This window comes from Pyrus communis, chromosome 6, assembly GCF_041283825.1.
Source record: "Pyrus communis isolate YQ-2024b chromosome 6, ASM4128382v1, whole genome shotgun sequence".
Lineage (NCBI taxonomy): Eukaryota > Viridiplantae > Streptophyta > Magnoliopsida > Rosales > Rosaceae > Pyrus > Pyrus communis.
Genome location: NC_142570.1, coordinates 11,969,145 through 12,041,233, shown reverse-complemented (window position 1 = coordinate 12,041,233; position 72,089 = coordinate 11,969,145). Strand labels below are relative to the sequence as shown.

The 72,089-nt window shown below is 37.0% G+C and overlaps 3 protein-coding genes, 1 long non-coding RNA gene and 1 pseudogene across 4 annotated transcripts; 2 read left to right on the top strand and 3 right to left on the bottom strand.

Moving 5' to 3' along the window:
- Window positions 1-19,822: 19,822 nt before the first annotated feature.
- On the bottom strand, window positions 19,823-21,472 carry LOC148696301 (uncharacterized). The gene is made up of 3 exons (XR_015963266.1): window positions 21,327-21,472; window positions 21,032-21,111; window positions 19,823-20,177 (listed from the first exon to the last, which is right to left on the bottom strand). It is a non-coding gene; the product is annotated as an uncharacterized LOC148696301 (long non-coding RNA).
- A 9,040-nt stretch (window positions 21,473-30,512) lies between these two features.
- On the top strand, window positions 30,513-35,544 carry LOC137710968 (protein IQ-DOMAIN 22). Its single transcript, XM_068450144.2, has 4 exons — window positions 30,513-31,103; window positions 33,503-33,703; window positions 34,499-34,576; window positions 34,657-35,544. The coding sequence occupies exons 1-4, from the start codon at window positions 30,681-30,683 to the stop codon at window positions 35,287-35,289; spliced, it is 1,335 nt and encodes a 444-aa protein (XP_068306245.2). The 5' UTR covers window positions 30,513-30,680; the 3' UTR covers window positions 35,290-35,544.
- Window positions 35,545-57,059: 21,515 nt separating this feature from the next.
- Window positions 57,060-58,612, bottom strand: LOC148696300 (uncharacterized). Its single transcript, XM_088695183.1, has one exon. The coding sequence runs from the start codon at window positions 58,404-58,406 to the stop codon at window positions 57,060-57,062; it is 1,347 nt and encodes a 448-aa protein (XP_088551309.1). The 5' UTR covers window positions 58,407-58,612.
- An 8,329-nt stretch (window positions 58,613-66,941) lies between these two features.
- LOC148696299 (uncharacterized) lies at window positions 66,942-68,759 on the top strand. Its single transcript, XM_088696209.1, has one exon. The coding sequence runs from the start codon at window positions 67,148-67,150 to the stop codon at window positions 68,492-68,494; it is 1,347 nt and encodes a 448-aa protein (XP_088552335.1). The 5' UTR covers window positions 66,942-67,147; the 3' UTR covers window positions 68,495-68,759.
- Window positions 68,760-71,490: 2,731 nt separating this feature from the next.
- LOC137709720 (major strawberry allergen Fra a 1.05-like) overlaps window positions 71,491-72,089 on the bottom strand; it is a 603-nt pseudogene continuing 4 nt past the window's right edge.

Here is a 72,089-nt window from a genome sequence, read left to right as displayed (position 1 = left end):
GGATTCGGAACATCGAAATTAGCCTAGGAAAGATTTTGGGTTTTGGGTCCTAAGGTTTTTGGTTAAAGAGGGTTAGGGTGAAAAGGGGTGGTTTGGGCTTAAACCCAAACCCACACAAACATACACACACACACACACACATGGCACAACACACACACACACACATACACACACACACACACACACACACACACACACACGTGCACCATACACACTCACACATGTTTACACACACGCACGTACACACACTCACACGGACACATACACGTACACACTTCACAAACACACACGCACATGGACAACATGCATATGCATGCACGGCATGCACGCACACACACAGACACTCGGCTCGCAGGCCTAACTAAAAATAAAAGGGATCGGGCCCAAGTTTAATAGGACCCAAAGTATGGGTTAGGTCTCCAAAAGGTTATTGGGCTTAACTTAAATAAATAGGTTATAAAAATTTGAATAGGGTTATGGGACTTGGACTAGAAAGGCCCAAAGGCCTTGGGTTTTGTGGGTCGCTGGATTCCAAGGAAGGAGAAGGACGAATTTCGGCTGGAGAATTCCCAAGCTTCGATGGAGCTCAAAACTCAACCAAAACATGTCATTCAATATACCAAATTGAAGCCCGGAAGGTAAGGAATCGAAATATACCCTTAGTTCCCGTCATCGTGGCCGGAGTTGGCCAGAAAATGGCCTGGAAGCCACGGGTACCCGCCGGAATCTTGGTTTAACACACTCGAACTGATTTCAAGATCAACCTTCACCAAAACAGTTATACATACTCAGAAATTCGTACCAACATCCAAAGTAAGATAAGGTAAAACGATTCTGAGCCTCACCTACTCGCAAATGGTGGAGTTTGACAAAGTTCGCCATTGCACCGTCTTGGTGCTTGCCGTAGGGGAAGGAAGAGAGAAAAAGATATAGAGTGAGGGAGGGGAGATCCTCGTGGGTCATGGTGGTGCAGCGTCAACAGCAGGGTGGTTTGGGTGTGCGTGGGTCAACGGGAAGATGAGAGTCCGAGGGAGAGAGTTAAGGGAGGGTGAGACAGAGAGTGATATAGAGACGACGAGAGTGAGAGACATGGAGATCGGGAAAAGAGAAAGAGAATGGGAGTTTGGTGTTTGCCACGTGGCAGCGTGGGGGAGAAGAGAAATCGAGATAAAGGGTCCGGATTAGATTAGGATAAGGGACCAAGAAGTAACTTCCAAAAACCTTTTGGGTAAAATATGAAATTTGCAAAATAATTGGGGGTGGGGTGTAACAATCTACCCCCCTTATAAAAATTTTGTCCCCAAAATTTAAAATCACTTCTTAAACTGAAATACTCTAAAATAGGAAGAAGAATATATGTATAAAGAGAAAACAAGTCAGAGTGGGTGCATCAAAGAGAATACGCCACACCGTCGCGAACGATTTGCCAAATCCTCTATCATGTTAAGGACCACTCCGTAAAATTCTTTCATATACAAACTTTAGTTCCCAACGTCATTGAAAGGGTGATTGATTTGGAAAGCGATTATAATTATATCAACTCAATCAAGTCATCCTGAAACTGAGGAATGATTATCCCAGAAATTGGGGCAAAATCTTCTCATAGTAATTCAAATAATAGCTGAAGCGGCAAGATTTCGATATGGGGAGCAAAAAATTTGGCAGTACGTGTATATCATCGATCAATTGTTTATTAGTTTGCAAAAGAATTGGGGTAAACTGTCCACCCAAATGCAAGGCGTTGTTGATCAAATATTCAGAAACCCGGTATACTCATTGCAAAAGAATTGGGTGAATAGAACCCCAATCTTTTTGCAAACTAATTAACAATGGATCGATGGTGTACTCATTGTAATCCATAGATTGCCAAATTTTTTGCTCCCCCAGATGGAAATCTTGCCGCTTCAGCTATAATTTGAGTTACTATGAGAACATTCTGCCTAAACTACTAGAATAATCATTGCTCAGTTCCTGGATTGATTGGTTGAGTTTAAACATTCCCAAACCAGTATCAAAATGGTCTGGAAGGTTATTATAATTGTTTTCCGGAGTGATGTTCTGATATTGTAGACTAGATAACTTTACTACAATATATGGTTCTAGTGTCTAACCTTCTTCATAAAGGACAAGTATTTTTTTCTATTAGGCGGGATGTGCGGGAAGCAATTCACCGCGTAAAGAAACCGAAAAATCAACATATGGCTTATGACAATTATATTGCAATTGGAATTCTATTTCTGAATTAATTTGAACATAAATTAGACACAAAAATATAAAGCAGAATATATATTTCATGTTTGGGAGTGAGAGAGTTGGAAAATATGATGAAATTGTGTTTAGATGCAGTTAATAAAGAATATTGTCTTTGATGACTTATATTTTGCTTACCAATGCTGCAATGGCAGCATGGTTTATATACAGTTTGTATATACACGCATGCAATAAACAACAATAAAGGTGGCAGAAACTAAACAACAATAAAGGCGTCAGAAGCCATGTGATTGTCTGGCTGGGAGTATTCCTTCTGTTGTCCAGGTTGTACAGCAGCTAGTGGGATTATTAGTGGACAGCATGGGATTATTAGTGGACAGCATTAGCTTCATCATCCCCCCGCAAGCTCATGAGCGGACGACGAACGAGCTTGGACTTTAAGAAATGAAAACGATCAGCAGATAAGCCCTTGGTGAATATGTCTGCAATCTGAAAAGTAGTAGACACATGATAGACATTTAATGACTTTGCCACTACAAGCTCACGCACAAAATGATAATCCACAACAACATGTTTTGTTCGAGCATGGAACACGGGATTAGATGCCAATGCAATGGAGCTTGTGTTATCACACCAAATTAAAGGAGTCGAAATACGGATGCAAAGCTCCTGCAGCAGTTGTTGGATCCAAACAAGTTCAGTTGCCGTGATGGCCAACTGCCGATATTCAGATTCGGTACTTGAACGAGCAACTGTGCGTTGCTTTTTGGAGCTCCAAGATATTAAATTTGGACCAAAATATATGCAAAAACCACCAGTGGAGCGTCTAGTGTCTGGATCCCCGGCATAGTCCGAGTCTGAAAATCCGACCAAATCAGTACCACCGCGACTAAACTGAAGCCCGTCCTCAGGTGTGCCTTTTAAGTAACGAAGGATGCGTTTTACTGCAATCCAATGAACTGAGGTGGGCTGGTGCATATGCTGACATACCTGATTTACTGCATACGTGATGTCAGGTCTGGTGATGGTTAAGTATTGCAGAGCGCCGACCACACTGCGGTAGCTGGTAGGATTAGGCAAGGGAACACCATCAAGAGAATGAAGTGGGGAGCTAGATTGAGCTGGAGTAGCACAAGGCTTGGCGTCCAACATATCTACACGCTGCAACAAATCGAGAACATATTTTGTCTGCTTTAGATGTAACCCATCAGCTCCACGAGTTGCTTCAAGACCCAAGAAAAAATGGAGGGGTCCCAAATCTTTCATAGAAAAACTCTGACCAAGTGCATGGATAAGGGAGTCAACATGAGAGCATTGATTGCCTGTGTTAAGGATGTCGTCAACATAGATTAGAAGAATCAAATATACTCCATGATTATTAAAAATGAAGAGAGAATGATCTGCTTGTGATGCCACAAAACCCAAATCAAGAAGATATTCAGAAAAGCGATGAAACCATGCCCTTGGGGCTTGTTTCAAGCCATATAAGGACTTGCGTAAACGACAAACATGATGAGGATACTCGGGGTCTTCAAAACCACGTGGTTGTTTCATGAAAACTTCTTCAGAGAGATTCCCGTGCAAAAACGCATTTTGGACATCAAGTTGGCGTATAGGCCAATTATAAGAAACTGCAAGGGCAAGAACCAGACGAATGGTGACATGCTTAACCACCGGACTAAACGTCTCCGTGTAATCAACACCCATCGTTTGATGAAATCCATTGGCAACAAGACGAGCTTTATATCGCTCCACTGTACCGTCAGATTTCCGCTTTGTGCGATAGACCCACTTGCAAGGAAGAACATGAGTAGCAGTTGAAGAAGGTACCAACTCCCATGTACCAGCAGCTTTCAAGGCCTTAAACTCCAATGTCATTGCATCACGCCAATGAGATAATTGATTTGCCTCGCGAAACGAGGTTGGTTCAGAATCAGGAGCTTGTAATGATGTCAATAAAGCATATTTGGGGTTTGGTTTTCGAATGCCAGATTTAGACCGAGTGAGCATGGGATGGGGAGCAGAAGCGGAGGAAGGTGGAGGAGCCTCATTAATGGAAATCAAACTGTCAGAGCTATCAGGAGCAGGTTGAGAATGAGGTGGCGAGGAAAGTGAAGGTGTAGACAATGGTGAACTTGAGGAAGGTTGCAAGGGGAAGAGAGGTGCTGCACTAGAAGAGGATGTTAGAGTATGAGGAATAGAAATATGAGATGATGAAGGTACCTGAGGGAGAGGTGGTAAGGGAGAAGGAGTGATAACCACGGGAGAGTAAGCTTCTGACGGCAAGACTGAGGAGAATTGTGTAGGGTTGTCGAATGGAAAAGTTTCCTCATCAAAAACCACATGACGTGACAAATAAACTCGTCCATTTGACATATCATAACAGCGATAGCCCTGATGATGAAGTGAGTAACCAATGAAAACACATTTTTTTGAACGAAATTCCAATTTATTTTTATTATAAGGGCGTAAATAGGGAAAGCAAGCACAACCGAAAACACGAAGACATAAATAAGAGGGCTTGCGACTATACAATTTTTCATAAGGCGAAATATAATTCAATTGGCGTGCTGGAAGACGGTTAATTAAATAAACTGAGGTGTTGAAAGCATCCACCCAAAAAAAGAAGGCATTTTAGCAGTGGCAAGTAAAGTAAGACCCATGTCAACAATATGGCGTTGTTTCTGTTCATCAGCACCATTTTGTTCAGGAGTATGAGGGCATGTTAACCGATGCTCAATACCATTATTAATTAAAAATTGTTGAAATTCCTTACTCATAAATTCACCCCCGCCATCAGTTTGGAAAGATTTTATCTTATAAACAGTATGGATAGATAGAAGATTTTCAACAAGCAATTTAAATTTTTGAAAATAAGAAAAAGCTTCATGTTTAAATCTCATAGGAAATATCCAAGTATAACGAGAGTAATCATCAAGAAATATTATAAAATACTTGGAACCCTTAACAAAGACAATTGGTGAAGTCCAAACATCACAATGAATCAATTGAAGAGGACAAACTGAAACTGATGGAGACAAAGAAAATGGTAATTTAGTGCTTTTGCCCAATGGGCAAGTAGGGCAAAAACTAGGGAATTTAGAATCCTTAATAGGAATAGAGGACATAATGTTTTTTAAAATTGCAGGAGATGGATGACTGAAACGCTGATGCCACATAAATGAAGAGGTTCGTTGTCCAAATAATGCCACGTTCTTGAAAGGAAACTTCGACAAACCCACACGAAACGGATACAATCCATTCTCACTCTTACCGTGGAAAAGCGTCTTCCCCATGGATAGATCCTGCACAAAGAAATCAGTAGGAGTGAAAATGAAGTAGCAATGATTATCACAACAAAAGCGATGAACGCTCAGTAGATTAGCAGAAGCAGAAGGACAATGCAACACAGCATTTAAAGGAAATTGAGACACGAAACCGGAACCAATATGCTTTATAGACAAACCTGCACCATTACCAACCGCGACTTGGTCTTGGCCAATATATTCTGTGGAGAGGCTCAAATTAGCTAAATCATTGGTGATGTGTGACGATGCGCCACTGTCGGTATACCATGTAGGGGACCGTGCATTAACCACAGGAGATGCAGCCATCATAGCATGAGATTGTGGATAGCGGCCTTCGGAAAAAGGAGACTTGAAACAATTTGCGGTAGAATGACGATGATCACCACAATAGTTACAAATATTAGAGGAAGAGGGAGCATCCGCAACATGGTTGGGAAAATAGGAAGAGCGACGAAGACCAGCATTTGGTGTAGGAAGAAGTCCTCGATTCTGAAACGAGCCACGACCGGATCCACCATGAAACAAACCACTGTTTGAACCATCACGACGGCCAACAAAAGGATTACCAGCACCGCGACCTTGAAAAAAGCCACGACCTTGAAAACCACCACGACAGAATGAGGATGTACGACCATTTCCTCGGTGAAGTGTGGTTCCACGACCAGGATTGGGAGTGGAGCCAGAAGGGGCAAAGAGAGCTGTAGTGGTGTGATCAGGACTGAAAGTAGGGCTATAGTCGTCCATACGGCTTTCAACGCTCAAGAGCAAAGTAACCATATCGTCAAGACTCATAGGATTTTCTCTTGCTTGAACCGAAGTAACTATACTTTCGAAAGCAGGACCAACACCATTCAAAATCAGCTCCATAAGATCATCGTCATCAACAGGTTTTCCCGCAAGAGCCAATTGATCAGCAAGGTTAGTTAATTTATCAACATAGTCTGTGATGGACATGTTACCTCTTTTAGTGGACTGCATCTGGTGCTTAAGTTGAAGAACACGGGTGCGAGATTGAGAAGCAAAACGTGTTTTCAGAGTATCCCAAGCAGCTCGGGATGTGTCACAGGTTGCGACGATGGAAAGCACATTGGGTGTCAAAGTTGAGTTAATCCAACTCAACAATTGTTGGTCCTGTCGCTGCCAAGTTACGTACTCGGAATTGAGAGTAGTAGTATTCTCAAGAAACTTGGTTGGACATGTTTTTGTACCATCAACATAGGCAACAAGATCATTACTTTTAAGTAAGGGATTAAACTGGGCAAGCCACAACATGTAATTGGTTCGATCAAGTTTGATGGAAACCAGATAGGAAATATTAGGAAGGGAGCTGGTAAGAAGAGAAGAAGAAGCAGCCATGGAAGCGGAAGAAAATTTGAGAAGAAGAGAAGGCAGAAAAAAAAAAGAAAAAAGAAAAAAAATACAGTCGCAAGCTTGCTGGGTTAGAGGAAGGAGGAAACAGATGCATGAGGTTTTGTCGTTAGACAAATGGCTCTGGATACCATAAAGAATATTGTCTTTGATGACTTATATTTTGCTTACCAATGCTGCAATGGCAACATGGTTTATATACAGTTTGCATATACACGCATGCAATAAACAACAATAAAGGTGGCAGAAACTAAACAACAATAAAGGCGTCAGAAGCCATGTGATTGTCTGGCTGGGAATATTCCTTCTGTTGTCCAGGTTGTACAGCAGCTAGTGGAATTATTAGTGGACAGCATGGGATTATTAGTGGACAGCATTAGCTTCATCAGTTAAGATGTCACGAGTACCAAAAAAAAAAAATCTAAATACAAAATAGACTTTGAGATAGAGAAGCTTTAAGTTAAGCAGATAATGCCTAATAAAAACTCATGAAAATCAAGTAAGGTATCAAACTCGCTTGAGGTTTCTGTGTGGTTTTTCTCTGGAATGTTCCCTTGAAAGTTTTAAGTGTGGGATCTTTGTAAGGAGTCAAAACAAGTAATAGAAGAGATAATGGGAGACAGGAGAACTCAAACAATTAACAAAACAAGTTTAGTGTGGGATCTTTGGAGTCAACTAAGTAAACAGAAGGGAAGATGGGATATGGGAGAACTCAAATACGTAATAGAAGGGCGAAATTGAATATAAGGAGTTTGTTTACTCATAGTGCAGGATGTTTGAAGATAATTGGCATACTGGTGTTCAACGACACTATTTCTACTTAGTTAGGAACTTGGAAGATAGAGTTTAATGATTCAAACTAATTGATGCGTTGGTATCTACTTAGGAGGCTGAAATATAAAGTTTAATGTTGTAAGCTAATTGGTGTGCCGGTGTTCAACGGTACTGTACCTACTTGTTCAACACACAATCGCCCCTATAGATTTTTGTTCACATCCCAAGTTCAAATAAAAGGAAATAGAACACTTCTAAGTAAATAGAACACATCTAAGGAAATAGAATATATTCGTTCTAGATCTGTGGTCCTCAAGACTTTTGGTTAATCATTTTTCTCAATCTCAGAGTCCTATTTTCAGTCTAGTTCCAAAATTATAGCTGCTTCTCTTGAATGACCGGTTCTGCCGGGGGCAGAAAAAAGACTTGCCACGAGTGTTCTTCTTATAGGAGCTTCCACCAGCCTCTTCAACTGTGTCGCACAGGCCATTCTCAGATTCCTTGACCCTAAGCAAAGTCTCATAGAACTCCTGGTAAGTAGCTAGTGCAGTGAGTGGTGATGTCAGGGATCGGTGCTGCTTGCATGTCACCTTCTTGAACTGCAGTAGCTGTTGTGCTAGGATAGCACCAAACCACGCGGAACCAAATCAAGCTAACCCACAGAAATTTATCAAATGAAATGCAAGAACAAAATATAAAAGACACAGAGATTTTAACGAGGTTCCTTCACAGTCAGTGTAACTGGAGTACGTCCTCGGAGCAGTAGGAGCTCACCCAAAAATCCACTATCAACCAAATGGGAGTTTACAAAGTGTTGGCAATCTCACAACCCAAAAGCCCAATACACCCAATAGCTCTCACACATACGAAGAACAAATGGAGAAGAAGAAACACATATCAAAATCCTTCTCTCCCAAGAGCTACACAACGTAGCACCAACATCTTTGATTGACTAATTACTAAAAAAGGAGGGGAAGAGCTTCAAAATGGGAGAACCGAATGCTCTCCCCTTGGATGCTTCTTTATGCTTTCTGCCCACTGCTCTCTTACTCTCTGCCAAAGTACATGGAGTGCCAAGTTTCAAAGAGAAGCCGAAAGCACCACCTATAGCCAAACAAAGGAACAAACATTCAACAAACAACATGATGATTCCTCATCATGATGTTCCTTTATCATTTTCTTATTTCTTGCTTTCGGCTGCTTTAACAAAAGCAGCAGTTGCTGCCAATTAAAACAATAGGAAAACCATCCCGTGGCTTTCACATGGACCAAATAAACAAAACAACTTAACTAGCAATTGGGTCAATAAGTGGACCACCACAATTTGGCCACCAATCCAACAATCTCCACCTTGGCCAAATTCCGAAAGCGTCATGATGGGCCAAACCACAAAATCCAACAATCTCCACTTTGGCCAAGTTCCGAAAGACGCCATGATAAGCAAAACTGCTTCAAAACTCCTACTGCTCAATGCATTCTTTATATAGGCAAAATGTGAGCCAAGTTCAAGCAATGAATAAACTTGGCTACACCAACAACCTTAGTCAACATATCAGCGGGGTTGTCTTTAGTTGGAATCTTTTGGAGAATGATCTCCCCTTCACCAACTACTTCACGAACAAAGTGATAACGCACATCTATGTGCTTGGTCCTTGCATGATGAACCTGATACTTAGCCAAATAAATGGCACTCTGACTATCACAATGCACCTCCACCTGCTTCTGATCAACCCCCAAATCTCTAATCAGTCCATGTATCCAAATGGCCTCCTTTATAGCTTCAGCAACTGCCATATATTCAGCCTCTGTAGTAGACAAGGCAACAGACGACTGCAAAATGGACCTCCAACAAACTGGCCCTTTAGCCATAGTAAACACATAGCCTGTAGTAGACTTCCTTCCATCCAGATCACCTGCATAATCTGAATCAACATAACCAACAGCAAAATGACTAATACCAGAGTCATCCCTCTCAAAGCATAAACCAACATCTTGAGTACCATGGAGATACCTCAATATCCACTTAGCTGCTTGCCAGTGCTCTTTACCAGGATTATGCATATATCGACTCACCATGCCAACTGCATGAGCAATATCTGGTCTAGAGCATACCATTGCATACATCAAACTACCAACCAAATTTGCATATGGTATATTTTTCATTTGCAGCTTCTCCTTATCAGCTTTAGGACATTGTAGAGAACTCAATTTAAAATGAGGAGCCAAAGGGGTACTAACCGGTTTAGTTGAATCATGAACTCCAAACTTCCGAATCAACTTCTCAAGGTATTGTCTTTGATTCAAACAAACCAGACCCTTCTCTCTGTCTCTAGTGATCTCCATGCCAAGGATCTTCTTTGCTTCACCAAGATCCTTCATCTCGAACTCATTCTTCATTTGATTCTTCAATTTATCAATCTCTTCGACATTATTTGAGGCAATCAACATATCATCAACATATATCAACAAATAAATGAAAGACCCATCTTGCAACTTCTTGAAGTACACACAATGATCATATTGACTTCTAGAATAATTTTGGCCTCTCATAAATTTATCAAACCTCAAATACCATTGTCTTGGAGATTGCTTCAAGCCATAAAGTGATTTCTTCAACTTGCAAAACAAATTCTCTTTCCCTTTCACTTTATACCCATCCAGTTGACAAATATAGATCTCTTCATTCAAATCACCATGTAGGAAAGCCGTCTTCACATCGAGTTGCACAAGCTCAAAATCATATTGTGCAACAAGAGCTAACATAATGCGAATTGAGGAGTGCTTCACAACTGGAGAAAAAATTTCATTGTAGTCAATGCCTTCCTTTTGTGCATACCCTTTAGCAACTAATCTTGCTTTGAATCTTACATTGCTTTTCTCATCAGCATTTTCTTTCTTGGCATACACCCATTTACAACCAATAGCTTTCTTACCCTTAGGCAATTTAGCTAACTCCCAAGTCTTGTTTTTCAAGAGAGAATTCATCTCATCACCCATGGCATTGCACCACTTCTCCTTTTCCTCACTCTCAATGGCTTCCTCAAAATTGGATGGAATCTCATTAGTGATAATAGGAAGAGCAAAAGCAACATAGTCACTATACCGAGCTGGCTTGGTAATTTGTCTTTTTCCTCTGTTCTTGGCAATAGACTCTTGAGGTGAAACTTGCTCTTCAACTTGAATAGAATCTTCAAGTTCAACTTCTTCAACATCCTCATGGTCTCCCACTTCTTCACTTGTAGTGGTTTCGACATCAGCGGAAATAGGATTTGAAGTACTAGAGGCAACTTTCTCAAGCTCTACCTGTTGGACATCTTTCACATTCTTTTCAGAGTCTCTGAACATATTTTCTTCATCAAATGTCACATCTCTGCTGATTACAAGTTTCTTCATCTCCGGGCACCATAACTTGTAACCTTTGACACCATTACTAAAACCAAGAAAGATAGCCATTTTGGCTCTAGGATCAATTTTATTTTCAGTTACATGAAAATAAGCAGGTGAACCAAAAATACGAATATAATCATAATCATTAGAAGGTTTTCCAGTCCATACCTCCATTGGCGTCTTACCCTGAACAGCAGCTGAGGGTAATCGGTTGATGATGTGACATGCATAAGTAACTGCCTCTGCCCAAAACGACTTGCTCAAACCCGACTGAGACAACATGCATCTAACCTTCTCAAGCAAGGTTCGATTCAATCTTTCTGCAACTCCATTTTGTTGTGGAGTTCCCCGGACACTAAAATGTCTCACAATCCCTTCCTCTTTGCAAACTTTAAAGAAAGGGTCGGATGTGTATTCACCACCATTATCCGATCTCAAAATCTTAATCTTTCTCCCAGTCTGGTTCTCAACCATTTTCTTCCAACCCAAGAAAATGCTCAACACCTCACTCTTGTGCTTCATAGTGTAGACCCAAGACCTTCTTGAATAATCATCAACAAAGGTCACGAACCAATGTCTACCACTCAAAGAGGGAGTCTTTGTAGGACCCCAAACATCTGAATTCACATAATCAAGAATGCCCTTCGTTTGATGTACAACAGTACCAAACTTCACTCTAGTTTGCTTCCCCAAGACACAATGCTCACAGAAATCAAGCTTACAAGTCGTGGCACCTTTTAGAAGACCTTGTTTCACAAGCCCTTGTAGAGCTTTCTCACCGGCATGGCCTAATCTCATATGCCACAATCTAGTAGTATCAGAATCAGATGTGCCCATATTTTTTGAGACTACAGATGCTTCACCTGTCACAGTGCTTCCTTGCAATAAATACAAATGGCCACATCGAGGAGCTTTCATCACAACAAGTGCACCATAAGTCACCTTCAATGTCTACCCATCTGAATGAAACCTGAAGCCATTGGCTTCCAAAGTTCCCAAAGAAATAAGATTTTTCTTCAAATTCGGTACATACCGAACACCTGTTAACTCTTTAACCATGCCATCATGCAACTTCAAACAAACTGTACCAATCCCTTTTGTTGTGCAAGGATTGTCATCTCCCATGAACACAACACCGCCATCAAACTCTTTCAAGCTTGAAAACCAATCCTTGTGAGGAGTCATATGATGAGTACAACCCGTATCCAACACCCACTTAGTAGCACAATCAAATGATGAGGAAGTGGTTAAAGAAAAATCAGGAAAATCTGTTTCAACTTCAGCAACATTAGCTTCAGAACTTTCTTTACCTTTGGTCTTCAATTTAGGACAATCTTTCTTCCAATGGCCCTTATTACGACAAAAAGCACATTCATCCCTTTCCAAAGGTTTTGTACCTTTAGAGTTTCCTCTAGGTCGAGACTGTGATTTTTTCCTACTAGAAGATGATCTTCTCTCCGATGATCTACCTCTAACAAATAAAGCTTCCGAGGTACTATCATGATTTTTATCTCTATGCCTCATTTCATAATTCATCAAGGCATTTGACACATCTTCAAATTTCACAGTTTCTTTACCATGCATAATAGTGGTAACAAAATGCTCATAAGAGTCCGGCAAGGAATTCAACAATATTAAGGCCTTATCTTCATCCTTAATATCCTCATCTAAATTTAACAAGTCGGCAATCAACTTATTAAAAGCATCAAGGTGTCTAATCATTTTTGTACCTTCTTTGTATTGGAAGCGGTAGAGCTTTTTCTTCAAGTGTAGCCGGTTCTCTGCACTCTTCGTCATATACTTGTCTTCCAATTTCTGCCACAACACACTTGCCAATGTCTCCCGCATCACAAAATACTTCTGAGTTTTTGCAAGGCACAACCGAATTGAAGAGCAAGCCCACAAATTTAATTTCTCCCATTCCGGCTTCGACATAGCTTCCGGCTTCTCTCCCAAAGCAGCAAGTAGATCTTGTTGAGCCAACACATCTTTGACCTCACATTGCCACATCCCAAAGTTGTTTGTGCCATCAAACTTTTCAACTTCGAACTTTGCATTTTGCACCGTAGTTCTTGCAAATCCGGAGCTGCTTCCAAAAGGATTCTCATATTGCCCGTCTGACATTTTTGGCAATTAGACAGTACCCAAGAGCAACCAGTGCTCTGATACCAATTGTTGTGCTAGGATAGCACCAAACCACGCGGAACCAAATCAAGCTAACCCACAGAAATTTATCAAATGAAATGCAAGAACAAAATATAAAAGACACAAAGATTTTAACGAGGTTCCTCCACAGTCAGTGTAACTGGAGTACGTCCTCGGAGCAGTAGGAGCTCACCCAAAAATCCACTATCAACCAAATGGGAGTTTACAAAGTGTTGGCAATCTCACAACCCAAAAGCCCAATACACCCAATAGCTCTCACACATACGAAGAACAAATGGAGAAGAAGAAACACATATCAAAATCCTTCTCTCCCAAGAGCTACACAACGTAGCACCAACATCTTTGATTGACTAATTACTAACAAAGGAGGGGAAGAGCTTCAAAATGGGAGAACCGAATGCTCTCCCCTTGGATGCTTCTTTATGCTTTCTGCCCACTGCTCTCTTGTTCTCTGCCAAAGTACATGGAGTGCCAAGTTTCAAAGAGAAGCCGAAAGCACCACCTATAGCCAAACAAAGGAACAAACATTCAACAAACAACATGATGCTTCCTCATCATGATGTTCCTTTATCATTTTCTTATTTCTTGCTTTCGGCTGCTTTAACAAAAGCAGCAGTTGCTGCCAATTAAAACAATAGGAAAACCACCCCGTGGCTTTCACATGGACCAAATAAACAAAACAACTTAACTGGCAATTGGGTCAATAAGTGGACCACCACAATTTGGCCACCAATCCAACAGTAGCGTCTCAAGAAGGGTTGCTGGCGATGGCGGGGCAGTAACGAGAAATGTCATTAAATATCCTGTGGTACTCTATCACCGTCATGTTGCCTTGCCTCAAATCCATGAATTTGCTTCTCTTTTGGGCTCGATACTACGACGGTAAATACTTGATCTCGAAGCAAGTCTTAAAGACATTCCAACTCTCCTTGTCAGCATTTGGCAATAGATCCCTTTCATGGTTCCACCAAGACTATGCTTCCTCATGCAGGAACCATGTAGCTGTATGCGCCCACTGTTCCTTCGGAAAATTACCTTGGCGCTGCATGGCTAAAAAAGTCTTCTCTACATGCTTGATTCATGCTTTTGCCTTCTTAAGTGTCTTGGAGCCAAAGAATTCTTTCACCTTGAGCCATCCGCGATCTCAATAGACTCTTGTTTGAGGGACATAGAACAATCTGCAAGGCACCGACGATGGCCGCTCCAATCTCCGCGAAGTCTCGAAAAGCTGTACCCATACAAGCCTGAAGATGAGGCATGGTTCTGGCATCGGAGATTTCAAGAAAGATTAGTGCTCAACATCACATGTGTGCTGAGAGTAGGACCGAGTACAATTATGCTCTGATACCAAAATGACACATCCCAACTCAAAATGTCCATATGTCCAAGTCGTGATGTGCTATCCGACACCGGGACGGTGACGAACCCATAAAGTGGGTTTGATGTGTAAAAGTGTGAATAAATTAAATGTTAAATAAATAAACCAGAGTGCACAACGTGATTTGGTGATAAAACCTTATTACAAAACATGAAATTCAGAGCATAGTGCAGAAAAACAAAAGAAGTCTCATCCATAAGGATGATTATTTAATACATATGTAACCTACTTTGACCGAAGTACAGTCACCTACTTCCACTGAATTCTTGTACTCCCACAAACTCAATCTATTATGTCCTGAGGGGCGAAAAAAGGTGAGTGGCCTAAAAAATATAGTTTTCTGAAACCTTTTTGAAAACTTGTAACCCCTCGCTGTAAAACAAGTATATAAGTTCCCAAAGTAATAATATAATAAAAGGTAGTAGGGAACCTTGCAGTACAAATGAGTTGAAGGATATAGGGTGCTACTACAAAATATCACATCATGAGAACTCAAATCACTGTCATGAAGACCCTTACTATGAAAATCATTGTTGGTTATCTATGTAGGCACACAAGTCATACAGAAAGTAGCTACATGAACAAATTGATGTAGGTTTTACGTTCTAGCACTACATCACGTGAAGCTGGTGCTAAGTGCATCACTTATGAATCCAAACAACAAACCTAGGGACAGATGGCACCTAACTCTATATCCAAAGCGAATGTAAACAGTGCATGTGAACATACATATGAAGTTGGTCCTTGGCCTAGGACAATACAACTAATTAAACACCGTGCAAACATGTAACAGTGAGCATCCGATTAGGTATTTGCGACAGAACATGCTTCGGGAGTGCAATTCGTTCAATAAATTCCTACCTCTCTATCTCTGAGATGTTTGGATTTTTCAAAACTCCATGGACATGCAGAATAGAAAGATCCGGGACGAGGTAGGGTTAGGGTTTTGGGGGAATTGGGGGGGTTTTTTGTTTGAAATTGGTCTGGAGAGGGGGGATTGTCGGAGTGTTTGGTTACATATTTAAATTTGGCGAGGATGATGAATTTGTAGGGGCTGGGTCCCACTTATTTTATAAAAATATTATTTAATTATTTAATTATTTATGAATATTTTAATCCAGTTGGACTAAGGATTGGAGTCCATTTTAAGCCACGTCAGCATTTAACAGAAAAATTAACAGAAAAACTGACAGAGGTTTGACATTGACACGAATTTGTAAGATGAGGTATGACATTGTCATTTTTCAAACATGAGGTATGAGATTGTTGTTGGACCTATAGTTGAGGTAGTTTTTTGTAATTTATCCAATAAGATTATACCTATTTCAAGACCCAAAGCTGGCCGGATGTGCTCAGAAAATGGCCTAAGGCTCACGGCCACCCTTGTGTTTCACTCGAACTTGGCAGATTCGAGCATGCAATATGCTCGAACCTACAATTAGGTATAGTACTGTTGACCGCAAGTGAAATTTTTCTTTCACTTTTCCACTCTTATTTTATTATTCGAGCATGCAATATGCTCTAAAGAAAAATTAGGGTCCACGTGGAAGGCTCACACGACATCTCAGGAATACTTTAGGAATTTCATTGTTACCAGGAATAAAATACGTTAAATTTTGGGTCGGGATGTCACAATGTGTGATTTAAGTTTGGGGGTGGGAAATAAGAATTTTAGATTTTTAATTTTGAGTGTTAAAAATTTTTTGCTTTGTTATGTTGATATTCATAGATGATTTTAAACGTTAGAATAAATGAATTTATTTTTTCTTAGACACTAATTCATGAGTTATACTTTGAAAATTTACGCATCCACACCAACATGGTTTGTGAGGAGTGAGATTGGAAGACCTACATTTGGTCTAAGGTTTTTTTTTTTTTTTTTTTTCCTCTTATAAATAATGTAAAGTTTTAGTTTGTGTTATAAATAAAGTAATAAATGTTCCACCTGAGACTTTGGTTAGTAATCAGGTTAATCATGCCTAATCAGCAGTGATTCTCATGTCAAATGGTAGAGTATTGGCATGGGGCAGTGACACACTCCGACCCGGAATGTCCACCTAGACTTCGAATTGAGCTATGCTGGCTAACACTAAGAAGGTGACGAAGTCATAAAGTGTAGTGATGTGGAAAAATGTGAATAAATTTAAACCTAAAAGTGCATGGATATAAGAATGTGCTAGTGAGCGAGAATGAACCCATTTCACACAGAGCATAAGTAAAGTACAGTAAAAGTAAAAGAGGAATCATATCATCCGGAGTATTCCTATAACAACGTTTTTCCAGAAATCCTCGTCGACACGAAAGCTCTGCTACTAAAACATGGAGGGGCGAAAAACAAAGGTGAGTGGGCCTAAAAATAAAGCTTTGTAAAACCTCTTTTCAAAACGTAATAACCCTTCGCCGTAAAACAAGTATAGTTTCCAAAATATACATACTATGTAGTATAAAAATACTTACAGTAGCCTACAATATCTCAAGAATTCAAACATATCACATAATCTCGTATAAACAAACATATCATATCGAGTGCTCATCGACATAGCTGACACACGAGTTCATGCAGAGATATTCTGACATGAACATGATTGGGTGTAATAATGATATATGCTTTAGTACACAATCACGTGAAGATTGGCGCTATGCGCATCACATACGAGTCATAATTGCCTATAGCAATCCAGGACAGAACTGTCACCTACAATAGATCCACTGGCACATACAATAGATCCACTGGCACCTACGATAGATCCAAAGTGAGCGTACGGTGCGGTGTGAACATACACGTGAAAGATTGGCCCTGGTCCGGGTGAGTACTAACACTAATGCAGCACACGATAAGCAGATAACGTAAATATGATCATGCAACGGTAAATCGAGAATTCTAGTCAACATAATACTATTCAATAAAATCCCATAATAGTTCGCCTACATGTGCATCCCGTAGGATTTAGCATAATTTTGTAAATTGTGTCAATACGCTAATTTCTAAAAGCGTTAGTCTAATCTAAGCATAATGTAGAAAATTCTTTATTATATATATATATATATATATATATGGAAACTAAATAAATATATAATATTTAAAAGCAAAGATCCACTCATAGTTACTTGCGATGTCATGTTCGTTCGAGTTAGGAAAGCTGGAGTCTCCGATAATAATCGCACCTAAGTATAATATTGGGACCCATTAGTAAAACTCCACTAAAACGATTAAATTTGGAAAAACGAAGTGTGGATTTGGAATTAAGGGGTCTTCCAGCCATTTTCTGGCCACTGTGGAGAACCAAAATGGTATAATTCGAATCCCTCTCCTAGCTTCATGTTTGGCAATTAAATGGTGAGTTATGGTTGAGATTTGAGCTCGATTAGAGCTCAGGAAGCTATATTGCCCAAACCCGGATCCAAACCCATGACTTGTTGAACCGGATCCGACCCAGTCCATTCCAAAATTTGGAGGGAATATTCCATTAACTTTAACAGAATATTCCGTTAAAGTTAAATGTTGACCGTTAGTTGACTTTTGTTGACTTTTTTGAAATTTTGTCAGAAACCCTCCTAGGCTAATTTCAACACCCTGAGTCCCTTTTTTACATCCATTTAATGAAATTTCAAAGCTTTAATGTAGTTGGCCATCGGGGCAGTTCGGTTGACTTTTTATGGTTGACTGTTGACTTTTTTTACAAAAATTGCCCGAGACCCTTCTTAGCATATTTCGACATTTAAGCACTTTTAGGTTTAAATTTACTCACATTTTCACATCACTACACTTTATGGCTACACCACTCTCCTAGTGTTGACCAGCATAGCTCAATTCGAAGTTCGGGTGGACATTTCGGGTCGAGGTGTGTCAGGCAGGGTAGATAGTTGATTCTGTAGTCTTTTCAGCCCGAGTTAGTAAGTCCTTAGGGATGTTTATTTAATGCCCTAAACCCTTATGGTTTGGGAGTCATTAACGTAGAGCTCATTACATGGATTGGATAGAAAGCTTAATGGAACTGGCATTGCACGACCACTATTATTATTGAAAAGAATGGAAGAAAAAAAGTGAAAAAGAAAAATCAAGAAAATACAATATGTAACAAGTTAGTATGTGTTATGAATTGAATAAAGAAGGCGAGAGGTGGAGATTTTAGTCGAGTCTCCTTAACTTTGTTGGTTAACTTTACACCAAAGGAAGTTCATGAATTCTTTTCTAAATGGTTGTAAATGACTTGAACTCTGTGGTGGGATTAGCAGGAACAATTGAAAAGATGTTCTAATTTTTAAGGTTTTCTATGGTTTGCAACTTGAAGGTGAAAATTTGTTTGAGTTGAGTTTAGTCAATTTTAAGTTACGTCATAGTTTGTTAGTTTTTGTTTTTATCCTTAAGTTTGGTTTTGCTTAGAACAAGGAAAAAGTGAAGTTTGGGAGTATTTGATAAGTCGATTTATACTATATATTTTCCCTTATTCTTGGTATATTTTGGTGAGATTTTGATGTTTTGTTATGCATTTTCAATGTAAGACATGTGAATCCATTATGAGCACAATGTGATTAAATAGTGGAATTTTTTAGTGATTCCAATGGCAGTGAGTTCGTGAGTCTGTCAAGAAAATTGTGTCAAAATTTCAAAATTTCATCCTGAGGCACGTGATCGTGGTGAATTCATTTATGTCCAGCGCACGGTGCCACACCCCAAAACTCAAGGTGTGAGATTAAGAGAAATAAACAGAACCAAGTGGTTGTGTAAGAGTAAAAAAAATATTAGCTAAGGAGTAAGTCAGTAAAATTTAAGTCAACAAATATATTAAACCAAACTACACATGTAACTTTAAGAAATAGAGTTAAAAGGACTTCTTGCTGTAATACAAACTCCAGTAACGATCTGCACTGGAAAATTCACCAAAAATAGGTCGTCTAACCAAAAAGTATGAAAATTTCCAGATCCAAAATAGACATATAAAACAAACTTGTGTGAAAATTTCTTGGGTTTTTGAGTTCGCGAAGTACAGTAAAATTTATATCCAAGACAGGTACGCTGCTGTCTGTTTTTCTAGACCAAAAAAAAAAAAAAAAAAAAAAAAAAAAAAAAAAAAAAAAAAAAAAAAAAAAAAAACGAAACAGTAGCCTCAGTCACTTTAAAAGTTTTTGGAAATGAAATCGATTCCATTCGAAGAAAAATGAAAACTAAATAGTAGATAATCAACCACAAGTTCCAATATAACCAAATTTCATAATGGTTCTCAAAATGTAACTCATCAAGCCTCACAGATTATAATGAGTTCACAAAAGAAACTTCACGATTTCTTACAAGAAAAACATGTTCAGGTCATTTGATGAAAAATACATATGAGCAGAATTTATACAAGCTGAAAGACAAGTGTTCAAATGTTACATGGTTCTCATTGCCCAAGTAGAGACGCTAACCCATTGGGGCCTACATCTTCTTAATTTACAATGCAACAAAAGGATCATTTAGACTAAGACTAACTACACAAAATACTTTGGCAGCTCACCCAAAAGATATGTACGTCTGGACTCCTTTCTACTAGTCCACAAAAGAGCTGCAACTCAAAACTTAGCTAGTCAACCTTACACCACACCACCTGAAAATACATTTTTAGAAAAACGGGTGAGCATAAAATGGCCAATAGGAATTTTTTTCGGTAAGTCCCTAGTTATTTAAATTCTTGGTGCATGCCCAAAAATGACAATAGTAATTCAGAATCAATCACATCCACTACCATGTAATCCAACAACGAAAATATGCTTTAAAAATGCTTGGAAATAAACATATTGTACGAAAACCAAAGTTTCATAGCATTAGTAGATTTGATAACAATACGGTACACAAGATACATTTCAAAAGCGTTTCTTTTGTTCTAAGAACAGCGAGGCCATTATCATTTAAAGAAAAATAGCACAACTAATCACAAACATTTTCTTTTATCCCAAACAAAGTGACCATCAGATTGGAAAGAATCATAGTATACCTGGCCAATATACATATCACACATATATTTATAAGATTGATAACTCATTCTCGCTGCCTACACATGGAGCTTTCCCCGGGGAACATTGGGTCATTATCCACATAATCTAAAATTTCATGGGTCATTGTGCCCATTCATACATTTCCCAATATTCTTTCCATCTACTTCCACAATTAAACATTCATCTCAACACGCTTCAAAATCTCATAATGAGTAGAATAAAAGGCATGCACGTCAAAAACAAAATCTTGAATAACCTTTGCAACTACTTTGAACACTCCAAAGTTGTAGAATGAAAATTAAATCATTCGAATCAAACCATAGAGAAACATTTGCTTCACTTCTTTCACATAGTCGAAAACGGAAAAACATTTGAAGTAAGCTTGAAGTAGAGCTAAAATGCCAACAATCCTGTATTAGGCAAAAATGAAAAAATCCAAATATTTTTATGGTTAAAACTCCCCTACCTCAACACAATATGTTGGTGTTCAACTCCCACTGTGTTCATCAACTTGCTCCGCAGCCACCTTGTCCTTCTCTTGCTTATCTATAGGTAATAAAAATCATCACTTTCTGCTTGCACATACCAGACAAACAGAAGCTAATTCAAAGTTAATTGGGGACTTTAATCAAGCAATTGGTGCTCAACTTTAAAACTATAAAATGAAATATGATACCTTCATTTTTCCTACTCCCACCCAATCTAATTCATGGGTTATTAAACCAAATAACAATCAGATTGCAAATGTAAAAAATAGATACCTCTACTGGAGACGAATGATGGAGTTTGACTTGTTCTAATCGTTTCAAGTAAAACAACCTGATATTGAATTCTTCTTCCTTGAGATTTGGCAGCCAAAAGAACTAAAAAGTTGAAGTTACGCTCTCACCTCGGCTGGAGAAGAGAGCAGCACAAATGGGGTTTTCTAGGGAAAATTTTTAGGTGTTCCGGGTACACCAAAAAATTTTGGTGTACCCACACTCATTAAAATTTGATTTTATTATTTTATTGAAAAAAAAGTGAGGGTAGGGTCCACCATTATGAGTGAGGGTACACCAAAATTTTTTGGTGTACCCGGAACATCCAAAAATTTCTCGTTTTCTAGAGTATTACCCCTTCCCTTTTCTCTTTACTTAATAACGTAAGCACTTCAATTTTTTTTTTATTGGTTTTATTATTTGTTCTTTTCTTTTCTGTCCAAAAGGTTTGGTCTCAATAGTAAAGAATCTTTTAATGCGCCAAATACCAATTGATCCGAACCTCAAATAAAGCAAATTAATTTTGTTAACAACTGTGACAGTCCGTTCCGGAATTTTCAAACCGTAAGTGTGAAATGACGATTTTGCCCCTAGTGTGAATTTTTGTTGTGCGGTTGTTTTTGAGCTTGGTTTGCCTGGTTGTGGACCACACACATTTCCCCACACACCCCCTCACCCTTTCCCTGCCCTGCACCCCTGTCCCGAGCCCTCTCTCTCCCATTTTCACCTCCATTTGTACGGACATACCTAGAAACCCTCTAAATCTTCACAGATCGAGGAAACAAAGTACATATTCTTGCTCGTGAGGTTCGTAGAAGTTCAACCATACCCATTTCAGGTAAGGATACTTTCGTTTTCACGTCGAACTCGGGATACCCCGATTTTGTCACTGTTCATGCACACGTTAATTCTTGTGTTTTTGGGAATTTCAAGCTTGTAGGAAGCTTGGTGAGGTCCTTAGGAGGCTCGGGATGGTTTGTTTGAAGGTTTTGGACGTCGGGATCGTGAGTTACAAGGTTGGCCGGAGTTGGTGGTGTTTTCCCGGCGAGATTCCGTGTGTTTTAGCACTTGAAAGTGATATGGATTTGTTCCTCTCGTTGTAAGCTTCATTTTGGTACTAATTTTGTGAAATTTGGTTGAAAAACGAAGAAGATATGAAGGTTTGAAATTTTTACGATTTTCCGGCGCCGGCGACGACGCCGGAGCTTCGTCTGAGAAGACGATGGAATATTCCGTCAGTTTGGACGGAATATTCCTAACGGCATCAACGTAATCCGTTAAAGTTAACGGAATATTCCTGACGGCGTTAACTGACGCCGTCAGTGTGCCAGGCACGTGCTTGCGCGTGGCCGGCGCGTGGGGGCGCGTGCAACGGTGGAAAATTTTTCTAAAAATATGGGGATGTTCCTGAGGTTGAGTAGATCATGTTGGTGTATTCATACACCCCATTTGAGCATTGTATGAGAAGTTATTTCATAAGGTTGGTTATGTGTTTTAAAATTAACGTTTTTATAGTTGTTTCGCATATAGGTGAGACCTATCCCGAGGACGAGCGCAGTCACTCGAGGCAACGGGGTTACGAGCCTTCTACATACCAGTGAGTGGGCTTTTGGTTTTCCGTATATACCTATATACTTATATTTTTCCCAAAAATTGATTTGAAACATTATACGTTTATATGCCATGATTATAGTTGTCATTTATTTACGCATTATGAGTCGCATATGTTTATATATGTTTGGTGCTGCGGACGCACAAGTAAGTGTCAGGTGAGTTATGATTTATGTTTACGTTCAGTAGTGATTTGAGATGCTTAGAGAGCTCATAACCTGCACCCCCGGTGTTAGTGCTCCCACCCAGAGTTGGGCATAGTCCTTCACGTGATATTCACCTCCCGAACCACACGCTCATCTTGGATCCAAGTTAGGTGCACAGTCCTGTCGTACAGACCACTTTAGGTGGTTCCGACTCGTAGGTGACCCGCGATTATTCGCCCAGTCTTCACGTGATCGTAGCACTTGAGCGTACTTATATTACACCTAGTTCTGTCGTACAGACCACTTTAGGTGGTTCCGACTCGTGTGCAGGTATAGTTAGTGAGATGGAGATTTGAGCTCTAGATTCAGTCGTACAGGTCACGTTAGGTGACTCCGGCTGACAGCTTATATGGCATTTACTTGATATTCCTGAGCACTTGCATTCTATTTAGAGACATTTGACATGACATATTTCGGAGCATGATTTATATATATATATATATATATATATATATATATGTATGTATGTATATTCTATTTTTCTGGGAAGTATACAGGTTTTACGGCGAGGGGTTAGAATCTTGTTTATGAAATGGTTTTTGAAAAGCTTTATTTTTGCACACTCACACTTTTTGTTTTGCACCCCTCCAGGTTCTAGTTGGCTAGCACTCTTGGTGGCTTCCCGGAGGATTTCCCCGGCATATCGGACATATTATTACCAGTGTAGGACCACCTTCGGGTGTGCTTTTGTTGTGTCGTTTTCTCCCGGACTGCATTAGGTCTTTGTGTTCTGAACTTTGTGTTCACACTTACGTTTGCACATGTATGTTATTACCTTGTGTAGAGCTGGATTTTATTTATTGGTACTATTTTTATTATTATTCTATTAGCTTCTGCACTGCGCACATGGTTACGTCACTTCCACGTGACGGCCAGCATGCCCTGATCTCGATCGGGGTGTGTCAACAACGGCCACAACAAATCTACTCTTAATCCATCACTTTAAATTTCAGGATATTACACGCGGTGTTGGTAGATTGAGCTGCAGAGCTTATTTGAGAGATTTGGGCTGAAAGATGATGATTTTTGGACTTGAGCTCTTTTGGGAACTTGAAGTAATGGTCCTTAATTTTAATTCAAGTCGTTTTGGGCCTGTTTTAGGCCCTGAAGGTCCAAAAACATGTGGATTTCTCTGCTGGGAAGGTTTCATACTTAGTTTTGGATTGTGATTTTAAGTTATCCTTCTTGTGTTTTGTTTCCTAGTTTTTAGAAGTCATTTTCTAGGAATGATTTTATTTTGTAGTAGCATAAAAAAAGGCTAGTGAGCCATTAGGGTTGTCAATGCGACATTGAGAGAACTTGGCAAAGCTTTGGCAAATTTCAGACATTTTACCTACTAGGTGTTTTCAATCTTTTTTCTACTTAATGATATTTTCTTCGGTTCTTAGATGAGTATACGTACCAAATTCCTTTTGCTAGGGCAAGACCACGAGTCTTAGTATGAATATGTAATTTTATTAATTTGCTTACGAATGGATGCATGCTTGCTTCGATTATTAATCACCGAGTTACTATATAATTGCCTTAGTGATTGGCCACTTTTAGGGTAATTAGACAAGTAATTTGATGTAATTTATGTTGGAACATCACCTTAAAATTGAGAAGGGCTTCTTGTGATTGATAACTATAAGTTCACTTAATACGAACATCATGCTCTTAAAGGGTTGTATGGTTATTCAAAAGGTTTTCACATAGCTGAATGAGTCTTGCATGTTTATATTTGATTTGAACATCACATATGGGTTGCATGTTAGATCTATATTTTCACGTGAACATCACGAGTTAGTTGTACATCACAGACGGCTAAACAACATGGAAATTGGGAAAGCTAATGTAACAACCCGTCCCGGAATTTACAGAACAGAAGGGCAATTTTATAATTTCACTATGGTTGGGTTAGATATTTTGAAATGTTTTTTTTTTGGGTCTTAATTAGTGTGCCTCGTGGGGCCCACTCCTTTTGATTTTGTCCCCTCGGCCAAACCCTTCTTCGCTTATTTTCCTTTTCCTTCTCGTGTACTCTCTCTATCTTCCCTCACCTTCCTCTCCCATTTCTCTTAGCCTCCCGAGTCCTCTCTCTTCTGTAACTCCTCCTCTTCCTCCCCGACCTCAACAACAACAACCACATACCTTCAAACTGGACGTGGAGACCTCGAGAACCCCAGACCACACGCAGTGGAACTCCACAGTGACGGTGTAGTTTGTGGATTTTCTTACATTGGTAAGTTCCTAGAAACTCTTGGGATATGTTTTAAGGTTAGATCAAAACTTGTTTTAAGTTGTTTAAGCTCGTTGGACGTTGAAATAACTCGAAATAAGCTTTTCCCAGATTCCGGCAAGAACACGTGCATTCTAGTCAATTTTCCGGCCAAACCACGGCGAGTTAGTAGTCGAGAAAGGTACCATGCTCTTCGTCACATCGAGAAGTATGATTTTTGTTTTTGAATCACTCGATTTCGTTGAGTATTGAAGAAGTTATGAATGTTTAAAGTTTACCCAATTTCAGGCGAGTTCCCCAATTTTCTCGCAGATGAGTCACGTTTCAGGCCATTTTCTGGCCATCTTAGGCAATCATTGGGCTTCCAAATAGGTATAATCTTGTTCTACACTTTAGTAGCTTCGTTTTGATATATTATAGGTCGAATTTGGTGAAGAAACGAGTGAGTAACGAAGCTTTGAAAATTGCCCAAATTTCTTGCCAAAAACCCAGTTTCCGATGGGTTTTCCAATGACCGAGTCCACCTGACCCACAAACCCAGCTATCTGGCCCAATTATGCTCCCTAGCCTAACAACCAGAAGCCCAACCTACTAAACTAAACCTAACCAAAGTTAGGCCCAACCCAATAACCCAATCTAACCCAGAAACCTAAAGCTTAGACCCGGATCTAACTTGTTGACCAATGACCCACCCGTTGTCTGTTGACTTTTTCGGATTTCGCCCTGGACCCCTCCTAAACTAATTTCGATGTCCTAATTCCAAATCCGCGCTCCGTTGTTCCCAAATTCAATCATTATAGTATAGTTTTATTAACTAGTCCCTTTATGTGCTTAGGTGCGTTTGTTAGTGTCGTTTCCGTCCTCTCTTGTTTGCACGGCTCTTCATCAACAAACTAAGGTGAGTGGACCCTTTTCAAAATGCATGATTTTACTATTAGAAATGCATACACGAAAAGCATGATTTTATGGATACGTTTTATGAAACGTTTATGAGAAAATTGGATTCATGCTTTATGAAATATCATGCTTTATCAGGTTTACATTCTTTGAAGGATTTATGATCTTATATTATGAACATGTTTTATGATATGATGTTTGGGCTACTAAGCTCCGATGAGATATATTTTGGAAAGTTTAGGTTTATATTTTTATGTGCTTACTTAGTGGTTATTCATACAATCTGCCTACGGGCGAATGATATCATTATATAGCTTTAGTCAGGTGATGTAGGGCCTATGGGCAAATGATACTGCCTTCGAGCGAATGAAGATTTATTTCTATCTACGAGCGAATGATATCATTATATGACTTCAGTCAGGTGATGTAGGGCTTACTGGTGAATGATACATTCGGACGAACGAAGAATTATATATCCCTACAGGCGGGTGATGAAGTGCCTTTGGGTGAATGAAGATTATATGTGCCTTTATGATGCTACTAAGCACACTATATATGATATTTGTTTTATGAAGTCTTGTGGCATACTAGGGGTTTTGGAAAAACCTATTACTACTTATGCTATATGAGTTTTCTAAATTGGGGGTTAGTACGTTGAAGAATAACTGTTTTAGTACCACTTATATATATAAACTTGGTCTACTCATGTTTTGTTTTAAGCCCCTCAAGACTTAGAATCGAGGCGTACAACCCCGGCATCAAGGCACTCTCGCAACATATCTTCTAGTCCTCTTGATGTAAGACCCATTTCTTTGTTCGTACATTTTTATAATATTCCTTCTTCAATGTTCTGGTTTAGTTGTATGCTCTAAGCACGTTCCACAAATTGCATATTCATCATAATTAAATTTAAGAGTTTTATTTATGTTCGTTCTTTATTCATAGTTCTCATGCATGTAAGTATGGCTTCGTTACCCTTCGGGTGTTGGCCAACACATGCCTACCCTGGTGTTTGGAGGTTATTAGGGTCAGGCGTGTCAACAAACCTCGTATTTGCTATGATAACACTTTTCTCTAAGGTCATCCACATTCATAATCCCTCTGAAATTGGCAGGAGCGATAGCCAAACAAATCAGAGCCTGAGCATATCTTGTGTCACAAAGACCACTTGCATCTAAAGGAGCAGTTCTGACCTAACGGCGGGCCTAATCTCCAAGCTGGGTACCTCGACAAATACTCATTTACTAATACATAGAATAATGGATGACCCATCAGTCACCTGGTTACTCAAATCCTCAGCCAGAATTTGACTATTAGAAATGGCAGTCGTAAAACCAGAAGTCGGAGGTACAGATGGTTGCGGTTGTTTCCTCAAAATCCCTTGCTACAATGCAGACGCCTCCACAAGGATAAACTTGCCTCTTCCTCCACTAAAGCATGCTGGGGCTTGCTACAAATTCTCTTATGATGAAGATGCAAGGTCAACAATCTTGTACCCCCCGGACCTGGGGTCGAAAGAAAAATAAACCTGCGCCCATGCTAGTAAAAGTAAAAATAAAAGAAAAACCAAACTTCTCTTATAAAAAATAACTCTAAAATCCTTACAGGTGTAAAAAAATAAATAAAAAATCTTAAGCCTCTCATCTTACACAATCTTAGCTTGTCTACCTTTCTTTACACTTGTAGGAACCTACAAGGTCTAAAATGTGTAGGGTGAGCGAAACCACAACTCGATAGGGACATAAATCTTATCAAGGAGAATTGTCATGGCTAAACCAAGTGTCATGCTCACATAAATAAATTATAACATGTTATCAAACATAAATTATTTATCATGAATGCATCTTAACTTCAATTACCTAACCCGTTAATCTATATAATAAAACACACAGACTTGCATGTCCCATACCATGCATTTTACCACTGCACTGGTGGTTCGAATGCTCTATTATATAAACTAACCCCCGTAACTCAATCAATGCAAATTTCCCATTTTGTTGGTCATCTTGTTCTTCTTTTGGTTGCCAGAGTCCTCACTACTTCATAACATTCCTATAATTTCACTTGGCCACCCTTGCCGGTACCTACGAGAGTCGAACTCAAACAGACAAAATAATATTTTCTATTCTATATCCGAATCTCAAATTTTCCAATAAAATCCACCCACTCTAGTATGTAATGATGTACGCATATTAATCAACATTACCACAATATCCACATTCTCAACATTAACAGTAATATAAATCATAATCCAATATACATAAATATCAATTTTAGAGATATATCAAGTAGAACACATATTTCACAAAGCTTAAACAAAACAAAATCCCAATAGTGATAAGTTCCCAAGAAACCCCTACCTCAAGTCCAAAGCTAAAACGAAGATTCACGTCACTAGCTAAACTCCACGCACTTGATCTAACGTCTTGATCACTCCTAAACCAATGTATTTCTTCCACCCTTATCTTTTCTAATCTCTCTCTCTCACTATATGTATATACACACACGTACATACATATATATTATATACCACCTCTACGTAAACTAAAGCACGCAAATTGTAGTTGGAAAACAAATGGAGCAGAGCTCCTATTTATAGGGATATAAGGCGGCTACCAAAGGCTCTAATTGGTTGGCTTTGGCGGCTGGGAAATGGTGGCATGCTAGGTGCAAAGGTTGGGAGGACAAAAGATAAGAATGTCGTAGAAATATGACAGCTTATATAGGTGATGATGCTCATAGTTGTTGTTACAATGGCAGGTGTCATTAAAATGGCAAGCCTAATCACTAGTCCTTACTCTTTGCATGCAGGAAGTGAAAGCATGCATGGCTTAACCAAAAGGTGTACATAGACAGTGTCACAAATAATTAGGTAAGTAACTAATACAACAATGAAATGGCTAAAAAGGTTCTAGGTCAAAACAGACTGCTAAGAATAACATTAATACAAAGTCTAAAGATACATGATCCCACAAATCTCAGGCGCTTTATCTAAACCGACTTCGGGACCACTTGCCAACCTGGTCTTCTTCTTAGATGTTTTAGCCAGAATCGCTCTCAGAGCTGCTTCCGATCAGTTTCTCTCTTCCTCTTCTTCTTGTCCGCCCTAGGGGCATCTTTAGAACGTTTTGGAGGTTTCAATGCATCTTGGGTCGGAACCCACACATGGTTAGGGATAGGATGGTTAGAGCAGAGGTTGATGATGCCGTCTCTCCCGTGCACTCTCTCTCTGGCACACTAAGCCACTCCCAACTCTGGTGCAAAGTAAGAATGGTTTTGAAGGCACTATCAATAAATTCAGGACGACACCGGCCAAGATTCTGATCATCCATTTTGCATAGAATGTCACTTCCGAGCTTACAAGGGACTCTCGGCTCAGATATATCGCCCTCCTAGTCCCTTTTACCAAAAGAATATCTCTGTACCAATCCTTGTCATGACCCGAAAGCTCAGTGATGTAAGCAGGCCAACGAAGCGTAGATCGAGATTGAAAAAAGTAGCAAGTGCCGGTGCTCTTCCGAAGCTGATAGAGAACACGATATTCAGACAAACCTAGTTCGACATGATACCACTCATTCAGGCGATCGAAGCAGGAGATAATGCGAACAGAGGTCGAAGTAAGGTTACAAAGACCGATGTGGAAGTGCGTGAGGATCTCCTTCCATAGCTGTGACAAAGGAAATCTCAACCTCGAATCAAGGTAACAGAGGTGAATTTTAGTACAAGGACAGAGAGGATCGGAAGGCGTGGGGAGTTCAAAGGTCACATCATCAATATCTTCCCACCAGCCTTGACATCCATTAAGGAGATAGACTACGACCCATAAGGAAGGCTTGTTCTTCACCCTTATTATTTAATACAAAATTAATAAAAAAAATTGTTATTGTTACTCTAAAATTTTTAAAACCAATTGAATGTATCAAATTTCTACGCTTTTATTTTGTGTAATTTTTATGTCATCATCTTTTCTATCTTGTTGTGTTAAATAAAAACTAGAAAACAATACGTTATATCCTAAATTATTGGCACTCTTTTGTTCTTACTCCAACTTTTTGATCGGCCAAGAATTTAGGGAAAAAAAAACCAAAAATAAATAAAAAATTTTAAAAAAAGAGAAGAAAGGAGCAATGGGGTGAAGCATACGCGCCATGTAGAGGGAGAGAGCATAGAATTTCACCTCCCAAGAACACGTGTTTAAATCAACGGCCCCTCCCTCCTTTGACAAAATCTTAACCGTATAAATTCCCTCCCCTTCATGCCCTTGTACTCCGCAGTTCCCAAGTCTAACCATCAGCACGTTCCTAACTCCCTCTTCCCACTCCTCTCTCTCTCCTGCAACTGCAAATGCAAGTCCATAACCACCACCACTTTCTCAGTCCACTCCCATCCCATCGCCCTTAGCCTTCGCACTCCCCACCCCCAACAATGGGCAAAGCCTCCAAATGGTTCTGGAGCATCCTGGGCCTCAAAAAGCTCAACCCCGCCCACCAACCCCCGTCCTCCTCCTCCTCCTCCTCCCCCAAACCACCCACCAAAGACAAACACCGCTGGAGCTTCGTCAAGTCCTACAGAGAAAAGCGCCACCAAAACGACCCCGTACGGCAACACCAACGCACTGACTCCTCCAACGACGCTGTCGACCCCAACAAACACGCAATCGCCGTGGCAGCGGCGACCGCCGCTGTGGCTGAGGCCGCAGTCGCCGCCGCCCAAGCGGCCGCCGCGGTGGTACGGCTGACCAGCAGCGGGCGGTTCGTCAGAAGCTCCGCGGTGCACGGTAGCCGCATCGGAATTCGCGAAGAAGAATGGGCCGCTGTGAAAATTCAAGCTGCTTTCCGAGGCTGTTTGGTTCGTATCCCCGTATTAATTCCTTTAATTTTTTAGTCTACCGTTAATCTCTGATTAAGTTACTGGGATCAGCATTGTACCTGGAAGCTGACACGTGTCCCTTCTTCCACACTTTCTGGTTGGTGCTTACACAAACAGTACCACTTCTTCTTCTATCCAGTTCCACTACTGCACTGTTGCACCTTCTGTAACCGAAGGCCGGATGCGACGTCGTTTCGGTCTTGGTAAAATTATTCTAATGCCCAGTCGGGCTGCATCTAGCTGTACATTCCGTGTCGTTTCTCCGAAAACGGCAACGCGTGCAGCTTCTTTCACTGCCATTTCTAGGTACCCCTATACATTTTTCAATGTTGGAAAGCCCACTATAATGCGCCGAGGGCTGCGTACTGCGCTACTATCCAAGGGAGAGCGTGTGGACCACTGGATCTCCCAAAGGGTTCGGTACACCCACACCTGGCCCTTCAATTTAGAGGCCTTCCATTTTCGTTGTGTTGGTGTTTTCAGAGAGAGAGTGAGAGAGAGAGAGAGAGAATGGATGATTAAGTCTTGGTTGTTGGTGATTGGAAGTTTGCATAAAATCTGGTTTCTAATTTTGTTTTGTGTGAATTGTTTTTTGTTCCGTGCATTTTGTAGATGGTTTTTGGAAAAAAGTATGTGGATGAGTTGGTGTTGCCGTGGTGACAAATTTGTCAAAATGTCAATGTCATGGATTTACTGTGGCTTTTGGGTTCTTTGATTCCCTTCCACTTGCAACTTAGTATTATAGTCCGGTGATATTCGTATTATCCATAATAAATTTATAATAATATGGTTCAAATTCGTTTTTGACAAGAATCGAACTTAAGGTTGTTCGCGTGAAGAGAAATACGAGTAGTACTAAGTGGCTGTACAATTGGGTTTTCAGTTTAAAAGTTTTGGCTTTTTTTGTTTTTACTGCACTTTGTCGTTTGGGTTTATAGTGATTTCTTAAAGCTTTTGGATTTTCCGCTTTTACTGCACTTTCGGGTTTTTCTTAGTAACTACAGTGTTAATTTCAATTGAGTTTTCAATGATTTCTTAACGCTTTTGGCTTTTCTCTTACATTCGGGTTTTATAATTGCAACACTATTTTTATTGGGTTTTTTTTAGTGATTTTTTGAAGCTTTTGGCTTTTCTGTTTTTACTGCCCATTTGGGGTTTTAAAGTCTTAAAGCTTTTGGCTTTTTCAAGTGCTCTCTCAGTTGGCCACAACAAGTGATTCAGTGGAATTGTGGAAGACTTTCAAGTCAGGTTCGCTCTCTGATCTTTGGTACGAGGCACGAAATTGGCAAAACGCGGATGATTTTCTAGTTGAAAGTTTTGAGACGACCTGAGCGATTTGACTGTGGTCAAGGATGGACTGAAATGTCTTTAGTCTTTCTAGGCCCCACTAGGGATTAGTCTTACCCTTCAGGCAGGATACCTTAGGCTTGGGCAAAAAAAGTGCTTTCTCAGTGTTCGATCTTTCCTCATAGTAGCATAGTAGAAACCAAAAGCTAAAGTGTTAAGATTAGCTAATTTAATACAAGCGACGAGTCATGTGGGGTGGGGGAGTTAGTAGGATGGGACTTGCCAAATCTAATCAAGTTAGTTTAACAGTCACTTTTTTGTTATATGCATTTTAGTGGAGTGGAGTGGGTGGATGACTAAGGGTTAAACTCCATGCCTGTTGACGTTTTTGCCTGTTTGGTCCTGCCCACTTAAAGTCTGGTCGGTTCCTAAAAAGAATTTGCCTAATTGACTTTGTAGGAGGGGGGGAGGAGAGACCCCAGGGATGCTACGGTCATGTCCCAGATCAATCATACAATGTTATGTGCTTTAACTTCCCACACGTCACTGTATGATTGTCCGGGACGCCACAGTGGATCCCGGGGATGTAGGTAACTGGAAGTCCTTACTGGGTGTAATGTAGGTTGGGTTCTTCAATTTTAAATTAATATGCAGACAGAGATGAGTCAAACAGTGGATAAAAACTTCTTACCATTTTGCAAGGGCTGGCAGTGAAACGTCCTTGTTTGCTTATTGTCATGTCAGAGTCATAGATTTGTTTGGTACCACTGGCCTAAAATTGTTTTCATTTAGGCGCCTGTTTCATTCGAATTCTACGTTGGTCTCCTTGGCGCCATGTTTTGAAACGTCATTGAAGTTTAGGCTCTTCAATGAATCAGATTATGATTCTGTTTACGTACTGATGCTCCGACGAAGAGAAACCATGTCTCTTGGTTTTGTTGTCAATACGTTATGGCCTGATTATAATCGAAAATGTTGGTTTGTGAAACGTTTTTCATTATTACTTTGGTTGTTGGTGATCAGTATCATCTCCGCTGTGTTTTATTAGGTTTTCATAAGCTAATGTACTTTATTGAATGGACATTTTGAAGGCAAGGAGAGCATTGCGAGCATTGAAGGGATTGGTGAGACTTCAGGCGTTGGTAAGAGGTCATATTGTGAGGAAGTTTTATGCTGACCGGTTACAGCGACTGCAAACCATATTGCGAACGCAGGCAAGAGCTCGAGTAGGGATGGCCCAGATTTCTGAGCTCTCGCAGTCAAGGACCAAATCTTTTCAGTTTCACCAATCTGTAAGGAAAAATTACAATGCCCTCCAATTTGAGTGCTTTTAAGTAGATTTAAACAATTGAAATCGTGGACTTTTGATTTAAAAAAAAAAAAAAAAGAGGGGGCGCGTGGGGGGGGGGGGGGGGGGGGGGGGGGTGGTGAACCATTTGTTTTTAAACTGCAGAAGCCTTTTGAATTCATGCATGTACTTTTCAGTCTTTTCAGTACAAACATATAATGTCGTGATGAAGATTTGTTTGGTGGAAATTATAAAAGTTCCATGTCGCATTCATGTGTAAGTTATATGCTGATCACAGCTTTCGCAGTCGAATAAATGAGAATGGCAGGTTGACAAGTAGCATGATACGTATAACAGTTAATGTACATTATCAAACTTGGAGGCGTATAACATGTTCGAGGGAACGTATTGATGGTTTCCAAGCTACTACTATATAGATTTACCTTGTCCCACTGATCATTAACCTCCACTTTAACCGTGTACTAGCACTGCTTATACAGTTTTCTCTCAGTGAAACACTAAGACTAGTTATTGAAATGAATCGAGTTAACTACTTGCTACTTAGTGTTTAATTTTTTCATTACCTGCAAACCACTGCGTTTTGTAATCTGCAGTATCTAGATTATTTCTCAATCTCTCTGATTGGTGGTTGAGGACAAGATATGGGATATACTCTTTAAATTGAAAGTGTATTCGCATTTGATTTGTGTATTTTACGAGTTATCCTGACCAAATCATCATCTGTGTTTTCCAAACGTTTGTTTATTCGTTAAAAAGGAAAATTCTCGTCTACATGCAGGGTCCAGCAACCCCTGAAAAATTTGAACATCCTATCCGACTGAGGAGTACAAAGCATGAGCAGTTGGCAATACTTCGGGTATGCTCAAATCCTTTCCTTCAACTGCATTTTCATGGTTGCTACTTATATAAGATTCTCATGCCTATTACATCCTGCAGCAAAATAGCTCCAGGTCAAATGGAACTACTGATGATGAAAAGAATGACAGGGTCCTCGAAATTGATACTGGGAAACCATACATTGTACCTAAACGAATAAATCTTATTCACTCTACTCACCTCGCTCTGGCCTCAGACCAATACAGCCATAGCTTTACCACTTCAAAAGCCTCCACAAACCATCAAACACTTCCAAGTCCATCGTCTTGCGAGCTCCAATCTTTTAGCCCATTGAAACTCTCACGAGAGGTTGAGGAAGACTCTTTCTGCACTGCCAACAGTAGTCCGCAGTTTTATTCTGCTTCATCACGGGGAGCTACTTTGAAGAGAAGCCCCTTCACTTCTAGAAAGCGTGATGGCTCAAAAAGCTACTTAAGCGGCTATTCCGATTACCCAAATTACATGGCGTGCACCGAATCATCAAAGGCTAAGTTAAGGTCTCTTAGTGCTCCGAAGCAGGGGCCTCACTATGATAGGTCTAGCTCAACGAAGAGGCACTCCATTCATGGCTTTGATGAGTCGAGATCAAGTACACAATGGACGTCTGCCTTGCACGCGAACTTTGCAAATAAAGCCTACCCGGGATCTGGTCGCTTGGACAAGCATGGGATGCCGGTGGGTTACAGATACTGATATGGCACTCTTCGGCATGGGGGATCCATTGTAGTTCTGAATCTAGTCTGGCTAACTGATGTAGTGAACTACTTTTAATGTCGGAGGAGTGTTAAGAGTTGTATTAGCGTAGGGCATGTATATTTGTGGGTCTCTAGCTTTTTCTCTGATTCTCTTTTAATTCATTCGATTCAAATGCTAGAAATGAACGAACAAGGGTGTGCAAGAGGAGAATAAGTTTTGTTGAATCTCACTTCCGGTTCCATGATTCTTCCATATTCTTGACTTCATGGTTTCGTGACGTCCCCATTTCAATTAAGTGGATGGGTTTGAAAGAGTGTGAAAGAGGAAGAGAATGAGAAATTGGCTCAAGAACTTCATCTTAGTTTTTAAATTGCTTCAAGAACTTGACCTAAACATCACTTAAATAAAATTCACAAGAAGAAACGTGATTTACAAGTATGTCTGAGATCTGAAGATGTACAAATGCAAATTGCATGGTCCGATCAAGCTGCTACGAGTTCAAATCTCAGCATTTTATTGTATACAAGCGTAATTCTACTTTAAACTAATCTAAAGTGCAGGAAGAAAAACAAATAAGCATGTCAAAAAGAATCTGAAATACATCAGCCTAGCTATATATTCAGCTTGCAGTTCAATATCCTTAGAGCCCTAGCCTCGAACTCAAGGGAAAAGATGAGCCTTACAATAGCAGCAGTGGCCAAGATTCCAGTAGTCGATTTCTCCGAAGCCGACTGCTGGAAGCCAGGGACAAGTTCTTGTCTCTCGTTACGCAAAGATGTTTGCCATGCACTCGAAGAGTGTGGCTGTTTCGTGATGGTCCTGCCAAACAAATTTACGCCGGAGCTTCAAGACAGAATATTTGGCACATTGGAGGAGTTGTTTGATTTCGCCATTGAAATTAAAGCTCAAGTTCCTCAGGAACAACCTGTTTGGTGGTTTACACAAGTGGCAATATTGGCCATGAAAGCTTGGAAACTGCTATAAGCACGGAGAAAATCCGGGACTTCACACATCTTTTTTGGCCTGACGGAAATTACTGACTTCGGTACAATTTGATCAAATTCAATTATAAAAATAAATTAAAAAAAAAAAAAAAAAAAAAGCAAAATGGCAAGGTTGCCCTTGAAAACCTTTTAACAAAAAAAGACAAAATATCTCAATCTCCAACATCCATCTGAAGTCACATGCTCTTCATCAAAGCCAAAAAAATAAAAAATAAAAATAAAAATAAAAAATGACAAAGTTTTGGGCTTCAGGAGACAAGCCATGCAGTAAGTTGACATGCATTTATCAAGACAAAGCAAAAGGAGACAAGCAAGTTCACATGCATTTATCAAAACAAGGCAAAAGAAGACAAATAAGTCAGATCACGTTTTAGAAACAGTGCTGACAATTTCAGCAACAGTAGAAGCAAAATGGCAAATGACAAGTACCAAGGATATGTCTACACCATTCATTTGTAAAGATTTTTACTACCATAGTATTCGCATTCAATGTATATAAGAGGAGTTCTATTCATTGTAAACACACACCAGAGACACACCATACTTCAATCCTCATACACTCAAGCATCCAAAACCTTTCTGGCATCCTTTGTAAACACTTCTCTTTGTAAACATTCTATATATCAATAAAAGTTCAAGTGTACAGATTCAAGCAATCTCCAGGTCTTAAGTAAGTTTTCTTTTCTTTATTTAGTTTGTTTGTTTAAATAGACTTCTAATCCAAAACAGGGAAACACTATTTTAGTTATATTATTAACCTGCTAAACTGAAGATCATTCTTTGTTCGAGCACTCTGTTATAGTTGAATGCTTGCCATACAAATAACTGGACATTAATCAGGGTACCTCTGAGTTCTTTGTATCTTTGAGTTCAGCCGTTAAGGCCTTATACTTGCATTGTGAGTGGCTGTTATGCTGAAACATGTTGAGTTCCATGTGCAAGGTTTTATGTCTAGTTGTTGTAATGGCCATCTGACTATTTAACCGGGCTTACTTTACGAATTTGGTATCAGAGCCAAGTTTAGCATTTTAATAGTACCTTGAAGACGGAAGTCATTAACACAATTGATATCACTCTTTTATTTTGTATGAATAACATATATTATTGTCCTTGTAGACCTTGTCAACCACAACCACCAGGTATTTATTGTCCCAGACACCCAACTATAACTAGTATAAAGAAAAGATTAACATATATCTCCAAAAGAATTAGCAGGACTTTGAAGAAGTAGAAGTTTTATCTTGGTTATCTTGAACATCCTTCATTTATTAGTAAATATAATAATACATAAGTGCAACATAAAATTTTAGTAGCAAAAAGAGCAATAGATCAAGTTTTAGAGACCTTGAGAGAAGAAAGAGAGTTTATAAGAAACCAGTTAGTCGTAATTTTAGAGAAAGGTAGACTATAGTTTATGATAAATTAACTTAATTTAGAAATTTAGTGAAACTCAAAAAAGAAAAATAACCTTAGACCAAATAGTTTAGTTTGTTATTTTCCATTGAGAAAGCATAATCATATTTTGCATAGTGAAGAAAATCCACAAGCCAATAGTATTGTAGATGTAACGACCCATCCCCAAAAGTTATAGTCTTTATAAAATTTTAAATGTGAAATTTTGAAAATGCCCTTCGAGGAAAATGCATTGATTTTTGTTGACCGCCTTGTCGAGTTATGTAAGATTCATTTTCTTGGTGTATCCTTGTAGTACTTGTTGTTACGGACGTGTGGGCGTAAACGGGGCGCAATTTGGAGTTATAACGAAGGAGATATTAACATTTTAAGTTAGGGGCATTTTAGTAAATTAATAAAGTTCAAGAAAGCTCCAGATTTTCAGAGCAAAATCTGGAAAGCCACGTGTGTGGCCCAGATTAAAAGAAAAGAAAGATGGTTGGTGCAGATGTAAGATAAAGGAGAGAAAGGAGGGCGAAACAGACCAATGAGGAAATGAGAGATGAAAGAGTAACCAATCAGAGAAGAGAGAAAGGAAGGAAAGGAGAAAGGAGGAGAAAGAGGGGAACCAAACCGGATTCCCCTTAACCCGCGAACCCGGTTGCGACCCATAGGTTTCTCTGACGAAATTCATCATTTTTCCGATGGATTGGGCAGATTTACCACTCCCAATCATCATATAGACCTTTCTTCTACCATTTCTATATCAAATTTGTGGAGATTATGTTTGGAATTGGGAAGAAATGAGCTCGTGGGTGCCGTGAGACCCGTGGCCAAGATCCACCAAATCTGAAACGTGTTCTTCCAATTATTACCACCATTAGACTCCCCTGAGGTATGAAACAAAGCCCATGCGTTGGTTGAGCTGTTGGAGTTTGTTTGGAGTTGAATCAAGAACCACTCATTTATAGGGTGCCAACGGGTTTTCGTGAAATTGGGGCTTTTCCCTGCCAAATTGGCCTTGGTTGCAGGTATGAAAGTTGCTCTACTCATTGAGATCTTCATTTGTGTGAAGTTTGAGAATTTTTAGAAATAGTTGAATTTTTAGACGAGTCGGGACGGCCGACCGCCACCTGCGACGGCGCGTGGGCTGAGGCATCCCTTGACCTTCCTAGGCTAAATTTGATTCTCCAATTTTGTATGTAAAGTCCGATTGACGAATTTCCATCATTTGAACCTAGTTCTGTTAAGGTCCGCCACTCAATTATTATAGCAATCAACGATCCAACCGTTGGATGATTATTGTAGCAATCGACGATCCGACCGTTGGATCATCACTAAACTTTGATAAATTATAGTACATAATATTGAGGATATTAGAAACTTACGGATCGGGAACCCGACTTATGGATCTTCCCGAGTAGGATATGTAAGTTACATGTTTTATTGATAAGAATTCTAAGACGTGATTTGAAAATTGTTCTAGGTACTGATCGTTCATGACGCCTTGATGTTTGTGCTAGGGAGTTATAGCGCGGACTCCAGGTGAGTGGGCTTTTGGTCTTCTATATATACGTATATATATGTGTTTTCCATTTTCCCAAAAATGGTTTAAATGGATTTACGTTTTTAAAGGCCATGTCAATTGCATTACATTTTAGTATATGCATTAGTATAGATATGCATATTATTGCATGACGCTGCAGATGCCCAGGTAAGCTTCAGGTAAGTGCATATTGATGATAGTGAATGCAGTGTGTATGGTTATGTTTAGATGCATTTAGTGCTCGTTATCCTGCACCCCGGTGTTAGTGCTCCGCCCAAGGCTAGGGCCTAGACTTCACGTGATCGTTCACCTCTCGCACCATATGCTCACATCCAAGGCAGGTGTCATCCTGTCGTACAAACCACATTAGGTGGTTTCGACTCGTAGGTGACTTGCGATACTTCGCATAGCCTTCACGTGATCGTAGCACTTGAGCGTATGTATTTACACCTAGCTTGTCGTATATATCACATTAGATGGTTCCGACTCGTGTGCAAGAATTGGTTAATGAACTATAGGTTCAGCCATACAGGTCACGTTAGGTGACTCCTACTGGCATATCATTTTATATTGATTCACAACACTTGGCTTACATATTTATTATTGAGATACTTGACATGGCACATACTTTGGTTTTCATTGCTGTCAAGCCTGATTTTTATTATGTATATATTATTATTTTCTGGAAAATTATACGGGTTTTACAGCGAGGGGTTATAACATTTTCAAAAGGTTTTTATTAAAACTTTATGTTCAGGCCCCCTCACCCTTGTTTTTCGCCCCTCCATGTTTTAGCTGCTGAAACTTCGTATTGACGAGGATTCTTGGCAAATCTCAGTATATGTGGCTACCTCTAAGGGTATGATCCTTACCCAAACTACTGTACTTTACTTATACTCTGACGTCGTGTGTGAAATGGGTTCATTCTCGCTCACAATGCACTCTTGTCTTTAGGTACTTTTAGGTTTAAATTTATTCACATTTTCCACATCACTATACTTTATGACTTCGTCACCTTCTAGGTGTTGGCTATCACAGCTCGATTCGGAGTCCTAGTGGACATTTTGGGTCGGGGTGTGTCAGTAAATCTTATTCTTAGTCAAGCAGAAAATATAAACTTAGAAAATAATAAGCATAATCATTTGTTAAACCAGTTGTTAGAACATTTTCAGAAAAATTCCATAAAAACAATTAGAAAAAATTTAGATTATATTACATCTCAATTAGAATACAATAATAAAAATATTCGAAGGTTTCCTGGCAAAAGAGAGATAAAAGAGCTTATTGACCTCATAGATAGTAAGTCTAAGCAAGTAGAACTTAAATCATTAAAAATAGTTGAGCAGTTAAAATTAGAAGTTCAAAAAATTCAATTAGTGCAAAAAGATTTGAGTGAACAAATAGATAAGTTGCATAAGAAAATAGATAGATTATTAGTTTAATGATTGATTCTAGAACTAGTAGAAAATATATCCAAACTTTGAAAGAAATTAGTAAGTTAGATAAAGAACCAGTAGGTTTAACAGATTTTTCAACACAAGTAGCTAGTAGTAATATTCTCATTAGGCAAAATAATTTAATTATTCAATTAGTTTTAAGTTTGGTTGAAAAATTAGATCATGTTGAAGAATAAATAGTAGAAATAAATGAAGTTTTACATAACGCATCTTCATCACTTCCACCATCTTTGTTAGAAAAATTAGAAAATTTAACTTGAAGTACAAATAATCATATTAGAAGACCTAAGATAAATCATTTTGATAACAGAAAATGGAACTCTTTAGGAGAAAAGGAAAAGAAGTAGTAAGAGCTGAAGATATTTATCCAAATGAAGAAGCACAAGAATTTATTAGAATAGGTTTTGAGAGAACACAAAAAAATAAATACAATTTGTATCAATTAGGTTTATTTGAAAATAAAAGTAGAATGGTAAGTAGTATCTGTCAACATGAAGTTAGCTGTATTGATAAAAAGGTTACACTTAATTTACTTAGTAAGGAAGCAGTTATCCATTTGAGAAAATCACATTTCAGTCAGATTCACATATGAACAATATTAATTGGAATAGTATGATTAACCAGAGCACAAGTAGGCACAAAAGCTTTAGTATACATATACTATGATAGATGAGATACTCACTAACAGGCAGCAATAGCAACAGCTGAAGTAGACTTAAGTTCAAACTTAGTAGTCATATGATGTATTTCAAATTATATTATGATAATAAACGAATTTAGTAAATATATTAAAGTAAGCATAAGAACAAAAAAATTATAATATGAAAGGAAAGTATAAAAATTTGTGTATTAGTTTAATGTATATTGAAAAAATGTCTGATAAATATAATCATAAGTTTAATTTAGAATTTCAAACTTTAGTTCAAATATTTGGTAGTACACATGTAAATATGATAGAAGCAAAACTCGTAGATAATAGCTTTTTAGATGGAACTTAGTGGACATTACCTAATTTACAAGTAGCAAAAAATAGACAACTAGATAGAGTACAAATATATGAAACTAGTACAGGTAAAGCAACAATTAGGTTTAGTAATTACAAGCAACTAGAAAATATAGAAGAGGATGAGAGTGAGATCGAAAATGAGAGTATTCATATGGTTTTTGACAATTTAGATATTAATTTAGTTGAGCAAAATTTTGATCATATTGTAGATAAGCTTATAAAAGATATTAATCATTTAGATGAAGAACAATACTTAGAAAACTATAAGACATATGATTTAGGACTACATAGAATTTTAGATGAAGAGATGAAAAAATTAATCTTAGAAATAGGAGTAGAACATATTTAAGGATCAAAAGAATATAATAATTTATTAGAATTGAAAGTAGAATGTAATCCAGCAGAAGAAAGTAGTACATCAGGAGTAGAAAATCCAGGATACATAGGTAGAACTGGTCAACAATTTTTGAGACCAACAAATGAACAATATAAAGAACAAGCTAGAGTAGATTACATAGAAGAAAGTATGATGAAACCACCTAGAAAAAATAGGATTCCATATTTAAAAGGATTAGAACAAATTAATATAGCAGAAAATATATTAAATTTAGATAATGTAGATCCACAAGATTGGGAAAAAATGATTGAGAGATGGGAGAAAGGTTGCGTACATGCAACATTAATGTTAGATTTTAGTAGTTCATAAAATATGTTAGATTACTTTGAGCAAACTTTAGATGGTTTGGTTTTTTATTATTTTTAGTCATGGAAAGTTTAAAATTCAGAACAGCATCATGTAGCTAAAACACGTTTTAATATTGATGGTTTTGTTACTTTGATTAAACAAGAATTTATAGATCATAATAGGTTAGATGGTAGAAGCGAAAAAAAACAGATAAGAGCAATTAGAAATTTAAAACAATTACAAATTTGTGATTTACAGTACATAGCTGAGTATACATCAGATTTCTTTAAATATTTAGGAAGAACATGTAGAATTAGTGATATTAATTTATTAGATACTTATATGACAAAAATAAAATGACTAATAGGAGAAAAGATTTGGAATAAATGGCAAAAGCATCCAAAGAAAAATGATATTGAAATAGGACATAGAATTCAACACGTATATGATACTTAGACAAGAGTGTAGTAAAATAAAAGCTAAGAGATAGATTAGGAAATAATTTTACATGAGTTGTAAAATATAGATTTATCACAACAGTATGGTTGTCATAAGAAAAATAAGCATAAGAAAATATACAAAAAGAAATATAGGTCATATAAACCCTACAAACAATATAAGACCTTGAAGACCATAAAGGAAGATAAAATATATTCTAAAACAATTTAGGAAAAGAAGTGGCAGACCTTGGATTAGAAAATATAAAGCACCAAAAGATAAGAGTAGTTGTAAATATTATTTATGTGGAGAAGTTGGACACATTAGACCTAAATGTCCAAAATTAGGAAAACAGCTGAAACATAAAGTACATTTGATGGAGTTGTTTAAGTTAGAAGAGGATGAGGAAATACACTCAATATATAGCTTAGATGATTTAAGTGATAATGAGAGTATTTATAGTATAGAAAGTATAAATATGATAGATTCACACTCGGAAGATTCAAGTAGTTCAAATAGTGATTTAGAAGAGTATATGTGTGCATTCATAGAAGAACAACATAAAGAAGAATATAAATATATAAATTTAGGTTGGCCATAAAAAAGTCATAAGTGTAGCAAGTTAGTCGCAAATAAATATTATAATACATATTCAATATTATGTGAAAAGTGTTATTGTAATAGGTTATTATAAATTAATTCAGCAGAATCACAAGAAAATACTGAAATATTAGGAAATATTGTTTATAGTATAGAAAAGCCAAAAAAAATTGTTCTTTAATTACCATAAATTGTGAAATAGAAATAGCAAAAGAACACAAAATACAAATAACAACTATGATAGATACAAGAAGTACAAAAAATGTAATAAGAGAAGAGTTAGTTTTAGAAAAATATAGACAAAAATTAGCAAAACCAGTAAGAATAACATAGTTTGATGAGAGACCAGTTTACTTAACACATTGCATTAATAATGAGTATATTAAAATAGAAAAATAGCAATTTAATTTACCATTAACATTTATTTCACCAGTAAGATCAAACCCATTCATGTTAGGTTTAAATTTTTTGAAAAATTTACAAGGTTTTTTATTTATGAATCTTAACATAACATTTTTCAAGAGAGGTATTACAATAACTGATCAAAGTAATACTGTAGAAGCATACAAAAGCATAAATATAGAAGAGCCTAGTGGTCAAGATAGTTATTATTTAGAAAATTCAGAAGAAAATGTCGAACATAATAATATAGAAGAGTTTGATGAAGAAATATTTGAACATGAATATCCAATTTTAGAAGAAGGAACTCGTATAGAATTATTACAGTTAGATAGACCAAAAGTTTAAAAGAATTATTACAATTAGCAGAACAAACTAGAATTATAGGAGAAGATCCACAGTTAAATTGGAGTAAAAATAAAATATTAGCAAAATTAGATATAATTAACCCAGATTTAACAATTAAGACAGTTGATATGCCTTGTAGTTTATTAGATGAACAAGAGTTTAAACAGCAAATAAAAGAGTTGTTAAATTTAAAAGTAATTAGACCCTCTAAGTCTAGACATACATTAGCAACATTTGTTGTGAGAAAATATTCAGAGCTAAAGACAGGTAAGGCTAGAATAGTTTATAATTACAAGAGATTAAATGATAATACATATGAAGATAGTCATAAGTTACCAAATAAGGATGAGCTTATAAATAAAATTCAAGAGAGTAAATATTTTAGCAAATTTGATTGTAAATCGGGATTTTGGCAATTACGATTAACAGAAGAATCAATTGAGTGGACAACTGTACTTGTCCAGAAGGACATTTTGAGTGGCTTGTTATGCCATTTGGACTTAAAAATGCTCCATCGATCTTTCAAAGAAAGATGGACCAAATTTTCAAAAAATATGATAAATTTTGTAGGGTTTATGTAGATGATATTTTAGTACATAGTAAAAATAAACATGAACATAGAAAGCACTTAGAAATAGTTTTACAAGAATTTATCAATAATGGAATTGTGATTAGCAAAAATAAAATAGCATTAGAAAAGTAAGATATAGAATTTTTAGGAATGTATATCAAGTCAGATATAATACAATTACAAGATCATATAGAATTTCCAGATAAGTTAGATGATAAAAAACAGTTACAAGCATTTTTAAGAAGAAAAATAGCAGTATTACGTAATAAAACTAGTAAAACAGAACAAAAATATTTTAATAGTGAATATATTAAATTAGTTCAAAATATAAAGGAAGAAATTAATCAACTCAAGCCATTAACATTACCATTAGATGATAGTTACAAAATAGTTGAAACAGATGCTTCATCATTATGATGGGCTGGTATACTATATTAGAAAAAACATAAAGAGACACCAAAGTTTGACGAACAAGTTTGTAGATATTCATTAGGAAAATTTAGTGATGTATAGTTAAGATTACCATAAATAGATTTAGAAATTTTAGGAATAATTAATTCACTTGAAGCATTTTCTTTATTTTTACATAATGAAGTATTTACGATTAGAACAGATTGTCAAAATATAGTTTCTTATTATAACAAGATACATGCTAATAAATAGGTAGCCCGAAGATGAGTTAATTTTATTGATTCAATTACAAGAAATGGTTTTAAACCAATTTTTGAGCATATAAAAGGCAAATGACACCTTGAAAAAAGAATTGAAAATAAGTTTGGAAACTGATCAACATAAGAATAAAGAAAAAGAGGTTATTAAACCCATAGAACAAGAGGCTAATGAGCCCATAGAAGAGATTAAGATTGAGCTCTCAGAAGAAGACATTGAAATGGAGTAGTATCAAAATAATGAGCAGCATCAACATCTGAGTGACAAAGAAAAACAAGAAAGATATGAAAGTTTTCTTAGGAATATATCATTAGACTTAATAATAGCTGATATCCTATTAGAAGAAATTTCAAAATCAAAATTAAGAATAATGCCACTAGATATGCAAAATGCGATCCTGAGCAAAGTATCACAGTCAATAAAAGAATTACAATTACAATTATAATGTGCTTTGTATCATTCCATCTTTGATCCAAAACCAAGGTTGGATATTATTACAAAGATGTATCCACCATGTCTTTGTGATAGTACAGAAACTTGTATTTGTAAATTAAAAGTTAGCATGGATGTGACCAGGATTAACATGAGAGATTTTAGACCATGGCATTTTAGATATAAGCATCAGAAAAAGCATAATGTAGTAGAAGTTACCTCAACCTTACTATTAGAGTTTAGCTTTCTTGATAAAATATTCATTAATCATATTTCCCAATTAGAATCATTTCCTGAAAAGCTTATAAAAGTAGCAAAAGATTATGTAGAAAAGTGGAAAGAAATTTGCATAAGTTTTATTAGTAGTCCTCCAAATTGGTATGTACATATGCATGGGGAGAAAGCTAGGCATATAGCCATGATTAATGAAAAGTTCTTTAGACTATCTCCTATTTGTCCACACAGGTGGACTCCTTCATACAAAAATATTCTAAGATTTCAAGGGATCCAAATGTTAGCCGTAGTTGAGTTTGAAGATTTTAGGTATGATATGATACTAGTAGCAGAAGAAGAAGAAATGTATATTTACAGTAAGACAAAACTCAGTCATCAGGCTTACTCGAAGCCTCAAAATTTCAAAGGAGAAATAGTAAATATGTATTATAAGGTAAAAAAAGATAGAGAAAGAGATATAAAGCTAGTAGAAGGCGATAAACAGTACTGAAACAATTTGACCGAAGAAAAGCTGCATAACATCGACAACATGATGGAAGTATAAAGAGCTGATAGCTAATTAGTATAAGTTAAATAGCATCATGCAAAATAATGTATTTTAAACAGACAGGAATGTCAACATCATTGTGGATCTTGCTACAATAATAAAATAATGGCATAAGAGTAAATAAAGAAAAGATCTTGACCCATTATAGACTTTTCATATACAAAATGTCTTTTTGATTAAGAATGAATAGTGGAAAGCCCTTTTTATTAAGACTTCCTAAAAAAAAAAAATCTAACGGTCTAAATTTAAATTCAACGGTTAAAATAATTAGAAAAATTCTTTCATGTGTTTCATATTCTTTCATAGTGTTCCACGAGTTTCATGGTATCGGTTTAGTAATTTTTCAATATTTATCGGAATCTAAATATTTTTAGGTTAAAATGTTCATAAAATTAAATTAGGATAGTCTACATATCTTTTTTTTTTTTTAAATTATTTTAAGAAAAAAATTATCCTAAATTCATTCTTTAGTAATATGGAGCTAAATATTTAACCCTAAAAGCATCCCCAGTGAGTGGCTCTACATGAGGCTGAAAAAGTGGTAGATATAGCTCATTTTAGGGCTCTGAGAAATCTTTGGGGCTCTATAAAATAATCTCTCCAAATGAGGGGCTATATATTTTCAGGCTTTATATGAGGTTATATATAGACCTGGTAGTTTCTAACACGACATGGTGACACGACACGACACGAAAATAACGGGTTTCGGGTCAACACGATAACTAATTGGGTCATTATCGAGTAACCCGTTAATAACAGGTTCTTAACGGGTATACACGCACATAACACGTGGGTGACCCGTTAAGAAAAAAATTATTTTGATAATTTTAAAGTTTAATTACTAAAATATTTATTATAAAATACAATAGCCATATTAATATATACAATATATTCTATATTAAAAAAAATAGTTTTGTATTATTATTCTATATAAGTTAAAAAAAAAAGTTTGAGTCATTATTTATTTTTATTATGAGAGTTCCTTCTTGTCATTACTAGGATAAATTTAATTTAACATTTTGTTGTCCAAAATTAAAATAAACTAGTATAGTATTTGTATAGGCAAGAACTAAGAAGACATACATACAAGTATGAAAAATGTGAAAGAATATATAAACACTCATGATTCATCATTATTCTTGTACGAGTAGATAATGGTTACACTTACATTATCGTTTAGATTTTTAAAATCCTCCAAACCCTCATGAATAATGTTTTTTATTTGAGGGAAAAATTAATAAAATTAATACTAATTATTCTAGAAGTGTAAAACATGTAAAAAAATATATACAATCACTCAGAGTGACAAGCTTTACAACTTTCATGAAGGGTCAGCTTCAAAATCCAACACTATAATCCATAAATCTTAAATTTATATTTAACCGTCGATTGTCATTTACACGTTATTCTTCTTACTTAATTTCATTTTTAAAATTTTCTTTTTTGAAAACATGATCGTCTGCCGGATGTACGAAGATGAATAGTTTAGATCTTTGATATCACGATATTGACGGTTAATTGAAATATGAGTTGATGTCATATAGTTTGTAGAAACTTTATAAACATCAAACAATATTTTCACTAATTGTAAAACTCTGAACATAATATCAACGATTCAAACCATTCATCTTCCTGCATCCTCTAATAGATCATGTTTTCAAAAAAGAAAATCCGAACAAACAAAATTTGATGAGAAAAATGAAGCATAAATGTAAACAACAATCAACAATTAAATTTTGATATATGATTTATATGATTATAGTGGCGAAGTTCGAAGTTAAGCTCTTCATGAAAGTTGTAAAGCTTGTCATTACGAGCGTTTATATATTTTTTTTCTATATTTTTTACACTTCTACATTAATTAAAAAACTATTAAAGACTTTACTTAAATAACAGCCGTAAGATAAATGAGAGTAAATCTGTACCATTGGATTCTATTTCACTTATATTATTAGAATTTTTTTGGACAAAAAAAAACCCCTTCTCTATTCCATTATTTTCCAATTTTACCATTTGATCAAAACAAAAGCCCTAATCCCTTTCTCTCTCCCCACTCCCGTAACCCTTTCTCCCTATCTCGCCGTCTGTTTTTCCTAGCCCTTCTCTCCCACCGTATGCTCAGTTCTTCCGGTAGCCTCACTCAGTTTCTCTTTTCTCCTCCCTCGTGCAGTGGACAAAATCATCCTTATCATCTCTGGTCGTCTCTACATCTCTGCATCTCCATTCTCCAAATTCCACTCTAGGTTCAATTTTGTCTCTAAATCTCTGCATCTCCTTTCTCCATCTTTTTAAGTTCTTCATTTTCCCCATTTGTTATTAATTTTATGTTTTATGTCCGTGCGTTCTTTGTTCAAAGTTTGGTTGTTTGTCTTCTTTTTAATCTTTTAAATTTGTTGCTATCATTTTGTCTAGCTTTTTTTAATATCTGATTGTGCATCACCTTGCGGTTGATTTTCATACTTTCTCATTACTTTTTTGGGGATATTAAGTTACTATCAAATTATGTCAACATTTATTCATATTAATTGTTCCATGGCATGCATTTGCAGTTGGATTGAAGAAACTTGGAACCGAGGAAGTTCAGAGCCTACCTTTCTTTGACACTATGAAGGTTAAGGTTGTTGACGCACATGCAATTTCGGATGCTGCTAAAAAGCTTGGATTAAATTTGAGAGTAGTAGACTCAAGCACTGTAAGTTTTTTATTTTTATTTTTGTGAGTCTCTTGCATCAGTTATTTCACTAAATGTTCTTTGAGGATGGAGGATGGAGTGCTTTTACTTCATGAGGTACCTGAATGTTAAACTCCTTTTGTTTGACGAAAAAACTACCTTAGAAGATGTTGACAAGCTTGTCAAAGCTTTTGCTTTGAGCAAGCCTATAAGTGTTTTATATCTTTACCATAAAGTTGATATTTTCAATTTATTATAATGTTAAAACTTGCTGCTGTAGAAGAGTTAATTTCTGGTAGGCAGATGATTATAGTGTTGTTCCTATCATGCATAAAGTTGTAGTAATAATATTGTGAGATTTTGTGTCTGCATAAATTCAGTAGTGGTTTTGATAATCAGAAAGTAATCACTCAACTTTGTTGTGATTATAGTTGATTTGATAATGTCATAGGGACTTTTATCATACGTTCAAATTGATTTTGATATATCCATTTTCTGTTTAGTATTTATAACACTCTTTGCATATTTACATATTAAAAACATAATCTATAGTTATATTTTCGCTCCTGCAACAATGTTTGATTTTTCTATGTTTAGTTTATGCGGAAGAGAGTGCTAATGTGGAAAGCCTCACTGAAAACATCATCAATATAACTCTTGAAGACAATATATCAAGCCAAAGTTCCAATACTATTTCCCATGGTGATTGAGGAAAATTGAAGGGTTTGATTGGAAGAAAATGTGCAAGGTTCCAATGTTCTAATGTCCTTAATTTTGCAAATCTTTTGAACATTTATATTTTGTAATGTTCTAATGTTTTTTTTATTTTTTATTATGCTCTTATTTTGGGTATATAAATATATACTTAAAAGAAAAATGCGTTTATATGTTTTGGATGTGACAATATGGTATGTATATACTTATATAATATTATGTTTTTCATTTGATTATTTATTGGTTTAAAATATATTTTCCTTAACGGGTAACAGGTCGGGTCATATTACCTGTTAATATTATGGGGTCGATTTCGGGTCGGGTCATTTTACCCGTTTATTTTAACGGGTGTTACACAACACGACCCATTAAGATATTGGGTATGACACAAAAATGACACGAACACGAAAAACACAACACGAATGCAAAGTCTAGCTATATACATTTATTTATGTACTAATTTGATTATGTGATAAAAAAAAAATTTGTATTAACTCAAAAAAAATATATATGAACATTCAACGTAAAAAAATTCAAATTCTGACAAAGTTAGATTTTATCACTTATGAGCCGTTGGTTAGCTTATCTTATCTCAATCTTATTTGTTGGTTTGTTTCCCTGAAATCAGACAAGATAAGATTTCATCTCATAACTAAATTGTAATGCTCTTTCAATTTAGGTGTGTTGTTTGTTTATGTTTCGATTTACGTCTCTAAACTTCCAATGTCATTTTAATGTATAGTGTTTTTTAATTTGGAAATTAATAAAAGTAAGCTTTTAGTATAACATCTTATATCATTTTATGTATTAAGAAGCATTAAACATACAAATAAAATGAAGGAGGACCTTTGGAACAAAAATAGATAAAGAAAAAGTGCTATAAAAAGAATAAAATGAAAGTATAAGTGTATTGGCAAGTGGGGAGAGAGTGGCAAAATTTGACTTACATGGGCAGCTACTTTTCTTGTGGGAACCACTACTTTTTGAGAGTAGATTTAGCCTAATTTTTTGCTACCCAAGGTAGGAAGTTGCTAGCCTAAGTGGTGGATCTAGCCTCATTGTATGGCTCATTGGTGATGAAATTTCTCATTAGGGCTTCAAATGTAGTAGTTTCATGGAGCATAAAGCCCCCATAGGGGATGCTTTAAGGGTTGGAGTAGAAAACTGTTTCTTGGTTAAAACCTAAGTTTTATGGGTTAAAAAATTTAGGTTTAACCTAAGCGTTAGAGATGATCTTAGAATGATGTCATGTCCACTCCATTATCTTATTTTCCTCCTCACTTTAATATGTAAATTTATTGACAAATTTAACCTCATGCAAAATGACCTTGAAGACCTAAACAAAACAAGGTTCTAAAAATTAAGAAAGTGTTGTATAATTGACGATGTGTGTGTAAAGTGGAATAAATAAAACAAGACACAAAATTTACGAGGTTCCTCTACAGTCAGTGTGACTGGAGTACGTCCTCGGGCAGTAGTAGTGCTTTCATTATAATTTGAATAATAAGAGTACAAAGATAACTCTATTTATTCTCTCATCTCCTCTTCCTCTCTTTCTCTTCCCTCATCTCTTTTTCTTTGTTCTATATTGAAAGCATACGGAGTGCTCTATTTATAGAGCAACTCCAAGCACACATCTTTGACAATATAATTTTTATGTATTTTCATATTCAACTTTCACTTTGCATGGGTATTGAAAACTTCTGCCCATGCTGAAGAATTCTGCTAATGAACTGTGGGCATTCATTGCCATCAGACTTTTCAACACTCCCCCTTGGATGCCCACATATCAACATGAGTTGCCTCGTTAAGATCTTGATCTATTTTTGGATGCTCCCCCTTGATGAGTATCTCCCCCTGATTTCAAATTATTTAGGCTGATCATTGATCCTGCTGCTTTAGTCTTTTAGCGGTGATAGTTGCCGAATGAGGTGTTTCACTTGTTGTTAACTTTCCACAGACTTGTTCTTGAACTGGGTTGGAGGGCCTTCTGCTAGACTTCCTCCAAAGGTCTGAATTTACCTATTTTATCTGGAGCTGAATTTGATTCAAGGATGGTAGATACTTGATCTTGAATCGGACTTGTGATTTCTTCAAAGGCCGTCTCGACTTGATCTTGAATGAAATTGGATCATGAGGAGCTTCATGTGACAAGTGATCTTAGGCTTTGTCGGGGATGAACTGACATGTGTTTGTTGTGGTTGTCTCCACATGCTTCAATGTATCATTTTCATTTGCCTTACTTACTCCCCTTGCAGAAGTGGTATGTTCCCTAGTTTTTCCCCATGCATGTGTGGCATCTTCTCTTGTAGTAGTTTGAGTGGAGGTTCCGACATATTGCTTTCTCTGTCCTTTCTTGGCAGGTAAGAACAAGGACAAAGGAAAGGACAGGGAGATTGCATGATATGAGATACTCTTGCTCTCGTCCCTGATGATATGAGATACTCTTACTCTGGTGTGACTTGTTTGTAGAGGTATTCTCAGAGAGGAAGAAAAATGAGTATTTCGAGATACTTTGTGAAAGATGCATTCTCGGAGATGAGGAAGAGTTAGATATTTTTCAGTTCTGCCTTGCCATGGAGGACAGAGGTTGACATATATATGGATTTCCCAATAACAGGTAGTAGTGATGTGCCTTTACTCTTGTCAGCAACTGTGGTGTAATTAGAACAGTAAGATTCACGCGTTTTCAACTTTATCAGAGATCTTTGACAAAGTTGCACATGATATCCAAGAGCTGAGATTGCGTCTGAGAAATGTTGACAGACGTCATGCAGGGAAATCCGGCTTTTGAAATTCGAAAATCGGTGTCTCTTCGATTTTTGAATAAGTGGTCATGTTGCCCCTCCTTTTATAGAGATATCAATTTTGTTCAGAAACACTCAGAAAATTGTTGCCTACAGAAATTTCCCTTTCTTGTACTTCTGAGATTTTCTCTGACTTCCTTCATCATTTCTGAAAATGGCTTGCCCATCTAACATTTGCTTAGATTTGAGTCTCAAGATTGATACAGATGAGCAGCGTCAGGATAACATATGGCGCCCGTCCTTCTCATCTTCTAATGGTCCTCTTACGGTTGGGGACTCTGTGATGAAGAATAATATAACCGCTACAGTAGTAGCCAGGAATCTTCTCACTCCAAAGGACAACAGAATCCTTTCAAACTGGTCTGATGACGCAGCCATTCAAGACTCATTGGCTCTTAGTGTTCAATGTGCGGGCTTTGTAGCCAATATGGGCCAGCGCCTACTTGCTCGAACTCACCAAGTTGAATCATTAATGGCTGAGGTGGCAAGTCTTAAACAAGAAATTAGAGGGCTCAAGCATGATAATAGAGTGTTACACATGCTTGCAAATAATTACTCTACGAACATGAAAAGAAAGCTCGACCAACTACTAGAATCTGAAGGTCGGACTCAAAATGACAATAGGGGGTTCGAGTCTTTATTCCAAAGACATCCATTGTCTTAGCTGTCTGGAGTTCCACCAAGTATTGAGACTCCAAATAATCAACTTCTGGTGTCTTCCCCTTCTGGGGTACTTCCGAGTACTGAGGCTTCACATAAGCAACCTTTGTGAGGGTTCCCTCCTATTTGTTTGTTTTAACTCATATGTATGTAATTTCTAGGAGATATTAATATATAAGCTTTATTTTATTCAGTGTATTGTGTTAAATACAATAAAGCATATATTTCACTAAGATGTGGTACTTCTGGACCAAATATCAATTTATCTTTACCCCTCACGAAGATAAATGATCATTCTTAGTGTCTAAATCATTTGAGTATTCAACTCATGATCTTCAATCCATATGATTCTTTAATATCATAAACATCATGGATAAGATTCGTGTTGGCATATTGTTCGATTCTGCAGTTCGAGAGAATATTTCTCTCAACACTTTATAATCTTTCTTGACTCTTTAGGAGTCCCAATTTAATATCAACTCTTGCAAGGGATTTTAGTATGGTGCAACAATACCATAACGAAAATACTCACTAAGGCAATTTATATCATCCATTGGTATTGAGTATATATTTTATGCTTTACCTTTCCGGGGCTTACTTCAAGCAATTTGAATCCTTCATGGATTTTCTACACTTCATGACACATTTTCCTTTAGAATTTATACAGAGCAATTCGCTTCCATGTATATTTGAGGGATTTACTTATGGAGATATGATGTGGGCGACTCATAACCCTTCGTATATAATTCTCCATTCATATGAACTCCTTTACAACCATGTGTCATATCATGTGAGTGTATTTCAAGATATTACAAATGGCCATATGTAACCTTCTAGGTTCAACATCTTTTGGCTATTTGTATTGTATCCAAGTATATAAGTCTATTTTTCCACGTTCTTACAAAATTGTAATGGAATTGCCTTTCTCCATTTTGGCCCATAATTTTGTTGATGGAAAAAGAACGAGACTCAATATCAACACAGCTCATTGATGAATTTAGTAGCTACTTGTAAAAACCAAAATTACCATTGGTTATCATCAATCTGTGATCCCATATTCTCATGTGCATGCGCATGCATAAAAGCTTTTCATTTCTTTTTGGATATCCATTGCCTCTTCAAGGGCATTGCACTATCTCTTCCAGGATAGTCATAATTTAGAGAATGCGGATCATAACCTCTTCTTGAGCATTATAGAGCTTGGATTTTAATCTCCACTTCGGGAGTTGAGTCATTGGAACCTATACGTCTATCATGCTTCATGCATGAGACATCAACATTCCCATGTTCGCGGATTGACCTTTTTGGGACAAGTATCCTTGCGACAACTGTCATGCGTCTGGCATGCGACAGTTATGCTTCGGGAATGCAATAGTTTTAGTAGTGCCATATTCTTCTTCTTTTGAAGGACTAAACCTTTTGAGTTTGAGGGTCTGCCACGCTTCAGGCGTGCAACAGATAAATCATTTGCTGCCATATTATTTTGTCCAACAGGGACATTAATTCTTGTAGGCACATTTGCAGCAAGTATATGTGATTTCATCACTTTCGTTGCATCATTAAATGCATCTGGCATTTGATTGGCATATCGTTGCATCATTCAATTATTCCCACTTCGTTTGTATATTGATTGCTTCATGAATCAAAATAAGACAAATTCTCTTCGTTCTTCTGGAACGGTTTTTTCTCATCATTCTTCTGGAATGATATTTGCTCATCGTTCTTCTGAAACGAAGTTATTTTCTCCCCCTAACGGCGGGAAAATTGTCTTATCAAAATGACAGTCCGCAAACCACGCGGTAAATATATCCCCAGTCAAGGGTTTTAAATATTGAATGATAGATGATGTTCAATATCAATGCCTAATCCGCAATGATGCTTCATTTCAGTATGTTATGGCAGTGCAATAGGCACATAGATAACACAACCAAAAACTCGTAAATGTATAATGTTTGGCTGGTTCTCAAACACGAGTTGTACTGAGAAGTATTGATGGTTGTCAACAGGTCTCAACCAAATCAATAATGCATCATGTAAAATGACATGTCCTTATGTAGAAAATTGGCAATTTCATTTTCATGAGCAGAGCGCGGGTAATCAATTTCATCCGCTTAATAAATGCTTCTGCTAATTTTTGAGTATGGACATAAGGAACTTCTGGTCCTTATTTAATAGTCTGTAGACTGAGACTATTATGGCTTTTATTGCAATTAAGTTGAGGCACTACGACACTTCAAACTTAAGGTACTCATCAAGGAACTTCATGTCCTGATCTTGAGGATCAAGGGACTTCATGCCCGATCTTTTTGTTTGATGGAACTTCAGGCCCAATCATTTTTATTTGATGAGGATCAAGAAACTGCAGGTTCTGATCTGATCAAGGAACTTCGGGTCCAGTATGTACTAATCATAACAAAAAGAAGTACAATAAATAAATTAAAGCAATAGGCGGTAATTCCAACCATAATGAATAAATTTCATTTAAGTAAATATAGCTTGTGACAAGGGCTTTAATTCAGCACCATTCACATAAATCAAAACTTAAAGCAGTAGGCGGTAAAACCGTCCATGATAAATAAATTGCTTTAAAGTAAATAGAACTTGTGAAAGGGTTTTAAACCAACACCAATTCACATAAATAACAAGAAGTATCATACCTCCTTTTATTTATTATTTTTCTTTCTTTTGTCAGCACTTATTCAAACCTTATTATTATTACTTTTCTTATTCCTGCAGCATGGTGCCATGCACCAACATAAACCATTTATATTATGTTGACCAAATGGTGCCATGCACCAACATAAACCATTTATATTATGTTGACCAAATGGTGTCATGCACCATTCAAATCCTTATATATATATATATATATATATATATATATATATATATATATATATATATATATGGGGCGGAACTAACAACAGGCGGCAAAGCCGGCCATAGAATGTAAAATGCGGAAGTAAAATATAAAATAGCAGCAGGAGGCATAGCCGTCCATAGAATTTAAAGTGCAGAAATAAAACATATAAAAACAGAGTAGCATATCAAAATAATGAATTAAACGTAATGATGCAAATATATTTGGAAAATAAGTTTTATTGAAAACTTACTGCAATGCAGATAACAAACAGGTATTGCCTAATGGCAGATGAAACAAGTAAACAAAGAGATGGAGCTCGCAGGCATCCTGAATAATATGTATGTATTACAAGTGTTTGAATAATCTCAGAGACTGAGCTTTTGAAGTTAAAAACTTATTTCTCTTCTGAAGATGAATCCTTGTTATATAGAGCGAGGAGGTTGAATGAGACGTGGCCAAATGATCCGGGAATCCCGCTGTCTGCTAAAGCTGGGTGAAAGAATAGTGAAGATGCTTTGATTCTTTTACAAAAGTTAAATGAATAGTGACCTTTTTGTTTTTCACTATTGTGAATAGTGACCTTTTTGTTTTCACTATTGTGAATAGTGACCTTTTTGTTTTTCACTATTGAAGAATAATTCTTTGTCTTTTGCGGAAGAGATGAAAACAGCTACTGCTGATGATGCTGCTGGGCTGACACAATCACATGGGCAAATATTGCTCTTCAGATATCAAATGGGTCCTGGGCATCTTGAAAATCTGTTTGATCAGCCCATTTGGCGGGAAGCTGAGACGAGGCATCAGAATTATCTGAATCTGAGTCTGAACCTTTTTTCTTTTGCAGCAATGCTGCTTCCGCCATTAGCAGCTGAGCCATATCCAGTAGTTGGGTAGTTTTTTCTTTCTTTGAACTGGAGGACTTGACTGACTTGGAAATTCCTTTGAGAGAGGAAGATGGACTAATGTCTGATAAGGACTGAACTGGTTCCTGAGCTTTTGGTAATTCAGGAAAGTGCTGATTTTCTGGCAAAGCCTGTGAGGACGAAGTTGAAGCTTTGATTGGCAGTACCTGAGAAGATGCCTGGGGAAATTCCACTTTTACAAGATCAATAATTTTTTGGTGGTTGAATTTATCCCACCATTTTACCCATCGGGTTCTGTAAAGACCACTAGTGTCCATTTCAAAGTTCCATTTGAGAATCCATGGGATCTTGTACTTGGCCATGAGCAGTGAAAAAATAGTAACTCTGTTGTCGAAACGACTTCTGTCAAAACTGGGCTGGAAGTTGTTTGTGAGAACATGACGAAGGTCATCTGGAATGATAGAAGAGCTTGGGCCATGGGAAGCCCACCAATCTGGAAACCATGCAGGAAACCGCAATCTGAAATTTTTATCAAAGGTTATGAACCATGAATGACTAAAGTCTTCTGTCTGGTGGAGAAAAATGTTGGTCCATGCTTGGATATAATCATAGTAATTGTAATGATTGTTTGGGATGAGAACATGCTGAGTATGAAGGGGTTTTGTGTGATAAAGGGGAATTCCCCATTCGAGTTCGGTAAGGAATTTTCCAATATGGAGAGAATGGTACAATATTTTGCTTTGATGAGTGGTGCTGTAAATGGGCTTAATAGCAATGCTTTCTGTCTCAGAGAGAATGGCCTGGTAGTATTTGAGGCTTTTGTATGATTCTGTTGGGAGATAGTGAAAATTTGGAGGAAGGAGTAATTTAGCAATGCGTTCTGGAGGTTGGTTTTTGTCAATATGAAGAGGAATGCTAAAAAGCTTTTCAGAATGAGGGTTTTGGACATATGGTGATGTTTTAGCATAGCTAGGTGTTTTTGGTTGTGAGGGAGCTGGAGAACGAACTGATGAGTAAGGATCATAAGGGGTGGCTAAGGCCGTTTGGTAATTTGGTCGGATATTTCCTACTGTTGATCCTAAGGGAGTAAATCTGTTTGTAATGGCGAGGGCCGATGAAGAGTCGGGAATAGACTCTTGTTTTACTGGTGCTGGGGTTTGGGTAAGGGTGGCTGGGAGCCTTCGTTGCTGAGTAGGATTAGTACCCATTCTTCCCCTGCAAAAATTCTCTGGTTAGAAAATCTGGGATGCAATTCTGGCTGCCTTTAATGTATTCAATATCAAAATCAAAAATACTTAATATGGCTTGCCAGCGTGCAAAAATCTGTTTTGATGCAATATTTTGAACATCTTTTTGTAAAACATGTTTTGCAGATTTGCAATCAACACGAACTAAAAATTTTTGATTTAATAAATCATCTTGGAATTTGCTAATACATAATACAATAGATAAAATCTCTTTTTTAATAGTACTATAATTAGCTTGAGCAGAATTCCAAACTCCTGAATGGAAACGAACAATTTGTTCAGGAGCTTCGGAAGAAATTTTTTGTTTTAGGATACCTCCATAACCGATTTCAGATGCGTCGGTTTCGACTATTTTGAGAGAACCGGGAGTTGGAATGCCAAGGCAAGGCAAAGTCTTGACATGATTTTTGATCTGTTTGACAATGGAAGTATGATTTTGTGACCATGATGGAGGATTTTCCTTGAGACGATCAAACAAGGGCTTACATTGTTGACGCAGATGAGGATAAAATTCTGAAACATAATTGAGGGATCCAAGGAATCTTTGAAGCTGGGTTTTATCAATAATTTGATCTGGAAATTTATCAGCAAACTGGATGACTCGATCAATTGGTTGGATGGTAGACCTGTAAATATGGTAACCTAAAAATCTAACTTTGGTTTGAAATAACTTAATCTTAGATGCCGATACAACTAACCCATTGGACCTAATGATCCTAACAAATGCATGCAAATGCTTCCAATGCTCTTCTATTGATTTTGAGAAAATTAATACATCATCAATATAAACAATTGAAAAATGGCTGTATTGATTAAAAATTTCATTCATGATATTTTGAAATTCACTTGGTGCATTTTTCAAGCCGAAAGGCATTACATTCCACTCGTAATGTCCGAAAGGAGTTACAAAAGCAGTTTTGTATTTATCAGATTCATGAATTTGAATTTGCCAAAAGCCTGATTTCATATCAAATTTAGAAAAAACAGTTGCCTGAGAAAGTCTCTTTATCAAGTCTCTTTTGTTAGGAATTGGATATCGGATCCATTCTAAAACATCATTCAATGGTTTGTAGTTAATAACCAGTCGTGGAGCACCGCGTTCTAATTCTGCGTTTTTCTGGACATAAAAAGCAGGGCATGACCATGGAGATTTGCTTTTACGGATAATTCCTTTTTCTAAAAGTTGATTAATTTCAGTTTTACAAAACTCTAAAACTTCTTGATTCATTTGAATTGGTCGTGCTTTTGTGGGGATTTTTGACTCAATAAAATCTTTAACATAAGGTAGTTTAACAATATGTTGTTTTCTGTGCCAAAAAGCATTTGGAAGATCGGAACAAATTTCTTTAGTAAGCTTATCGGAAAACTGGCGAATAGAATCTAATAAAGATTTGTTTGTTAATTGTTCTTCAATTCTTTTGTGAAGAATTTCTTCTTGTAAAAAAGCAATTTGTTGGGATTTTGCAGTAATCTGGTTGAGGGTTTTCGAAACATTATCTTTTTGAAGTTGTTTTAACTTTTTAAGATCTGTTTCCATGCAAAATTCAAAAGTAATTTTTTGGCCAAAAACCTTGGTAGAAATACAGTTATGATGAACTTTGAAAGGATAAATTAATGCAATGAAAGGGAGTCCCAAAATAACTGGATCAGAAATATTTTTGATTAAAACAAATGGAGTTTTAAAACAAATATTTTGTTGACAAACATGGGCTTTGGGAATTTCATATTTTAATTTCATCGGGGATTGATTTGCAGCGCTAAGTGTTTCCGTAGACTTGTGAAAATATTTAGTAGGTATTAATCCTTCTTGAATGCAATTTAAATCTGCACCTGAATCAATTAAAGCGATGGTTTCTAAATGAAAATCTTCGATTACTATCGTAACTTTAGAATACCATTTTCGAATTCTTATTTTATCTAAAAGACTTAAAACAAGTTCTTTTGAAGAAGAAGATTTGGCTGAGTGAGCGTCGGAATCGGAATTTGAGGAAGAACCATTTTGTTCTTGGACGAGTTCTTGCGTACGTACTCTACTGAGTTGTGAACGAATTTCGGTATTTTCGGATTTTAAAAACTTAATTTCCGATTTGACTTGATTAACTTCTTTTTGCAGATCTTTGAGGGTGATCTCCTTTTTGTGTTTATTAAAACGTTCCAAAGTGGTACTGAGAGAAATCTTTTGAGAAGAAATTTGACTAGTGCCAGGTTCATGAGAAGAAATCAAATTTTTGAGTTTTTTCAAATAAAAAGATTTTAAGTCAGGGTCATCGACTTTACTAATTAATTCCATTAAAAACTCTTCTTGTTCTTCTTGCTTATTAAGCACTGAAATTTTGTTACAACAAGTGTCCGTGCATCCAAACTTAATGTTTGGCGAGGAGACATCGCTAGAACTGCTAGAGTCGGAGACGGAAAAATCGGGATTTTTGTCAGATTGACTAGAGTCGGTATTTCTAATTTCTAAAGCCTGGATAAGTTGAACCTTCTCTTCTTCAGAGATTTTTAGTTGGTTAATAACCTTTTTAACCTTGCATTCATTTGCATAATGACCAAATTTACCACACTTGTAACACTTTCCCTTTTTATTTTGAAAATCCTTTTTAGACTTTCGAAAAGGTTTTTTGTTTGAAGATGGTTTTTCATAAAATTTATTTGTCTGAAAAGGTTTGTTGGAAGATCTTTTGTTTTTATAAAATCTGGATTGATGTTTAGAAAACTTGCTGGTTTGTTGGGCTTTTTTCTTTTTACTCGAAGGAGCGATTGGAGGTAAACCATATTGTTCACAAAATGTTCCAAGTTCGTATTTAGCAATAGATTTATCTTTATGAACTTGTTTTGAAATCTTCATGTCGATACACATTTTCAATCCTTCCTTTTGAATAACATTAACTATGTTACCATAAGTAAGGGTATGATAAGGTATGACACCTTCTTCATTTACTAAAACATTTCGAATTTTGTGAGCAAAAAGATTTGGTAAACCATTGATAAATTTTTCTTTCCAAAAAGGTTGATTACTATCTTCCCGAAGCATAACTCTGGATATGAAAACATCTTTATACCATCTGAAATCACTTAAGGTTGGACACCTTAAATTACTCAGTTGGTCGTGAATACGCGTAGTAACGTTGCTGGGTGTTCCTATAAAGTGTTCTATAATCGTATAAAGTAAAGTATTTACTCCGTCGGGTATTCCCTGTCCTATCGTTTCGTCAAAAATGGGAAATCCTTCCTCATCTTTTTTGACCGCAAAGCGTATTTCATCTCTGGACTGAGAAGTTAAGTGCTTCTCCCACCAAGAATGAAGCATCCCGGTGAAACCAGTGACGAGAAGATCAACGATTTGTGTTTGTGTAAAATTGTGATTTGAAATGTAGCTATTAGCAACCATGGACATGTGTTGAAGTTTGTTCAAAAGTTCTTGTTCGGACAAGCCATCTATGTTCCACTCATAAAGTTTGTCGGCTGAAACTGAAAATTGATTTTGAATATTTCGTTCTTCAAATTGAAGGTCAGGAGGAGTTGGCCTGGGATACCAGTTTTTTGTGAGAGAAGTAGGGTTGACCGGATGAGTACGAATACGTTTTAAATCAAAAGTTGGTTGAAGATCAATGTTTTGAAAAATATTTTCAATATTTTGGATAGCAGAACTAGTTTCCGTGTCCTGAGAAGAATCAGAAGTATTTTCTTCTTCGACAGAAACATCATTGTTTTGCAAAACATTAACAACTTTCTCTTTTTTGAGCTCAGTGAGCATATGATCAATTTTTTGTAAAGTAGTCATAGATTTTAAAGCAGTGGAACTTGAAGCAGTATCAGTAAAATTTACTAAAGGTTTTTCTTTTGGAGAAGATTTTGGTTGAGACAATTTGTCGATTTTGGTTTCAATCTTGTCTAACTGTTTTCCAATGGTATGAAGACTTTGGTTTGTAAAATTATTCTGTTCAATGACAGGTTTAAAACCAGAATCTTCTTTTGGAATTTTAAAAGGGGTTGCGGGGATGTTGGTATTACCAGTGGAAATCAAAATAGTTTCTTTGGGAGGATGACTGGAAGAAATCAAAGTTTTGTCTTCCTTAACCCAATTTTCTTTGGTAACAACCGTAACTTTATTTTTTGTTTCAAAATGTTTTTCAATAAAATCAAAGAAAGATATTTCAAATTGGTATTGTTCTACAAAAACTTTCCATTCGGCATATATGGCTAGCTTTTCTTCATCACAATACTTTTTTCTAAAAATATTTCTTCTGGGGATGTTCTCCTCAGAAGCGATGTCAGCTTTAAGCTTCCTCCATCGGATTTTATGTGGTTTATTTAAAACAAGTAATTGGTGATTCACCGATGTTGTTTCAAAATCAGAAGGAGTTGGAGAAGTGGGTTCTTCTTGGTTTGGAGGATGATAAACAGGATGTGCAACTTGTGAAGAGGTGTCGACAGACTTTAATTTGAGTAAATCATTGACTAGATCTTGTTGTGCAGCTTCCTGCTCTTTTAACTTTTTGTTTACTAAAGATTTGATCAAATCTTGATCTCGACCCAGTCTATCGGTTGACGTGGATCCAGAAAAAGACTGTCTGCTAGGAGTAAAAGATTTGTGCGACAAAACTGATTCACAAGATTTTCTTGCTGGACGATCAAAATTGATTTTAACTGTGCCATCAAAATATTGTTCAATGTTGTCAAGATTAACGAGGCTGTTTTGGACGGAAACCGGCTTACTTTCATTAATTAAACACCAATCTGAGGGGAGACTGATGTCTGACCACCTAATGGTTCTTGGTACTCTAATGTTTGCGTTTTCTTGGGTTGTTTGGATTAAAAGAGTGTGGTCGCGAGGACTTTTGTTCAAAGCTTGAAAATTCATGTTTGTGCCAGTGACTTTGTAATAAACCCTAAAAATAAGTGCCAAAGGTTGTGTTCCTTCCAGGACTTGGTACCCGGAGGTTTTGATATTAAGAGTAAGAGCTTTTAAAACATGTGGATCTGAAAGACTTATTGTGAGATCGGGAAAACAATCAAAATGGATAGGTCCGTTATAAAGACTTGATTCAATCATTCCAAGAATACTGTCGTTAAAATCAGTAAATCGGGCGTCACGAAGACATAAAAGAATAGACGTATTAAGACCTTTTCGTGTTAAAGGTTTAACAGCGATTTGAACTAAACCAATGTGAAGATAGTTATGACCGTTTTTGCGATGCGCTTTGATTTGTTCTGGAACATAGATGGCTTGTCCGAACAAGAACTTTTGAACAAACTTCAACACATGTCCATGGTTGCTAATAGCTACATTTCAAATCACAATTTTACACAAACACAAATCGTTGATCTTCTCGTCACTGGTTTCACCGGGATGCTTCATTCTTGGTGGGAGAAGCACTTAACTTCTCAGTCCAGAGATGAAATACGCTTTGCGGTCAAAAAAGATGAGGAAGGATTTCCCATTTTTGACGAAACGATAGGACAGGGAATACCCGACGGAGTAAATACTTTACTTTATACGATTATAGAACACTTTATAGGAACACCCAGCAACGTTACTACGCGTATTCACGACCAACTGAGTAATTTAAGGTGTCCAACCTTAAGTGATTTCAGATGGTATAAAGATGTTTTCATATCCAGAGTTATGCTTCGGGAAGATAGTAATCAACCTTTTTGGAAAGAAAAATTTATCAATGGTTTACCAAATCTTTTTGCTCACAAAATTCGAAATGTTTTAGTAAATGAAGAAGGTGTCATACCTTATCATACCCTTACTTATGGTAACATAGTTAATGTTATTCAAAAGGAAGGATTGAAAATGTGTATCGACATGAAGATTTCAAAACAAGTTCATAAAGATAAATCTATTGCTAAATACGAACTTGGAACATTTTGTGAACAATATGGTTTACCTCCAATCGCTCCTTCGAGTAAAAAGAAAAAAGCCCAACAAACCAGCAAGTTTTCTAAACATCAATCCAGATTTTATAAAAACAAAAGATCTTCCAACAAACCTTTTCAGACAAATAAATTTTATGAAAAACCATCTTCAAACAAAAAACCTTTTCGAAAGTCTAAAAAGGATTTTCAAAATAAAAAGGGAAAGTGTTACAAGTGTGGTAAATTTGGTCATTATGCAAATGAATGCAAGGTTAAAAAGGTTATTAACCAACTAAAAATCTCTGAAGAAGAGAAGGTTCAACTTATCCAGGCTTTAGAAATTAGAAATACCGACTCTAGTCAATCTGACAAAAATCCCGATTTTTCCGTCTCCGACTCTAGCAGTTCTAGCGATGTCTCCTCGCCAAACATTAAGTTTGGATGCACGGACACTTGTTGTAACAAAATTTCAGTGCTTAATAAGCAAGAAGAACAAGAAGAGTTTTTAATGGAATTAATTAGTAAAGTCGATGACCCTGACTTAAAATCTTTTTATTTGAAAAAACTCAAAAATTTGATTTCTTCTCATGAACCTGGCACTAGTCAAATTTCTTCTCAAAAGATTTCTCTCAGTACCACTTTGGAACGTTTTAATAAACACAAAAAGGAGATCACCCTCAAAGATCTGCAAAAAGAAGTTAATCAAGTCAAATCGGAAATTAAGTTTTTAAAATCCGAAAATACCGAAATTCGTTCACAACTCAGTAGAGTACGTATGCAAGAACTCGTCCAAGAACAAAATGGTTCTTCCTCAAATTCCGATTCCGACGCTCACTCAGCCAAATCTTCTTCTTCAAAAGAACTTGTTTTAAGTCTTTTAGATAAAATAAGAATTCGAAAATGGTATTCTAAAGTTACGATAGTAATCGAAGATTTTCATTTAGAAACCATCGCTTTAATTGATTCAGGTGCAGATTTAAATTGCATTCAAGAAGGATTAATACCTACTAAATATTTTCACAAGTCTACGGAAACACTTAGCGCTGCAAATCAATCCCCGATGAAATTAAAATATGAAATTCCCAAAGCCCATGTTTGTCAACAAAATATTTGTTTTAAAACTCCATTTGTTTTAATCAAAAATATTTCTGATCCAGTTATTTTGGGACTCCCTTTCATTGCATTAATTTATCCTTTCAAAGTTCATCATAACTGTATTTCTACCAAGGTTTTTGGCCAAAAAATTACTTTTGAATTTTGCATGGAAACAGATCTTAAAAAGTTAAAACAACTTCAAAAAGATAATGTTTCGAAAACCCTCAACCAGATTACTGCAAAATCCCAACAAATTGCTTTTTTACAAGAAGAAATTCTTCACAAAAGAATTGAAGAACAATTAACAAACAAATCTTTATTAGATTCTATTCGCCAGTTTTCCGATAAGCTTACTAAAGAAATTTGTTCCGATCTTCCAAATGCTTTTTGGCACAGAAAACAACATATTGTTAAACTACCTTATGTTAAAGATTTTATTGAGTCAAAAATCCCCACAAAAGCACGACCAATTCAAATGAATCAAGAAGTTTTAGAGTTTTGTAAAACTGAAATTAATCAACTTTTAGAAAAAGGAATTATCCGTAAAAGCAAATCTCCATGGTCATGCCCTGCTTTTTATGTCCAGAAAAACGCAGAATTAGAACGCGGTGCTCCACGACTGGTTATTAACTACAAACCATTGAATGATGTTTTAGAATGGATCCGATATCCAATTCCTAACAAAAGAGACTTGATAAAGAGACTTTCTCAGGCAACTGTTTTTTCTAAATTTGATATGAAATCAGGCTTTTGGCAAATTCAAATTCATGAATCTGATAAATACAAAACTGCTTTTGTAACTCCTTTCGGACATTACGAGTGGAATGTAATGCCTTTCGGCTTGAAAAATGCACCAAGTGAATTTCAAAATATCATGAATGAAATTTTTAATCAATACAGCCATTTTTCAATTGTTTATATTGATGATGTATTAATTTTCTCAAAATCAATAGAAGAGCATTGGAAGCATTTGCATGCATTTGTTAGGATCATTAGGTCCAATGGGTTAGTTGTATCGGCATCTAAGATTAAGTTATTTCAAACCAAAGTTAGATTTTTAGGTTACCATATTTACAGGTCTACCATCCAACCAATTGATCGAGTCATCCAGTTTGCTGATAAATTTCCAGATCAAATTATTGATAAAACCCAGCTTCAAAGATTCCTTGGATCCCTCAATTATGTTTCAGAATTTTATCCTCATCTGCGTCAACAATGTAAGCCCTTGTTTGATCGTCTCAAGGAAAATCCTCCATCATGGTCACAAAATCATACTTCCATTGTCAAACAGATCAAAAATCATGTCAAGACTTTGCCTTGCCTTGGCATTCCAACTCCCGGTTCTCTCAAAATAGTCGAAACCGACGCATCTGAAATCGGTTATGGAGGTATCCTAAAACAAAAAATTTCTTCCGAAGCTCCTGAACAAATTGTTCGTTTCCATTCAGGAGTTTGGAATTCTGCTCAAGCTAATTATAGTACTATTAAAAAAGAGATTTTATCTATTGTATTATGTATTAGCAAATTCCAAGATGATTTATTAAATCAAAAATTTTTAGTTCGTGTTGATTGCAAATCTGCAAAACATGTTTTACAAAAAGATGTTCAAAATATTGCATCAAAACAGATTTTTGCACGCTGGCAAGCCATATTAAGTATTTTTGATTTTGATATTGAATACATTAAAGGCAGCCAGAATTGCATCCCAGATTTTCTAACCAGAGAATTTTTGCAGGGGAAGAATGGGTACTAATCCTACTCAGCAACGAAGGCTCCCAGCCACCCTTACCCAAACCCCAGCACCAGTAAAACAAGAGTCTATTCCCGACTCTTCATCGGCCCTCGCCATTACAAACAGATTTACTCCCTTAGGATCAACAGTAGGAAATATCCGACCAAATTACCAAACGGCCTTAGCCACCCCTTATGATCCTTACTCATCAGTTCGTTCTCCAGCTCCCTCACAACCAAAAACACCTAGCTATGCTAAAACATCACCATATGTCCAAAACCCTCATTCTGAAAAGCTTTTTAGCATTCCTCTTCATATTGACAAAAACCAACCTCCAGAACGCATTGCTAAATTACTCCTTCCTCCAAATTTTCACTATCTCCCAACAGAATCATACAAAAGCCTCAAATACTACCAGGCCATTCTCTCTGAGACAGAAAGCATTGCTATTAAGCCCATTTACAGCACCACTCATCAAAGCAAAATATTGTACCATTCTCTCCATATTGGAAAATTCCTTACCGAACTCGAATGGGGAATTCCCCTTTATCACACAAAACCCCTTCATACTCAGCATGTTCTCATCCCAAACAATCATTACAATTACTATGATTATATCCAAGCATGGACCAACATTTTTCTCCACCAGACAGAAGACTTTAGTCATTCATGGTTCATAACCTTTGATAAAAATTTCAGATTGCGGTTTCCTGCATGGTTTCCAGATTGGTGGGCTTCCCATGGCCCAAGCTCTTCTATCATTCCAGATGACCTTCGTCATGTTCTCACAAACAACTTCCAGCCCAGTTTTGACAGAAGTCGTTTCGACAACAGAGTTACTATTTTTTCACTGCTCATGGCCAAGTACAAGATCCCATGGATTCTCAAATGGAACTTTGAAATGGACACTAGTGGTCTTTACAGAACCCGATGGGTAAAATGGTGGGATAAATTCAACCACCAAAAAATTATTGATCTTGTAAAAGTGGAATTTCCCCAGGCATCTTCTCAGGCACTGCCAATCAAAGCTTCAACTTCGTCCTCACAGGCTTTGCCAGAAAATCAGCACTTTCTTGAATTACCAAAAGCTCAGGAACCAGTTCAGTCCTTATCAGACATTAGTCCATCTTCCTCTCTCAAAGGAATTTCCAAGTCAGCCAAGTCCTCCAGTTCAAAGAAAGAAAAAACTACCCAACTACTGGATATGGCTCAGCTGCTAATGGCGGAAGCAGCATTGCTGCAAAAGAAAAAAGGTTCAGACTCAGATTCAGATAATTCTGATGCCTCGTCTCAGCTTCCCGCCAAATGGGCTGATCAAGCAGATTTTCAAGATGCCCAGGACCCATTTGATATCTGAAGAGCAATATTTGCCCATGTGATTGTGTCAGCCCAGCAGCATCATCAGCAGTAGCTGTTTTCATCTCTTCCGCAAAAGACAAAGAATTATTCTTCAATAGTGAAAAACAAAAAGGTCACTATTCACAATAGTGAAAACAAAAAGGTCACTATTCACAATAGTGAAAAACAAAAAGGTCACTATTCATTTAACTTTTGTAAAAGAATCAAAGCATCTTCACTATTCTTTCACCCAGCTTTAGCAGACAGCGGGATTCCCGGATCATTTGGCCACGTCTCATTCAACCTCCTCGCTCTATATAACAAGGATTCATCTTCAGAAGAGAAATAAGTTTTTAACTTCAAGAACTCAGTTCAACCATATCTCTCTGAGATTATTCAAACACTTGTAATACATACATATTATTCAGGATGCCTGCGAGCTCCATCTCTTTGTTTACTTGTTTCATCTGCCATTAGGCAATACCTGTTTGTTATCTGCATTGCAGTAAGTTTTCAATAAAACTTATTTTCCAAATATATTTGCATCATTACGTTTAATTCATTATTTTGATATGCTACTCTGTTTTTATATGTTTTATTTCTGCACTTTAAATTCTATGGACGGCTATGCCTCCTGCTGCTATTTTATATTTTACTTCCGCATTTTACATTCTATGGCCGGCTTTGCCGCCTGTTGTTAGTTCATATATATATATATATATATATATATATATTTCTTAGGTTGCAGTCAACATCCCTTTTTTTCTTCTTCACATGTGCCTTGCCATTCCATCAATCCCCCTTTTCTATTATTATTTTTTCTTTCTTCTCTGTCTCTGCCAGTCTCGAAACACAAGGCCAGCTGGGTAGTTATGGAGGTTGCCCAAATTCAATTCAGAGACTAGTGTTGTTCTTGCATGACCCAGGGAACATGGCATCGTTAAGCAAGAACCTCCTTACAGAGACATAGATGACAGTGGGGTTGACGGAGGCACAAGAGAGGGAGGCCTGTGTGGATTCATTCTTGCCATCACCATCTCAAACAACCAAGTATTCATGGGAATTCTCAAGATCCGTCGAAAACAACGTGATCTGGGTTTCCAAGTTTGATGAGATTCTTCTGGATCTCTGGAAACCAGTTGTCAAGTATGAGTTTTCTCATCTCGTGACGACTTCAGGTCGTAAATTTCAATTCTCACCGGAATTCGGTGGGGCGCTTCTGGCGCAGTGGGAGAGACGAAAAATGGACATACCTTTTATTCTGTGAGATTTTAGATGACGGAGGTGAGAGGTGGATAGTGCTTCACCGGATTTATGGCGTTGTGCTTTCCACTGACATGAGAGCTTTTCGTGCTGATAACGTGTTGTATAATAGACGATGTGTGTGTACAGTGGAATAAATAAAACAAGACACAAAATTTACGAGGTTCCTCTACAGTCAGTGTGACTGGAGTACGTCCTCGGGCAGCAGTAGTGCTTTCATTATAATTTGAATAATAAGAGTACAAAGATAACTCTATTTATTCTCTCCTCTCCTCTTCCTCTCTTTCTCTTCCCTCATCTCTTTTTCTCTGTTCTATATTGAAAGCATACGAAGTGCTCTATTTATAGAGCAACTCCAAGCACACATCTTTGACAATATAATTTTTATGTATTTTCATATTCAACTTTCACTTTGCATGGGCATTGAAAACTTCTGCCCATGCTAAGAATTCTACTAATGAACTGTGGGCATTCATTGCCATCAGACTTTTCAACAGAAAGTGATAAAAGAGAATTCTTAACGTCACTAGCAGACACCCACCCAACCATTTTTGTTGACAACGAGACCAAAGAACACTCAATGATACCAAGAAAATATCAAATCGCCTAAGAAAAATTACAATCATGCACCAGATTGCTTGCCCACTATTCCAGACTTTGAACTTTTCGTGCCAATCTCCTTGATTTCAATGGCCCAGTCACCAGAGAGCAACCATAGGAAGGAGATCTCATGAGGACAAAGACGAGGCCTTGTCTTTGTCCGCTTGTTCTTGATAAGAATCGGTGTGGATGCAAGAGAGAAGAGTAAGAATTTCAATCCATCATTATCGGTCGTTCATGGTCTGGTGTGGAACTTAGGAGAGAAGCGTGGTGCTTGTCGTCAACGCGTTGCGTAGGTGGAGACGAGTGCTGGGTTCATTGAGTTTTCCTTCAGTTTTTTGTCTAATTTTATTTGATTCATATTAAAGAAAAGGTACATCAAGGTTTTTTAGAATCAGTTGGGGTGAGAAAAGAGCATTTTTACTTTTTAACATTTAGTGATAGGTGGGTATATAAGGTGGGGTGAGAAAATAAGATTGGTGGGTGACATTAGCACCACTCATCCATTAAACGGTAGCTCAAAGTTAATGACAATAATAGGTAATAACTTATGTTTGTAACAAGATGTTCATGGTATAATAATCAACGTTGATAGTGTAATAAAGATTATGGTTCTATATCTTGGGAATGGATCCCCTCCCGAGCATAGAAGGCTGAGCCTTCTGAGCAAATCACACGGGCCGTTGGATTTCAATCCAACGGCTACAATTATTATAACTTTGAAAGGAGCCTCCTGTTTGTAGCCATTGGATCAAAATCCAAGCAAATCACACAGGCCGTTGGATTTCGATCCAACGGCTACAATTATTATAACTTTGAAAGGAGCCCCCTATTTGTAGCCATTGGATCAAAATCCAACGGCCCTTATATTTTGCTCAGGAGGCTCAGCCTCCTAAGCTCAGAAGGGGATCTGTTCCCCTATGCTCAGAAGGGGATCTGTTCCCCTATATCTTCAATCATTGTATTGTTAGTATTGGACATTAAACTTTTTATTATTATAGTGATTTTATTGAAACAAAGGAATCAATACCCTTAGTTTTTTTATCCAACTAAAACATCACTGAATGAAAAACAAAAACATAAAAAACTTGAACTTATGTCAAGAAGACAACAAAGGTAACACACAAATTACAAATATGCATAACATCAGATTTAGTTGTAGGCATTAGGGTTGGCCATGAGGTAGGCTTCAAGAAGCTTGAAGAGATTGGAAGCCTTCTCTTTGCCAGCCTTAATATGCTCTTCCTTGATCTCAACACCACCCTTGGTATGGTAGTGACTGGTGGTTTTGATGATGGATCCTCCATCAGGAGATGCGGTCAATTTGGTCTCATAAGTGATCTTCTCAATCTTGTCAGACAAGACATCTCCTTCAATCATAGAGTAACTGTATGTCAAGTTGTCTTTGTCAATCCCATCGACCCTGTGCTTAACATACCCGTATTGGCTGCCTGCAAATGAATTAAAACATAAATTAGTACACAAAAAAAAGTCTTATTAATAACTTTGAGTTCATTCAAGTATAAAACATATGAACAGAGGGAGAGAATATTGAGGGTTGTCTAGCTAACCTTCACCAAAGGTAATTTTCTTGATGGTTCCAACACCTCCATCGCCTTAAACGATTTCAACGCTTTTGATTGCTTGTGGAGCAATCTTCGGGATGAGGTTATCGCCATCGAGGATAAAAGCCTTGAACAATCTAGGCGCAAGGATGGCAGAGCTGAACTCGGTTTCATATGTAAAAACAC

What these genes read in the sequence shown, in the direction of transcription:
- LOC148696300 (XM_088695183.1), bottom strand. Translation starts at nt 58,406, where the DNA reads ATGGGTACTAATCCTACTCAGCAACGAAGGCTCCCAGCCACCCTTACC.
- LOC148696299 (XM_088696209.1), top strand. Translation starts at nt 67,148, where the DNA reads ATGGGTACTAATCCTACTCAGCAACGAAGGCTCCCAGCCACCCTTACC.
- LOC137710968 (XM_068450144.2), top strand. Translation starts at nt 30,681, where the DNA reads ATGGGCAAAGCCTCCAAATGGTTCTGGAGCATCCTGGGCCTCAAAAAG. An exon ending in CTGCTTTCCGAGGCTGTTTG is followed by an intron (nt 31,104 to 33,502) that starts GTTCGTATCCCC and finishes GACATTTTGAAG; the next exon opens with GCAAGGAGAGCATTGCGAGC. An exon ending in CTTTTCAGTTTCACCAATCT is followed by an intron (nt 33,704 to 34,498) that starts GTAAGGAAAAAT and finishes GTCTACATGCAG; the next exon opens with GGTCCAGCAACCCCTGAAAA.